This window comes from Mixophyes fleayi, chromosome 10, assembly GCF_038048845.1.
Source record: "Mixophyes fleayi isolate aMixFle1 chromosome 10, aMixFle1.hap1, whole genome shotgun sequence".
Taxonomy (NCBI): domain Eukaryota; kingdom Metazoa; phylum Chordata; class Amphibia; order Anura; family Limnodynastidae; genus Mixophyes; species Mixophyes fleayi.
The window spans coordinates 16,750,637-16,813,987 of record NC_134411.1 but is presented as its reverse complement, the minus strand read 5'-3'; the positions used below and the strand labels follow the sequence as shown (position 1 = coordinate 16,813,987).

The 63,351-nt window shown below is 39.0% G+C and overlaps 1 protein-coding gene across 1 annotated transcript; it reads left to right on the top strand.

Moving 5' to 3' along the window:
* Positions 1-3,212: 3,212 nt before the first annotated feature.
* On the top strand, positions 3,213-53,785 carry LOC142103787 (ras-related and estrogen-regulated growth inhibitor-like). Its single transcript, XM_075187992.1, has 4 exons — positions 3,213-3,597; positions 24,466-24,522; positions 40,939-41,012; positions 49,611-53,785. Exons 1-4 carry the CDS (start codon positions 3,489-3,491, stop codon positions 50,091-50,093), a joined length of 723 nt encoding a protein of 240 aa, XP_075044093.1. The 5' UTR covers positions 3,213-3,488; the 3' UTR covers positions 50,094-53,785.
* Positions 53,786-63,351: the final 9,566 nt, after the last annotated feature.

Here is a 63,351-nt window from a genome sequence, read left to right as displayed (position 1 = left end):
CTAATCCCGCAGCGCTGTACAGAGAACGCACTCACATCAGTCCTTGCCCCAATAGAGCTTACAGTCAAATTCCCTAACACACACACAGACAGACTAGGGTTAGTTTGATAGCAGCCAATTAACCTACTAGTACGTTTTTGGATTGTGGGAGGAGAACACGGTGAGAACATACAAACTCCACACAGATAAGGTAATAGTCGGGAATTAAACTCAAGACCCCAGTGCTGTGAGGCAGAAGTGGTAACCACTAAGCCACCATGCTGCCCAGCTTGGATTTTGATGCATTCCTGACAAAGAATGAATAGTTAAAATTATGTGACAGGATGTAAACTAAAAACAGCTACAACATATGTTAAAGCTTGCTGACCTCATTAGCAGACTTCAGTAAAGCTGTGATTATGTCTTGCTGGCTGCTTTTAAAACATCTGTGAGAAACAAGACCAACTAAGAGTGCAACAAGTAATTTCCTTACAAGCTACAATTGCTGTTTAAAGTCCCTGTAAGCAATTACTGTTACCAGTCTAGGACTAAATAATACAGCTCAACCAGTACATTCCATCATAACGATCCACACTAGATCAATCATTTAAATTTAATTACACAATAAGCTCCTATATACACATAGTAAACTTTAGATGCAAATAAAGTAATTTTTCAAATATTTCCTTGTGTCAAATAATGTATTATGCCATGATTAGGCATGGGGCCTGCTCAAGAATACTGTGGTATTATAGGGAGAGAGGGACCCATTTAAAACTATATGCATTTATTTTTCTATTATTCGGCTATAAGACATTAATATATTGATATGTTCCTAAATTTGAACACCACCAGCTCTTAATTGGCTGATATTTGTGACATAGATATTGGGGGCGTGAATCCTTATATCACTTTGAGAGACACTAACCACCGGGCAGTGTTACATCTGACGTGGCTGTAGGTGGTGGCTACTGTGATCTAGGGCAGAGAAGAGGATTTTAATATTACATCAATTCTTTACAATATACATGTCTTCTTTATGGGTACATCACCGGTTGGCTACACTTGGTTCTAAAACTTATGTGCACATCGCTGGGCATAACCTGGCTCATGGGCATATCACTGTGCAGAAACTGGTTGATGGGCACATCAGCAGGCATAAAATTGCTGATAGGCATTTTACTGGGCATAATACTGCTGATAGGCACAACTGAGCATACAGCTGATGATTGTCCTTTCATTGGGAATGAAGCTCCTCACTGGCATATTGCTGGCATAAGATGCTCATTGGCCATATTACTGGGTGTAAATGGCTGATGGACATTATTGGGCATCAAATGGCTGATGGGTATCTTACTGTGCATACAACTGCATATGGATATTTTATTAAACATACACTATATGGACAAAAGAATTTGGCCACAACTGTTAATTATTGAATTCAGGTGTTTCAATCAGACCCGTTTCTGGAAGTGTATAAAATCAAGCACCTAGTCATGCAGTCTCCATTTGCAATCATTTGTGATATAAAATGGGTTATTCTGAAGAGCTCAGTGACTTCAAGTGTGTTTTTATGCTGACGGCATATTACCGCCTTAGTAGCTGCTAGTGGGCATATTTCTGTTCTTGTTTCCTACTGCTGGACTTATCACTTGACGCGTTTCACAACTAGCCCTAATAATTTATCTGCTGTGGCTGCATATTATGGGGTCTTTTATGGTTGAGCTTGGGCTAATGTGACTCTATAATATGCGGGCTATTATGTTGTATAAAACTTTTGTGGTTGCAGAATATATGCTTCGCACTGCGAGGACAGTATAATACAGTATGTGCAAATTTAGCTTGTTAAAGTTGTTACTTTCTTTTTAGCTGAAAGTTACATATGGGATCCAGTAAGTGTGAGCTCTGAGCACAGGGCCCACAACCCATCTCTTTTGAAAACTAAGCCACATTAACTTTACTGGACTGGGATAATCTTGGTCTGCCACTGTGTGGTAATTTTATTAGTAAATTAAAGCCTGTCATCTAATATTGCTTAGTTAACAGTAAAAGTAATTAATCCCATGCAAAAGGCTACCATGTTACTGGGCAGGATTTAAAGCTTCCTATAGCCTCACATAGCCTTAATGATTGCTGTGTCTGGGTACTATATCAGCAATACACCTAAAAAGATATTGGTTCATATCTTACACTGATGAGATCTAATAAGATTGCAACAGCTATATCATGAAGCTTTATGCAATTTGGGCTGTGTAATGAGGGGGCTGTGGGGAATACTAAGGTCTCAAAACATTTAACCTTAATTAACATGTAGTTTTGATTAAAAAATACAGTCTGTTCTGAAATCTAGGGCCTGATTCATTAAGGATCTTAACTTAAGAAACTTCTTATTTCAGTCTCCTGGACAAAACCATGTTACAATGCAAGGGGTGCAAATTAGTATTCTGTTTTGCACATAAGTTAAATACTGACTGTTTTTTCATGTAGCACACAAATACTTGATAGCTTATTTGTATACTGACATTTAAAGTTGATATTTGTGTGCTACATGAAAAAACAGTCAGTATTTAACTTATGTGCAAAACAGAATACTAATTTGCACCCCTTGCATTGTAACATGGTTTTGTCCAGGAGACTGAAATAAGACGTTTCTTAAGTTAAGATCCTTACTGAATCAGGCCCCTAGTCTGAAGCATAGGCAAAGCCCACAAAATCAGGGATGTCATTCAGGTCCAATCTGTGCTGTACCCAGATATTTTTGGAAGTTCATGATGCTGACAGGGCTGGTCTGTGTCATGAATGTCCAGCCTTGGTAGGGTGAAAAACCAAATGCATTAGATCTGGCCATTATACTACTGTCACCCTCATATATAGATGCAAACTGTCTGTTTATGACACAGCGTGGATAAGTAAATCACAATCAGTGTTCATTGTCAGTTCTCCCACAATGCACTAGGATAAGTATTTTCTAAGCTGTAATCAAGCAGAACACTCACCACCTTTGGTCTCTGGTTGGCATTCATCACTTCTTACTTTGTTTAAAGGAACATTCTTTGGAATATATTTATGCATTAAATTTGTTTTTGTTTGTTTTTTTAAAAAAGGAACCCAACTTCTTAAATGGAATTTTCCTGGAAAACAAAGAGTTAATGTAGAGTTAATTTACTCCATGTCACCCGGTGACACTATATAATAGATTTCTGCTCCCGAACAATACCAATGTTTGCCAGAAAGTCTTCAAGTACATTGCATGCAATTTTCTGCTTCAACAGACAGAAGAATAGGAGGCGGGAATACACTGTGAAGTAGGCAGGAAATATTCGATTTAGAGAGGAGAGGTTGGCTGGAGAACAGAAATGTATTTGTTCCTTGCCAAACCAAAAAGCACAGTACCAGAGAGTGAATTACATGGCACATCAGCCCAGTTTAGCATTCATCAGACACTCATGATCTATCTGCTGTTTACTTAATTGGATTGGCGACATTAACGATACAAAACACATTAGACAATGACCTCTAACTTTCCACTACCACGACCTCTGAGAAGATCCTGGAGCTTGGCTCCCGCACGGACTATGCGCATTGTGGTGCTGGGGCAAAGTGCAGTGGGGAAAACAGGTAAATTCTGTTTTAAATATTGCTGGTTAATATACTGCAAATGACTGTACACAATTAACAGCTTCACGGCTTTAACTTTTTACATTTATATTGTAGTTTAACTTAACTGTGTTGTGGGTTAACTAACTGAAGCATTTTACTGTCTATCTGCTACCTACATCTACTATCTGTCAATCTGTTTATTCAGCTGTCTTTATGTAAATGAGGTTCAGGTCATATATATGAGAAGTTATTTAAGTCTGTGGGAATATTCTTATTCCATTTTATGAAATATTTTCAAATAATTAAAACTTGCATCTGATCTCGGATTAAATAGAATATAACCTACCAATAACATCCCTTCAATTTCCAGACACTCTGAACCGCAGAGACTAAAAGCATTTTTAAAAGACAGTGTTTTTATTTTTACTTTGATACATATTTAGAAAAGTTTGCACATAAGTGGCCCTGAATAAACAACTTTGTTCCTTTACGATATTTGTGTAGCACTGGTACCCACGATTCCTGTAAATAATTATAGCAACCTTTCTGTTTAGTTCAAATGCATGCATTAACTCGGCCGGGCTTAATGTGTGGATGTAACTGGGTCATAGTTATAAAGTAATATTTAACCATTGGACTACATTGCAGAATAATTTATTAATAGATTATAGTTCATAGAGTTCACCCAAGAGCTGGCTGGATTGGTGGAATATTTTCTTCTATTGCAGCAAAGTGCCCCACTACAAATAATGACTCCCTCCTGTTGTCTACCTGGCGGGGTGGAATGAGGGGTAATTTTACTCACTGGATGAGTACCATTCATGGCTCACCCACTGGTGGCATTTCTTCTGGAGAATAGTAACGAGTGTCAAAAGTGGTGAGATAGCTATGTCTACACCAGACGCCATGTACTACTGTCAAAGGCAGAGTTGGATTAATGCTTTGAGGGACCCCGGTCACTTGATGGACCACATGATTTCATACACACATATACAAACTATCTCTTCCATTGCCCCCCTCATATCTCTCCCTTATACCCCCTCATATCTCTTTCTTTGCCCCATTATATTTCACCAGTGCCCCATACCTCATATACCTTCCAATTCCCCTCCTTGAATGTCTTCCAATTCCCCTCCTTGTATCTCTCCTATTGCCCCCTGTGCTCCCCTTAATCAGGCTCTGGTCAAAGGTCAGTGTAGGACAGAGAATGACATTTTCACTTAAGAGGTCAAGCTCTTTATCCCAGCAAACAGGACACCCATCCCTAACCAGCACTGGGCCAATACTGCTCTTTTTCATCTATTAGTATCATATCCTCTAATTTTACTGTTGTAGAAAAATAAACATATATTTACATTGTTTATGAACTGTGCTTGTGAGCTGGATAATTCTGCAGATATATGTCGAAAGAGTTTAAAAAAGTTAGTCGTCCAACCTCTCCTACCCCCTCCCTTCCCTGTTTGCTACAGTTGAAATTCTACTGTTAGTTGTATTACTTGTAAAAATAAATAAAGTGTTGCTGCACTTGGCTTAGCAGTCAATCCTTAGTGTGGCAGAGAAGTTTTGTTTTTTTTGCTCAACCTTACATTATCACAAAAAAGTCATGATGCCAGTAGAGCAAAACATTTTGGACCTGATTCATTAAGGAAATTAAGGGAAAAAAATGAGTAAGTTTTCTCCTAGACAAAACCATGTTACAATGCAAGGGATGCAAATGTGTTTATTATTTTATTATACGTAAAATACTGGCTGTTATTCATGTAGCACACAAATACTTGATAGCTTTATTTGTACACTGGCATTTAAAGTTGATCTAGAACATGCCTTACCCCAACTATAAGTCTGCCATCACATTTTAAATTTGCCTCCTCTCCAATGCAACATGGTTTTGCCAAGGTGCAAAGTTACTCATTTGTCTTGCTTTTCTTTCCTTAATGAATCAGGCCCTATATATTTAGTGCACTGCACAATTAATTTGTCAAAACTACTGTGGCATGTCAAGTGTGCAACAGAAATGTAAAGTGATCACGTCATATAATATAGGCTCATATGTTGCCTCAGTAAAATGATCACATCATATAATATAGGCTCATATGTTGCTTCCAGTAAAACATCTAAAATCAGCCTCAAACTGGCATTTTCATTGTTTTATTGGAACAGTGGATTTATTAGATTAAATCCCAGATGATGTCACTGGTCAGATCATGCTGGGAATGTGGAGGGTGTTGGTGTGTGGTCTGTTTCTTCTGTCTGGGGCACAATGTTCTATCCCAAACACATTCATGCAATTCATGTCATTAGGCAAAGCTGACTGAGATTTTTAGTGTTGCAAATTGCTTTATGGAGCATGGTGGGCTGGAATTATGCCAAAAGTCATGACCCTCACTCCAGACATCCACCTTTAAAACCTTATATTTAAAGGAAAAACAAAATAAAACACACACTTGAGACATACTGGAGGGGATAGAAAAGTGCAGCAATGGTCAGTATGTTTAAGGTATAATTCCAATCAAAAATGAAAATTCATTAAGAACTAAAGGGACGGCATTAGCGATTGAAACTGTAGTGGTCTGTGATATCTCCAGCATTAGAGTCATTGTAATAGCCCTAATACTTAATTTTGCCATAGTCCCGCAAACATTGCAGAATTTAAGGTATAGATTCATAATTAGACCCCTCAATTTTGTACTCTATGCTATATGCTCCTTCTACTATTCTTCCAGATGCACAGCATTAGAGCTGTGAGGTATAGAGTGAGCTGGCCCTTACACCTTGAATTGGTGTAATACTTATGCGAACATTGATTATGGAGGGAAACTCAAGGAGCACAGACTAAGTAAAGCGGTGGAGCACTACCTGAAAATACTGATATTGTATCTGATATGTATGCCATACCCATTTATCAAAGACTTAAAGAGAATTGTTTTGGAAGGAAAGGTAAGAATTGTAGGGGGAGAGGATGAATTTAAAGTGAAGGAAGTCGGTGATTTAGCAAAACTTTCACCACTGGCATTTGGCAGTGCGGGAACATCTTTGTAGAAATGTGGAGTACCATGGTTGGAGTTTGGGGCACCAGATGCTTGCTAAAATGGCAGAGGTGACTGAGCCGATGGCAGAGGTGAGAGTATGGTTTAAAAATGACAGCCTGGTCAGGCCAGGTCAAGGCAGTAATAGGTGAGAGGATTGTGGAGGCTACTGGAACAGAGATGTTCTCAATGGGGATGTTGAAGTCGCTCAGGGTGACAGTGGGAATATCAGCAGACAGGAAGTGGAGGATATAGGCTGCAAATGTGTTGAGGAAATAGTGCTAGGAGGTTGGTAGATTACCGTGGATTGACGGTGGATAGGGAAGAAGATATAAATGGAGTGGACCTCATTGGAGAAGACTGAGAGGCAAGGATCAGAGGGAGTGACTCGAAATGCAGCTGGTCAGTCTCCAGTCCTGGTGGAGTGGGTGAAGGAGAGAGCAGTAGGGGAAGTGGTATAAGAGGGGAAGCAAAGTTTCAGGAAGTTAAGGAAGTTAGGAATTAAAAGGTCACGGATGGAGGTCAGTTTGTTGCACACTGACATAGCATTACATAGGCTATAGAAGAAATGGAGGGAGGGGAGTCAGGGGATATGGATAAGGTGTGCAGGTGCAGACATCAAGTAAATGAGGCAGGTGAAGTCAGGTACAGATACAAATAAATAAAACAAGGGGCACCAGGTCATCTATTGAGATATTAGGAATTAAATTACTCAGTCCTTTGATGAATCATATTCTATTGTTATAGCACAATATGCCCACTTTCTGGATGGATCACATTCAGCTGCTCTAGCACAAATCTTTTACATCCCATCTATCATCAGGCTTATCTGGAGACATTGGGCCTGATTCATTAATGAAAGTAAAGCAAATAAAGGAGTAACTTTGCACCTTGACAAAACCAAGTTGCATAGGAGAGGGAAGTAAATTTATAATGTGGAGACAGATATATAGTTGAGGTAGGGAATGTCCTAGATCAACTTTAAATTTCAGTGTAAAAATAAAACAAAAAAAAAGTATTTGTGTGCTACGTGGAAAAACAGCCAGTATTTAACTTATGTGCAAAATAAAAAACTCATTTGCACCCCTTTTATTGTAACATGTTTGTCCAGGAGCAAATGTACTCCTTTCTTTTGCCTTGTTTTTTTTCAATGAATCAGACCCATTTACGTTTGCTTGCTGCAACATGGGTATGCTTTACATTGCTTCTCTCCTTTTACTCTATGTCTTCTGGGTACTTGATTAATGTTTGACCATGACATCAATCTCTTGACTATAACAGATTAACCTGCTTAATAGGATACCAGGGTTCTTTCTCCTGAATCTCACTTATGTCTCTCTCGGTGTGCACCCATCTTCTCTGCTTTCGATTCTCAAGCAGGTCAAGTTCGACTGCAGCCATTAAACAAGTGTGAACAATCTCTAGCGCTCCATTAAGAATCTCATAACATGCACGCACTTGGTATCCGACTCCAACCTGGTCTGCTTACTACATAACGGACTTTCTTCCTCTCCCAGTTAGCATTAGTGGTCAGAGTGTGAGAAACTCGCTCTGATTGGTAATAGTGTCTAAACACTAGGTGGGGTTTAGGCACAGTGAAGTACATTTATACATTTGATGAAATACATTGTATCAAAAGGGATTAAGGGAATGTTGATGGACTGGCTACCACCGCATGATAATATACTTAGGGGTCTATGTATCACTACAATGCGGTGCCACTAAATATGCATATTTAAGCACCGCTGGAATGCATCATGGCGGGGCTACTCTGGGAGCCCCGGCAAAGTAACCCCTCTGCTGTGATCTCATTTTCCTATTTGCCAGCAGACTAGCGCTCAGAACTTCCACTGTAACAGATTCTGCAAAGCCAAAGAGGCTTCAGCAGAATCCCATAAGAAAAGACAGATAACGCTATCCTGAGATAGCGTTATCTTTCTGGGCAGTGCAAAGCTTTTCAAAGCTGCATGCATTACAGAACTTTGCAGTCCCCATATTAATCTATGGGGACTGCGAAGACAAACATAATGTGTGTTATGGCAGGAGAAATCTTTGATGTCTCCCGCAATAACCCCTTGATGAATTCTGCGATGGGCATTTAACAGAGAAAACTGCTGTTTTTCCCTGTTTTAATGGCTCATCATAGTTTGATGCATAGACCTCTGTGTGCGTATGATACACATTTAACATAGTATGTTGAGTCACACTTATCACCACCATCATCATTATCACCATTTATTTATATAGCGTCACTAATTCTGCAGTGCTGCAGCCAATTCATCTACCAGTATGTTTTTGGAGTGTGGGAGGAAACACGAGCACCCCCACGTAAACACGGGGAGAACATATAGACACCATGCAGATAAAGGATTAATGGAAGGGTGAACTAAAGGTTGGAAGCTGTTGTCACAGCTTCACCGACTTATTAACTCATTAAGTGCCTAATAGTATTTCATTCTCTAAGTGTTATTATAATTGCAATACTAGACTAGTATTAAAATTATTACAAATATTTCATATATAAAGATTCATCATCATCAACATTTATTTATATAGCGCCAGCAAATTCCGTAGCGCTTTACAATTGGGAACAAGCATTAATAAGACAATACTGGGTAATACATACAGACAGAGAGGTAAGAGAACCCTGCTCGCAAGTTTACAATCTATAGGACAATGGGAGTTTGAAACACAAGGGCATGTGCTACATCATATTGCACAATGGACCAGCTAGAATGCAAAGGTAAAAGTATTAAGTGGGCTGTGTGTGTGGCAATGTTGGTCAGAGGGTTGTTGTCTTGTGTTAGCTGTGCAGAGGGTGGTAATAGGGTAACCTAGGGAGATTAAGATGGTGGTTGAGGAATATCAAGCTTGTCTGAAGAGGTGGGTTTTCAGAGAACGCTTGAAGGTTTGAAGAATAGAGGAAAGTCTTACTGTGCGTGGGAGGGAATTCCACAAAGTGGATGCAGCCCGATAAAAGTCCTGCAACCAAGAATGGGAGGATGTGATGAGAATGGAAGAGAGACGTAGATCTTGTGCAGAACGGAAGTGTCGAGTTGGGAGATATTTTGAGACATGTGAGGAAATGTATGTCGGTGCAATTTTGTTGACGGCCTTGTATGTTAGTAGAAGAATTTTAAATTGGATTCGTTGAAATACAGGCAATCAATGTAGAGACTGACAGAGTGCCTCAGCAGAGGAAGAACGGTTTGCAAGGAAAATCAATCTAGCCGCTGCGTGCAAAATAGATTGTGGAGGTTCAAGTCTGACTTTGGGAAGACTGGTAAGGAGGGGATTGCAATAGTCGATGCGGGAGATGATGAGTGCATGAATTAAGGTTTTTGCAGTGTCTTGTGTGAGATATGTGCGTATTCTGGAAATGTCCTTTAGATGTATGTAACATGATTTAGATATAAAGTTGATGTGGGGAATAAACGATAGTTGTGAGTGAAGGATTATACCTAGGCAGTGAGCTTGCGGGGTGGGATTTATGGTCATGTTATCAGCAGAAATAGAAAGCTTACATACAAGATTACATACAACACTTGCTTTCCATCAAGTGCCATTCAGTTATCATTTGTTTCTCCACCATGTTATGCTTTATACTACCTATTCACTCAAACTATGAGGTCTGTTAAGGTGTAAAGACACATTTCCTCATGTGTATGGTATTACATAAGTATCTGTTTGATGTAGACACTTTCCTATAGTCACAATACCTACATGCTGGAGATTGCAGCAGTTCTAATGGTATAGAAAGCACCTTGATCAACTGCAAAGCTAACCTTCAGACAAACGGTATGACAGTTTCAACTGGCACCATATGTTGCCAAGCCAATTATAGGAAGTTATATGGTAAGAGGCCCAGGCAGTCCCCACTGCTGAGAGAGAGACATAATAAGGCCCAACTGAAGTTTTCAAAAAAACACCCAAAGCAAAACAAATCCTTCTGGGATAATGTCCTGTGGTAAAGTACATCATCCCTATGTTTGCAGAAAGCAAAATAAAGTTGTCAAAGAAAAAATACTTTCTTTACAGTAAAATATGGAGGAGGTTCCGTGATATTTTGGGGTTGTTGTGCTGTATCTGGCACTGGGTGTCTTGAATGTGTACATAGCATCATGAAATATGAAGATTACCAGACCATTTTGGAGCGCAATGTTGAACCCATTGCCCAGTGTCAAAAGGCTGGGTCTCTGTGGAAGGTCATGGGTCTTCCAGCAGGAGAACAACCCCAAATACACTTTAAAAAGCATCCAAGAATAATTTGAGACAAGACAATGGACTTTTCTGATGTGGCCAGTAATGAATCCAGATGTAAATCCCATAGAACACCTAACGAGAGATCTGAAAACAGCAGTTAGGAGAAGACAATCTTCATATCTGGGAGAAGTGGAGAAGTTTGCAGAATAAGAGTGAACCAATCTGCCAGGAGAGAGAGGGGCAGGAAACCCATCCATGGCTACAGGAAGCAGATGATTGCAGTTATTTTGACCAAAGTCTGTGCTACCAAATATTAAGTCTAAGGTGGCAATATCTTTGTCAATGCCATTTCTTTTAATTTTCTCATTTAAAAGGATATACAATAATACATTCAGATTCAAAATCAAATGTTCTGTATGTTAACAGAGAAAGAATTGTAGAGACCAAATTCTGTTTTTAATTTTTATTTATTGTAGCACCCTTTCCCCTAGCACCCCGAAATGGGTGGTGAAATGTTCTTTCTCTCTTCAGTGCCTCCACCCGAGTCTGCTACACAGTATGGTGGGATGTGGAATGTGACTGAATCCACCAGGGGTTGACTCAGGAAGCCCCTTGTACCCGACCACATTAACCTCTGAATAATAATGTACCGCACACTGTGGTTGCAAACAATCAACTGGGTGTTTATTTTGGGGAAAATAAATGGGAGAGGCGGATTTAAATATAGGGAAGTTATGAACGGGATAAATGGGACAGCGGGTAAGATATTAATCAAAGGCAACAGTACAGTAATAACTAAACAACAAGATGACCGCCACACATACTTTCACTGACGCCCCATACTCTCCCCCAATGCACCCACACACGGTGTGAAAATATAAATTAACAATAATCCCAATCCTGCCAATATTAAATAGTTTGTGAAGTTAACTAATTAACGTTGGTGCACTTGTTGTAATGTTGGTAACTTTCATTATATAATATTGTGCACCGATATTATATACATTCTTTTTTCTTTTCTTTGTTTATGCTGTATTGTAGATGTATTTTGGTAGCACCTCCCTATATATCATACAAAATTTTGATTATTTGGAGTAACCGGTGACTACGGTATTCTAATTTTGTTGTCTAATGCGAAAGTTTTCTTTGTCAACTTTCATTATATCTCTGACAGGTAACACAGTCTCTGATATATGTGCAGCATTAATAGTGTCACAGTATTTGGTGTGTTTTTACTTATCTCTCTCCCTTTGACTGAAGATGAGGGTCTTAGCCACTGTTGGGTTGTGGACTAACTGCAAGCCTGATCTTGCTAGCTGTCCCTCTCTGCTCACATGCAATTCGCTAATAGCGGGAGTCTCCCTCTTCGCACCTAGGCTCGCTTTGCTCTGTAATCTCTTTTAGGCTGCTTAGGCGACTTGATAGTGGATTTTCTGTAGTGATCCAGCTGCAAAACCTCTCTATGCAAATCTACACCAAGCTTCTCTTTCATAGCTTGGGTATCCCTCTCTTCCTCTGTACACTCAGTCTTTTCAGCTGACTGTGCTTTCCACACCCACCTCACTGCTTCTCCTGTTTCTGCCACCTCTCTCAGACCCCCAGCACCACTTCCCATCAGCTTTTTCCTTCCTGCCTCTCTCTCTTCTCATCACAGACTCTCTAGTATGGCTGACCTCTGCTTCACCCTACATTTCCATAGCAGCTTCAGCACTTGACTGCTCAGTATAAGCCAGCCTGGTTACACTATGTTTAGAGAAAAAGAAATTGTGAGTTATTTGATAAAAAGTACAAGGGTGTCAATATTATTGGTCACGACTGTAGTTCAACCACAAGACATACTTCTCCTGAAAGGAATATCTGTGTCTGCTTCCACGTCTAATTGAGTTGCAATTATGTGAACACACCTCTGTTGTACTAAGCCTACGCTTGACGCACACTCCCTACCCTGCTCCAGGTGTAAGGAGGAGTAAGTCGCATATCGTAAAAGACGAGCAAATCAATAATAATCTTTGAACTCAATAATGTTCTCATTCTGACAATTAAAAAAAAATGAGATTAGGAAATATATTAAATTATAACAAGTGATCAGAGGAGATGTGTATTCTGAGGGTAAACAGAACATTTATACACTACAAGTTGTTGTGAAGCTCATGTTCAAGCCTCCTTAAGAAAGTACATCTTCTGTAATCTTGCAGCACACAATGTTCCTGGTTTCAAGTATTTTTCACATCCTGAGGTGGTTTAAGCCTTTACAGAGCAAAGGCATATTTAAGGACTATTGTGTGTCAATTAAAAACGCATCGGTTTGCTAAGATTTGTTGTTTTATAAGATGGACTGAAGATATGAGCGTATGTTTATTGCCTTTGTTTGCACGCTCTGCTGTAAGATAAAATTGTATTATTACAGATAGTATGAATGGTTGACCTAGGTTCCGAGAATGGAACGCAGTATTTCTGTCCTGCAATGTGCTGTGTTTTATACTCTAACTGTGGCTGTGGGGCAGGGGCTGGCTGGCAGACTTTAGCCCGGGGGGCAAGAACACAGCAGTGGCCCATCCTTAAAGGCTCTTTTTCGGTACAATATATATTTATCAATATAAAAAAATATTTTAGTGCTACTTAAAACAGTTATACTTTATTATTATAATGATAAATCTTGAATAATGAAAATAAATAATGCAACAAAAAACAAACCTTGCTTTATATTTCATTTTTTTTTTTCTATCTTCCACCTACAGCACCTTTTTATACTTACCTGGCTGATTATAATGGGATTTATATATAACACTATGGTGTCTATGCATCATTGGTGACAGTGGGGATGCGGAATCTATCAATATGTATCGCAGCAGATCGCTGCGCTACATATTGTACCTCCAGAATCCAGCAAGCCTCCCCCTTCCTTTCAATACTTGCGCAAAACCCCTGTTCTGCAAAGAGTTTTTCCTATTTACTGGCAGCGCTAGCGCTGCCGGTGATAGGAGGAAGGGCTGTGCGCATGCACACAGCACTTTCACTATATCGGATTCTGCAAAGCTAGAGAGGCTTCAGCAGAATCCCATAGGAAAAGACAGGTAGCGCCTTCCTGAGATGGCGTTACCTGTCTGTGCAACGCAAAGCTTTTCAAAGCTTCATGCATTGCACAACATTGCAGTCCTCATATTAATCTATAAGGACTGCGTTGCTACATGATATTTGCCTAAACGGAGAAGATTTCTGTGAAATCTCCTATTTTAGGCAGCTAAATAAGTGTCAAATTAGCTTAATGCAAGCTGTAGTACAATATTCTATGAATGGATGACGTGGCCGCATTTTGTAGTAAGCACATGCCCCGCTCACCCCCATCCCAGCCCACCCTTCTGTGGGGATCACCCCTGCAACACAGTGAGACCATACATCCATCAGTGTGGTCAGTCTGCCATCTACTCAGAATGAATGAGCTTCACTCTGATTAATGACAGACTGTCCCTAGACAGCTGCGCAGCTAAGTCTCGTGAGTGAGGCAATGGAGAACAGGTAAGAATTATAAAGGGGAGAATGTGCTGCTGCTGCTGCGGAACAACGGCAAAATATGCTGCTACCGAATGGGCTGGCACAGGTGATGGGGATGTGCTGTTACAGAGAGTAGGGTAGTGAATATACTGTTACAGTGAGGAAAGAAGAAGAATGTACTGCTAAGGGTTATGTGTCCTGTTATCAGGCCCGGCGCTCCCATTAGGCAAGGTTAGGCACTTGCCTAGGGCGCCGGGCTCTGGAGGGCGCCTGGAGGGTGCCCTCCAGAATGAAAATTACTTTAAAACTGTGCGGTGACCGCTGACCATACCTGTCACGGCCGCCGCACATCATTCAGATGCACGGGGGAGGGGGGAAGAGGCTATTGCTCACCACCGCCGCCTCTCTGCTCCGTCTCCTCCCCTCCACTCACTAGTGTCAGTAAGTGGAGGGGAGGAGACGGAGCAGAGAGGCGGCGGTGGTGAGGTAAGGAAAGACGGGGTGAGGGGGGAGGAGGGCGCCGATTGTTGCGGGGGGGGGGGGCTGGGTCGTTGATTTTGTAAAAATGCCTAGGGCGCCATGGAGGCTAGCACCGGCCCTGCCTGTTATAGAGTGGAGTGGAGAATGTGCTAATGTGCTGCTACAGGTAAAAAGGGGGAGATTCTGGGGGTGCTGTTATAAAGAGGAGCGGAGAATGTGCTAATGTGCTGCTAGAGGGGGGAGAGAGGAGAATGCATTTCTATGGGGGGGGGGGGGGGTGTTAGCGGCACGTGCTGCTAAAGATGAGAGAGTGAAGATTGTGCTGCTACAAGGGTTGTGCCGTTACAGAGAGGAGAGGGAAGAATTTGTTGCTGAAGTGTGAGAGGGGAAATATGCTGCTAAAGATAAGAGAGTGGAGAATGTGCTGCTTCTAGGGAGAGAGGGAAGAATATGTTACTACAATGGAGAGATGGGATAATATGTTACTACAAGGGCGAGATGAGAAAATATATTACTACAAGAGAGAGAGATGGGAGAATGTGTTACTACAAGGGAGAGATGGGAGAATATGTTACTACAAGGGAAATATGGGATAATATGTTACTACAAGGGAGAGATGGTATAATATATTACTACAAGAGTGAGATGGAATAATATGTAACCACAAAGGAAATATGGGAGAATATGTTACTACAAGAGAGAGATTGGAGAATATGTTACTATAAGGGAGAGATTGGAGAATATGTTACTATAAGGGAGAGATTGGAGAATATGTTACTACAAGGGAAAGATGGGAGAATATGTAAATATATTACTAAAAGAGAAATATGGGAGACTATGTTGCTACAAGGGAGAGAGGGGAGAATATATAACTACAATTAAGAGCAGGGAGAATATGTTATTACAAGTGGGAGTGAGCAGCACGGTGGTTTAGTGGTTAGCACTTCTGCCTCACAGCACTGGGGTCATTAGTTAGATTCCCGATCATGGCCTTATCTGTGTGGAGTTTGTATGTTCTCCCTGTGTTTGCGTGGGTTTCCTCTGGGTGCTCCAGTTTCCTCCCACACTCCAAAAGCATACTGGTAGATTAATTGGCTGCTATCAAATTGACCCTAGTCTGTGTGTGTGTGTGTGTTAGGGAATTTAGACTGTAAGCTCAAATTGGGCAGGGACTGATGTGAGTTCTCTGTACAGCGCTGCAGAAATAGTGGCGCTATAGAAATAGCTGATGGTGATAATATATTACTACAAGTGTGAGTGGGGATGATATATGACTATAACTAGGAAAGGAGAGAATGTTGTGCTACAAGGAGGAGAGAATGACTTGTAAGTGCAATCTACTACCACTTTGGGACTACCCACTTCATTAACTCATTTTATATTTTTGTCCTAAAATGCTGTATGGATTAGCTATGTTTAATAATAATAATAATAATAATATTAAACAAAGATATTGGTACTGTGTTTATTACATGTATCATTTGTGTGTTTTAATGTTTTTAGCGCTATTGCTGAAAGCAACTTAGAAATAGGAATAGATAAGGAGCAAAATGCATCACATTAAAACTATAAGGAAGAGTTTGGGTTTCAGGCAACTTCTGCTCAGCTGGATAAAGCACATCCTTCAGTTACAAGCTGTACACTTATCCATAAAATGGGAAACACCTTCTCCACACATGTCACATACTCATGTTTAGACAATCAGAATGCACACTTAGCAAAAAACGCCCTCATATACCCAATTCCTCCCGTCAGAAGATGCAAACCTTCTCACCCCCCACATAGGCCAACATCTTGGTGCACAAAGCCATGCACTTACCAGGGTGAATTTGTGCAATAGTAGGAGTGTGACTTCACAAAATGCCATTAACACAGCTTTTATAACCTTATTTAGGATTAGGAAGAAGTATATCTGACTGGAAAAGGAGTATGTAGAATCATTTTATAGCAGATTACATTATGGACTGCTGATCCTGTTCTGCAGACAGACAAAGAGAAAATCGATTAAAAAGTAATGATAGAGATAAAAAGAAAGGGATGGGATGCAGCTTCACTGGGGTTTGGTTTTAAGATCAACAAAATTAACAAATCCTATAAACAGTGTAAATATAACATCAAATAATTTGTTTTGTGACCTTGTAGTAGACTGTTCAGCAGATGATTCACTGCTTGATAAATAGCAGATTGTGATGACATGCTGTTAGATAGCTCAGGCTGTAGCCAGCCAGTCACAGGAACGAATGCACAACCACATTTGCTGCATTAGCTGATTGGCAGGCATACTCAATCCATGGAAGTATTTCTGTATAATTATTATGTATTTCTGCAAAGTATGTGTACATTTGGATGCAGGGATCAATATGACACATTTTAAAGCAAACTGCCAAATGATGCAGTTGACTTTTATGAGCATTTTAAAAGGAATGCACATTTTGTACATAGTATTGTGATTTTAATTAAATAATTGTATTAATTACATATGTCCATCTGTTCCAAGATAGCCTTGTTAAAAACCCACATGCCTTTCCTCATAAGGCATGCTTACACCAGTCCTTTCCACCACCTCGAATACCACCGGTACAGAGTTCTTTGTACAATAGTTACTGTATCAAGACAGTATAAAACCTATAATCACATTGCACATTGCATATACACTATATGGACAAAAGTATTTGGACACAACTGTTAATTATTGAATTCAGGTGTATCAATCAGACCCGTTGCCAGAGGTGGATAAAATCAAGCACCTAGGCATGCAGTCTCCATTTGCAAACATTTGTGACACAAAATAGGTTGTTGTGTAGAGCTCAGTGACTTCAAGCGTAGTACTGTGAAAGGATGCCAGCTTTGCAATAAGACGGTTTGTAAAATTTCATCCCTTCTGGATACTCCACTGTAAACGGTAAGTGATATTAGTAGAAAGTGAAAGCGTTTAAGAACAACAACTCTACCACGAAGCGGAAGACCACATAAAATCACAGAGCGGGGTCAACAACTGCTAAGGCGCATGGTGCGTAAAAGTCACCACGCTCTGCTACTTCCATAGCTGAAGAGTTCAGAACTTCCACTCACACAAAAAACTGTGCACAGTAGCTTAATGGAATAGATTTCTATGTCTGAGCAGCTGCGTGCAAGCCTCACATCACCAGGACAAATGGCAAGTATCGGATAGAGTGGTGTAAAGCACACCGACACTGGACTGTGGAACAGTGGAAATGTGTTCTGTGGATTGATGAATCACACTTCTCTGTTTGGCAGTCAGATGGGCGAGTGTGGGTTTGGTGAATGGCGTGAGAACATTACCTGCCTGACTGCATTATGCCAACTGTGAAGTTTGGTGGAGGAGGTATGGGGCTGTTTTTCAGGGTTTTCGCTCGGTCCCTTATGTCCAGTGCAGGGCAATCTTAATACTTTAGCATACCAAGTCATTTTGGAAAATGCTATGCTTCCAACTTTGAGGAAACAGCTTTGGGAAGGCCCTATTCAATTCCAACATGACTGTGCCCCAGTGCACAAAGCAAGCACTACAAAGACCTGGTTTGATAAGTTGGGGTGGAAGAACTTGACTGGCCTACACAGAGCCCTGACCTCAACCCCAGCGAACACCTTTGGGATGAACTGGAATGGAGATTGTGAGCCAGGCCTTCTCGTCCAACATCAGTGCCTGACCTCATAAATGCTCTTCAGAATGAATGGGCACAAATTCTCACAGAAACACTCCAACATCTTGTGGAAAGCCTTCCAAGAAGAGTGGAAGCTGTTATCACTGCAAAAGGGGGTCCAACTCCATATTAAAGGATATGTATTTGAATACAATGTCATTACTGTTCCTGTTGGTGTAATGGTCAAGTGTCCGAATACTTTTGTCCATATAGTGTATATCTAAACAAAAGCCGGGGTTGGAGGAAAAATGCAGGATCCATTCACAAGGACAACGGGAATTTAGTCCAAAATAGGCATATCAGTCAAATATATGTTTGTTTTCATTGTCTGGCTTCCATTAGACATGCTAAATTCTCATTAGTTTCTGCGGTTTATTCACAGTCACTGCACATCTCCTACATAGAGGCTTCATACTTCATAGCCTGAATCACAAGAGGATTGGTCACTGATAGTGGGAGTGGAAGTGGTGTAGAGGAAACATAGGAAATATCCTTCCTGTCTGTCTGGATAACTTCATAATCAGGAGTTATGAAAATAATATATAAATGTGATCATGATTACTCCCAAATATCTGTGAAGGGTTAATGGAAGCTGAACCTAACAGCAGGGCCGTAACTAGGGCTGTGCGACATGGGTGACCACCCAGGGCGCAAAGCTGAAGGGAGGCACAATTTAGGAATATTTTAGGTTAATTTGGTTAAAAGGGGGGGGGGGGGCGGCATTTGTCTTTCTCGCTCCAGGCGCTAGAATTCTAAGTTACGGCTCTGCCTAACAGGTCTGAGGACTGTCACATAGAGGAATGTTTATATGCAGAGAGGCCTAGGGATCAGCTACATAATAAGATCAGCATGTCATTTATGGTTTAGTGCCAGCCCAAATGCTGTGTCTAAAAAAGTCAATGGCCTTTCCCAGGTCTTTATGTTATCTCATATAAGAAAGATACATAAAAGCAATTTAACCATTTTTTCTCACAATTCATGTTTTGGGAGCTCTCTGAGCCAATCTGTAATCAGTGAAGTGAGCTACATAACATAGGTCAACCATAAATACCAAGCCGGTAGGGAACATAGAGGAATGACATAAGGAGTTCATATGTCATAATGATGTTTTATATGCTTTATAAAGTCTTATTGCGTGTAATGGAATTATTATTAAACCTCTTTTTTAAGAGATAGATATCCTGGTTATTGAGTTAATCACTAGAAAAGTGTATGTGAAAATGACCGTATAACCAGTAAAACAAATCATCTGACCAGCATATCTCTTTTAGTGACATCACTAGGAAGGGATTGAGGTGACAAAAGGTTTTAAAAAGGTAATGAAAATTATGAAAAATTGTCAATTTGCTACAGAGAAACTGTTGACATTCCAACCTTTCCCCAGACAAGAAATCAGATGAGTTTTCTGTTTCTGTTTTATATCAGTTTACTTTTAAGTGACTGTTTTGTAATTTTATTTCTGTATTTTGGTATCCTTTTTTTATGCAATGAAAATTGTGTCTTTGTTTGTCATAAAAAACTTCAATTAATAACTTTCTGTCTTTGTGTTCTTAAAGAATTAATGTGCAAGATATTCTTTGTTGCTTATATGTGTATAAGACATATAATTGTTTACAACGCATTAGATTAAATTCGGGTGAGATTATATTTTGAGATAAATCTGGGAGTAACTGAAGATCTCCTCAGAGTGTCAGGTTTGGAACCAAGTGGCCTCGTTCTCAAAACCTTTAAGCCTTAACTTCAGGTAAAATAACTGTTTTCACCGGAAAAAGGCTTTTTTTTAATTGTATTGCAGTACATATCAAATGGCTGATGCCAGAGAAATGACTGACATCTCTGGCATTATCCTGTTATCGCTGAATACTGCTGAACACAGTGATCTGTGTTTGTCGTGAAATGCTAAAAATGCTGCAATGTTAATGTCATCTCAGGATGTCGTTGAGCACTTCTTGCTTACATTTTTAGCCTGCAGGAGAAGAGATTCAGTGAACTCTTCCTGATTCCTCCCCAGACCCCCTCCTATCTTGTCACCACTCACCAGAAATAGCTGTCAGAAAGATATGACAGCAACCAAGAGCAAGGGATCTGATGCTGGATTCTTTCCCCAAAATAATGATGTCCCACAACTCAAAACAACACTTCTCAGAGCCAGCCACATATTGCTATAAGAGGTGGTATTTTCTCATATTGTAGTTGCGTTTTCTGGATAGTTTACGCTTTGTAGAGAACAGTAATGTTTGGCTCTTTGTGTACAAACTTTAACTCTCCTAGAAATTGTTCCACCATTCCCATTTCGCATATTTTCCATTAGAGGCTTCATTTATTCCCTGGTCAGACTGCTGCTAATCACACAGACATACATTCTCCATTGCACTGGACTATATATTGAGCATCAGCAGACTTATTGCTGAACAGACACAGGGCCAAACCAGGTAAACAGGTCTTTTAGCTAGGTAACAATGAGCAATATATGTTCGTTAGGACAGTCAGTTTGGAAGGACTGTCCTGGCTGATTCAAATGATAGCTGGTCCGAAAAATATTTTCTTATTGCTCCAACCACCAGGTTAGTTTGCTTTGATTAACTCTGTCACACCCACACATCACGCAGATGAGTGTTGTCATGACACTGTCAATCACTGTCAGTGGGCTCCTCGTGGGTCACAACAGGAAGAGTGCGTAGTTTAGAAACTCCTTTTGGATTACTGTATAGCTGCACATTTGCATGCTGCTAGAAAATAACTCTTATTATCCCTCCAAAAGAGAGATACATGGAACCTATGATAAGGTATGATGACAGCAGATTAAGTTGTTTTCATTTAATAAACATCACTGTTAGCAGTTTCAGCTGATTTCTTGCTAATCGTCCACATGGCAGATTCACTTGTCAGAGTTTATTCTCACTGCTTTTGATCAGAATTAGATAATCTTTTTTTTAAAAAATAAATTCTCAGAAATCTATCTTCCTGTTCTGACTTTTCATAACTAACTTCACTCTTACCTAATTGAGTCATAGACATTTGTCTACTTCCAGAATGAACCACTGTTTTTAGAGAATTGTGCCATTCTTCTGTTCTTCCCATGTGAGAGAAGCGTGGGATAAGAATACAAAGAGAATAGTCATTACATTTTATTGCCCACACTAAGATAAATGACATGGGCTCAGACTTTATTTGGCATTTTCTTTAGTACTTTAAATTATCCAAAAACACATAATTTTCATCTTTTACTTTCACTTTTGGGAAATACTTTATTATACTTGGCTTATATCCGTTATGGGCAACCTGATACACTTCATGGGCCCTCTCACCTTCAAAAGTGCCGCTTATTACCATTAAACACAGTAATTAGTAAAACCCATGCATTAAATCAAAGAAAGAGACACATGACTGCAATAACATATCAGTGGTCATTTTAGACAAGTGTTACAATCTATAACAAACAATTTTGACAATAAAGCCGGAAAGCGCTTGTGCCACAGGTGAAGGCTTGGAGAGGCCACATGCGCCCTAGAACCATCTGTTGCCCATCACTGGCTTATGTTGATAACTTTTTAGGCCGTTCGCTACACCTGGTTGACCTTGGTAAGCATAGTGCACTTAATATAAACTGAAAGTGTAAACACCACTTACATACAGTAGAGGGAGCCGTTTCGTGGACTGAACCTATTTTTATGAGAAGGCAGCCAGTTTTGCCTCATGCCTCGGGGAGATTGCTAGCTGCTAGTGAATGGACAGGTTGAATATTGGCTAAAGCATAGCAATAGTCTTACTAAAGCAGGCGGCATATACAAATCTCTGCTATAAAATGTACAGTAATTGCTTCACAAAACAAAAAAAATAGAAAATGGATCGGTAAAGCAGCAATTCCGCATAGAAAGTGTATTTATTTTTTCTTTAAATAGCAAGTTAAGTACCTTTCTGTGCATGCATCTGATAGTTATTTTTCTTATATGTCCTTCTAAAAATCTCCTTTTCAAAATCTCCCTGGTGGTTGCAAAACATGACTGCTCCCAGCTTTCTTGGTGTCATGTGAAGGCACGGGGGAGGTGGAAGGGGAGGATTTTACAGTACACAGAGCAGATAGAGCGCAAAGGGGTGTTCCAAAGCCTTTCTGCTCACAGCATCATGTGTCATGTGACTATGGTTGCCATGGTAGTCCATGGCACTGTGCATAATTATTGTGAAGTTATTGCATTATTCATAGATGCATAGTATTTGTGGACGTTCCCAAACTAGATAAATAAGCCTGATTCTTTAGTGATGGACCCAAGACCAGGGGGTGGCTGGGAAATAGGGTGAGGTTTTAATATAATGTTGTAGTTCTGTAATGGCTGAATAAAGATAGCACATAGCTTTACCCATGCTCAAGTGTTGTTTAATTCAAAAGAAGCACAAACAAAACATTTATAAATCATTAATAGCAGCCTTGAGAAGCAAACAAGGAAAATGATGAAATTCTTCTTATAGTCTGCCACAGTGTTTTATTGTAAAAAAAAACACTCCTCACTTTTTCATGTGATTCCTGCTCTAATTAAGACATTATGAGCAGATACATTCTAATCATTATGTACATGTATCTATCATACTTGCCTATTTTTGTCCAAGGGACAAATGTTTGTGGGTATGACGATGAGATTTGCATCATCATGGCACTGTCCCTCTGCACGACGACATGATATATGTCATTGTGTAGCAGAGGGCGAGATAAATCATATAAAGCTTTAATAATACCCCATTCATACTGCACCAAAACCCCGGGTTTTTGCAGAGGCACGCTGAAAAACCCGGGTCTTGGTGCAGTATGAATAGTCCAACCACAAAATCCCGGATCTAAAATCCCGGGACTTAGACCCGGGATTTTGCGAGGGGTAATTCCCGTGTTGGACCCCCTCGCCTGCAGTATGAATGGTGCATAACAAATGTTTACTTAACTTATCTTCAGCCAGCGGTGTCTCCGGTGCGTTGCCGGCTGTCAGGGGGACCTCTGGGTACTAAAATGACGTCATTTCTAATGGACTAGAAATTACGTCATTTTAGTACCCAGAGGTCCCCCTGACAGCCGGCAACGCACCAGAGACACCGCTGGCTGAATATAAGTTAAGTAAACATTTATGTATTTTTTTTTAATTAAAACATTTTTTTACACTTTTTTTTTTTCTAAAACCCGGGTCGGGCAGGTGCAGTATGAACCCGCCCGACCCGGGAATCTTCTTATCTATACTGCCCTGTGCCCCGGCAATATCCCGGGTAAACAACCCGGGATATTGCCGGGGCTGCAGTATGAAAGTGGTATTAATGACACTGAAGCTTTTTAGCTTCAGCATCAAACTCACTTTGGAGATACGTTAATTAATGAATACAAGCATAGGATGCACATTATGGGCCTGAGTCATTAAGGAAAGTCAGGGAAAAAAAGGAGTAAATGTTCTCTGGGACAAACCATGTTACAATGAAAGGGGTGCAAATTGGTTTATTATTTTACACATAAGTTAAATACTGGCTGGTTTTTTTCATCTAGCACACACATACTTGATAGCTTTATTTTACACTAAAATTTAAAGTTGATTTAGGACATGCCCTATCCCAACTATAAATCTGTCTACACATTTTAAATTTACCTCCCCCTCCAATGCAACATGATTTTGCCCAGGTGCAAAGTTACTCCTTGTTTATGCTTTTCCCTCCTTAGTGACTCAAACGCGTTTTACCATGATGTGTGGCTTTCTCAGGTGGTTCTGCTTCCAGAGTGGATTCAAAATTGAAATTTCAAGAAGGGGGAGCTGCTTTAACATGTGCATATTATATGAATTTTAGATTTACAGTTGTATATTTATCTGCTATATCATCTATTACAAATTAGTTAATTGACTATAAACGAATTACTTGATGAGCTGAACTGTTTATTAATTTCTCTCCTTGCTCATTTGTTGCTATAGATTTGGTTTGAAGTGTACAGTGGTTAATACTTGATATCACTAATGTACCTTAATAATAATATGAGATTCTTTTCTTTCCTATTATAGCACTGACTGTCAGGTTCATCACTAAACGGTTTATTGGAGATTATGATCCAACTCTTGGTAAGTAGAAATCACAATAGTAAAAAAGCTATCTATCTGTTTGTCTGTCTGTCTGTCTGTCTGTCTGTCTATCTATATCATATCATATCTATCTATATCATTTCTATCTGTCTGTCTATCTATATCATATCTATCTATCTATCTATATCACATCTATCTATCTGTCTATATCACATCTATCTATCTATCAATCTATCTATATCAAATCTATCTATCTATCTATCTGTCTGTCAATTTGTCTGTCTGTCTATATCATATCTATCGATCTATCTATCTATCTATCTATCTATCTGTCTGTCTATCTATATCATATCTATCTATCTATCTATCTATCTGTCTGTCTGTCTGTCTATCTATATCATATCTATCTATCTATCTATCTATCTATCTACCCGTCCTATCTGTCTAACTTCCCTATCTAACTGTCTATATGCACTCTCTCGAACACTTACCTCTAGAGACTCACCAACCAGGCCTAACTCAGACCCTAACACTCCAGGGTATAATGGGCAGTTCACATAACATGTGTACTACACCTACATGCAGATTTAGTAAAAAGTGTAATTTAAAAAATGTATAATTCTATACAGTGGAGTCCAAGATTCTGACATACACCTGTTGCTGTATCAAGAGGACACTGAATTCGAAAGACAATTTTGCTGAAATAAAAGTTCAACTCCAAAGGTTAAGGTTTGGGCTGACGGGTGAGTTATTCTGCACTCCTGAGGCCTTAACTATATCGTTTCCAGTAGTCTGGCACTGATGAGCAAGTAAAGTATATGTACACAATATTATAATAGAATGTAGTTTTAAAACATGTTTTTAATTGCATAATTAAAAAATAAATGCTGTAAATCTATAATTACAATCCTTTAACTCCTACGTGTGACAAAGCAAAAATGTATTCCATAGCCAGCTGCCCATGAACGTAGGTACAGTGATTTTCCACTTGAGTAATACTTGTTATTTCTTGACATATTCTGTTACGTTGATGAAATGATCATACAATCAGTCCTTGTCTCTCTAGAAAAGCTTCTGTGCAATGCTTTCCCTTTTGTATAAAAATACTTAAATCAGTTTGGCAGTACCGTATCTAATAGGATAGATGTTATTTGCTTAGTGGGTCAGACTTGCTACCTTCAGATAACTTTAACTTACAAATTTGTACTCTTTCTCCTGCAACTTTGCTTGATACAGTTTTTTTCTTTTTCTAACATTCTTCTGTGCTTTTTAGCTGTGCATTTATATAATCTGACAAATGTGCTGATTTTTGCCAACCCTGGAAAGTAATACAAAGCTGCTCTTAGGATAAAGCTGTTCCCAATGCAGAGCGTGAGCAATCCTTGAGCAATGAAAATAAACAAATCATTGGGTGATATAAAGACATGGATGAAAAGCACAGAAGAAAGCTAACAAATAGCAAAAAGTATTGTGAGAGGATCTTTAAAAGCCAATAAATTAGTCATTTGAAGATCGAAAACCCCCCAAACCTAAAATGTTCACATATAGACGTGAAACCAGTTAGGTCTGCCTCAAGAAGCAGGTAATTTTTAATGATTATAGAATATCACCTCCCTCTCCAGTGAAAACTTTAGGCTTTGTCATAAACATCAAGGGCGATAACAGATTCACAGGATCTCACAAAACATGGAGGGTCTGTGTCATTAAAAAGAGCAAAGCATAAACAAGGAATAACTTTGCACCTGGGCAAAACCATGTTGCATTGGAGGGGGAGGTAAATTTAAAATGTGGGAACAGATGTATAGCTGGGGTAGGGCATGTCCTAGATCAACTTTAAATTTCATTGTAAAAATAAAACAATCATGTATTTGTGTGCTACATGAAAAAACAGCCAGTGTTTAACTTATGTGCAAAATAATAATCTAATATGCACCCCTTGCATTGTAACATGGTTTGTCCCAGATAATATTTATTCCTTTTTTTAACTTTACTTTCCTTTATGACTCAGGCCCTAGAAATCTATTTAACAAGCATCTCAGTATGATGATAGTAGAATAAAATCAATTAAATATGCTTTATTGTTTGTGTAAAACATTTTTTTTTACTGATCAATATTTTATTGGCTTTCATTGCTCTTTAATGCTGGGATTCTTTAGGACTCAGAATTATTTCCCTTCGTCAGAAATGAGCAAAACAATTTGACACAAATCAAAATTCATTGAATTATGGATGTTTCAAAAGTTGAAAATCAATTTTCAAGCTGAAATGTAGGAAGCTTTCTCATAGCTGATTAGTTTACAATATCACTTTTAGACCGTAAATCCTATAATCCTTAGAAAAAGAAACAATTTGAACAAATTTCCATTATACAGCATCTATTTACATTAAAAACATCATTTTCATTTATTATTTTTTTCTATTTGAAACAGATGTTAAATATTTTCAAATCATTTTGACAAACTAGCTAATAAAGAGACGGAATCTTATGTTTAACGTTTTCTGTTATGACAAAAACACAGGTTTTGCAGGGAAGGGAGGTAAACGGATGGATGTGGCCTTTTCATTTGTGATCTATTAAATTATATTTATCATTCCAGTAAACAGTGACAGAAAGTGTCCTCTGTAAATGACCAATTCAGTAGCAGCCAATGACATCACTGAGCCATAACACAATTGCTTTGTTTTTCAGTGATGTCACGCTATCCTAGTGAATTGCTAGGTTGTGTACTCATGAATATTGGTGGTGGTGCAGGCCATATATTGACTGCCACCAACTCATAAATTGCAGGCCATTGTGTGTAGATGAGTGGCCTACTTTAACAATATTAAGATTCTCAATGTCTTGTACAACACAAACTCAACTCAGAATCGCATGCCTACCTGTGAGTTGAAATGTTTAATGTTTAACATCTGCACGCATGAGCATAACAAAAAATCACATGGTGGTCTGAGACGGTATAGTATCACCAATATCACAGTATCATCATCATCATCATCATCATCATCATTTATTTATATAGCGCCACCATATTCCGTAGCGCTTTACAATTGGGGACAAACATAGTAAGCTAATAAACAAACTGGGTAAAACAGACAAAGAGGTAAGAAGGCCCGGCTCGCAAGCTTACAATCTATGGGACAATGGGAGTTTGACACATGAGGTTAAGTCTACATTTTGGCCCAGCCAGGCTGCAAAGGTAAATGTGACTCATAAGCTAAATGATCCTGTCACACAACAATGTTGGTCAAGGGGTAGTTGTCTTGTGTGAAATTGTGTAACGGTTGGTAATAGGGTAATGTAGTGAGGTTAAGAGGGTGGTTGAGGAATATTATAAGCTTGTTTGAAGAGGTGGGTTTTCAGAGAATGCTTGAAAGTTTGTAGACCAGAGGAGAGTCTTATTGTGTGAGGGAGAGAATTCCATAGAGTGAGTGCAGCTCAAAAAAAGTCCTGTAACCGGCAATGGGAGGATGTAATGAGTGTGGATGAGAGACGCAGATCTTCACCATTTTCTCAGCTAAACCTTGTTCCTCATCTGGTTCTAGAACAGGTTTATTTGATGTATATGAGCCTGTTCAACATAATCAGCACCCTTAGTAATAAAACCCAATTCACAGTTTAGGGCTTATTTGCTAACACTGGGCGTGATTCATTAAGGTACGCTTACTGAGCGCAATGTACGTTTTTTTTTTACGCATGTAAATAGTCTCTGCGCACTCCTGATTTCATCAAGGCATGGATCTCAAGATACGTGCGCTGTTGAATTCAGGTCTAGGTCTGCTGTGCTCCACTGCAGAAGACACTGCACGATATGTCCAATACCTATATAGATTATAAATGTGCAAAAGAACGCACCAGAAAATAAAAATACCTTATTAAAGTCACCTGCTATTAATTAATTTTAATGATAAGTTTTTTTCATAAATTAAATACATTTATCAGAATGTTGTTCAAGTCTGATTGGTTGCTATGGTTTAGTGCAATTGTTACACTTAAATGAAATGTTAACCTTTATGTCTAAAAGAGCTGCATACCACCTGTTATAAATGCTAAATTAATTGCTAAAATGCTGTTTTTTCATAGTTATTTTATGAGTCCTATGAAAAAAATTCCCAAATCAAGTCGGTGGACCGGATTCATTAAGGAAAGGCAAAAAAAAGGAGTAAGTTTTCTCCTGGACAAACCATGTTACAATGCAAGGGGTGCAAATTAGTTTATTATTTTGCACATAAGATAAATACTGGCTGTTTTTTCGTGTAGCACACAAATACTTGATAGCTTTATTTTTACACTGAAATTTAAAAGTTGATCTAATGCATGCCCTACCCCAACTATAAATCTGCCCCGACATTATAAATTTACCTCCCCCTCCAATGAAACATGGTTTTGCCCAGGTGCAAAGTTACTATTTTTTGTTTTGTTTACTCTCCTTAATGAATCACAGTAAGTATAAGAAGATATATTGTTCTCATGAAAATGCAAAACTTACCTATTTGTTAAATTGTCTTTATTTCTCCATGTTGAAAAATGCAGAATGTGAACAAGAAAATCAGTGATATGTAAATTGGCAATAGAAAGCAAAAGTAATTATATATCTTTTAGCAAATTTAAAGTCATGGGATAGAATCAATAAATAAGTAGAAATTATTCAATGCTTTACATACAAATACATCCTCTCTTAATACTTGTGTAATACTTGTGTAATAAACCTTTCCTCCCCTTCATTAACAACACCACCACAGTGGTCTAATTACCAGCATCCCTGTCATTTGGGAGAAATGCACCCCTGAGGGAACCTGCCATTGATGGTCCAAAGCTCATAGGCTGGAATTTAAAAGTTAACTTCTGTAAATTGGTTAAATTGTTGATTGATAACTGATTGGAAACTCCACATTGACCACCAGTACCCACATGAGTTTATTTTCAAACTCAACACTTTCTGCTCTGGAGCATCAACAGACTCCAGGGGCTCTCAGGGCTGTGTTTCCCTTGAATATATTTCTCCTAAATGTATTTCTACTAAAAAGCCCTGTGGTTTTATTGGATGGTGGGAGGGGGAGGTGGGTAATGATAAACATTTTGGGTGAAAATTTTCTTTAACGGTTCGTTTTTATACATTTAAAATGATGGGACAAGCCGAAGGTTGGCAGCTGTAGTTCAAGAACTTTAGAGCCACAGATTGCCAACTGTAGAAAATGCTGAATATAAAAATGGGTATTTAGGGTGAAAAGTCAGAGTGCAGGATAGTAAGGGGGTCTATGCCTACCCCATTCAAACGTGTTGCAATTATTATTTGTGTTAGAAAGAAGGTATTCTTGGGTTTAATGTTTACTGTTCATTCCATAAACCTTACTTGAGATATTATTGTAAGATTATTACAAATTGTTGGACATTGGGCTGGTGAAATAGCACAAAAACTATATGTAGAGTATGGGCCTATTGCTTCAGTACCACTCAGGGTCCATGGTACTTTCAATCCAGCAATGAAAAAAAGTTTCATAGAATAACAGTCTTCCAATTATTAGTCCAAACGAATGGTACATAGACTTGAAAAGTGAACAGTAAATAAAATGATCTATGTCCAAACTCATTCTCAAGGGCTACCAAATACATGCTACCAAAACTCTTATCCATTCTCTCATCATCTGTTGTCTTGACTATTGTAACCTCCTGTTATCTAGCATTTCTGACACCCATATATCCACACTTCAATCCATCCTTAAATGCTGCTTCAAGACTGATATTCCTCTCTCACCGCTTCCCATCTGCTGCTCCACTTTGCAGATCCCTACACTGGCTCCCTGTGTCCTTCATAATGAATTTCAAATTACTCACCCTTATCTACAAAGCCTTCAACAACACTAGCCCTGCATTCATCTCAAATCTCATATCAAAACCTCTCCCTCCCGCCCTCTTAGATCTAATTCTGACCTGCACTTTGTCTCATCTCTGGTAACCACCTCTCACTCCCGCCTACAAGACTTCTCCTGTGCTGCTCCACACTTATGGAATTCCCTACCAGGCTCAATCAGACTTTCCTATAGCCTTCAAATCTTTAGATGCTCTTTGAAAACCCATCTCTTGTTTAGGGGTGACCTTATCCCCGATAATACTATTCACACTAATGCACCATCACAACTGTCCCAATCTCCACTCTAAGCCACACTCGCTCCTCTTGTTTCAGCTGTGCCATCTTCCACTTAGAGTGTAAGCTCTTGTCAGGTGCCGCCTCCTCCGCACCCCACATAGGTGCCAGAGAGGGTTGCCTTCTTTTGTTCTCTCCCGTTCCATTGTTTAGCAACGGGACGTTCTTCCGGCTCTCTGATAGCGCAGCGCGCACGCGCTGTACTCTGCGTCCCGTTGCTAGGCAATGGGATGCCAGCTCACCCTGCAGCCGACGATCAGCTGTGTCTGTACTGTTTTTCCTATTGTACGGCGCTGCGGAGCACTGTGGCGCCTTACAAATCTATGATAATAATAATAATACCAACAGGTCATGTTTTCTAGATTTTAGTCTGTAGAAACACAAAGGATAATTACTGACCAAGCCAAATAGATTAGACTCACCTGTGCATGATTAAAGAAATCCTGACCACATGAGCTGTTGATAGCCCTTGAGGACTGAGTTTGGACACCTCTGATCTATGGCATGGATTCATTATTTGGTTCTGGTATTATTGGTAGTCTAGTTCCTCACCTGTTTATTGTACACCTGCAGGCAGGGCCGCCGAGAGGGGGGGGGAGCGGGTACATTTTACCCGGGCCCGGCCATGCCAGGGGGCCCGGGCCGGGCCCTCTCCGCTAATTAAATTTTTTTTTTTTTTTATAATTTTCTTTTTTGCGATTTTTATTTATTTTTATTTTTTTTCCCGCGGGGGGGGGGGGGGGGGGTTATTCGTTGGTGGGGGGAGCTGGAAGAAAAAAAGAAAAAGAAAAAAAACGATACTCACGTGATCGCGCGGCGCCGTGTCCCTCCTCTCCTCTTCTCCATTCACACTGACTGCCGGGCGTGACGTCATCAAGTCACGCCCGTCAGTCAGTGAGGAACGCTGCAGCCAGCATGAAGAAAGAAGACAGAAGAGGAGATAGAAGAAAAGAAAGGAAAGAAGTTGACAGAAGAGAAGAAAAGAAAGGAAAGAAGTTGACAAAAGGTAAGTAAAGAAACGGAGAGGCAAGGGGAGGAAAACAGAGATGGACAGTACTATAAAGAAAGGGGAGAGAAAAACAGAGGAGGGAAAAAAAGCAGAGAGCCACAGAGGAATTAAAAAAAAAGTGGGAAAGAGGAACAGAGGAGAAAAAAAAGGAGAGAGGAACAGAGGAGAAAAAAAAGTGGGAAAGAGGAACAGAGGAGGAAAAAAAAGTGGGAGAGAGGAACAAAGGAGGAAAAAAAGTGGGAAAGAGGAACAGAGGAGGGAAAAAAAGTGGGAGAGAGGAACAGATGAGAAAAAAAGTAGGAAAGAGGAAGAGTGGAGGAAAAAATAGTGGGAAAGAGGAACAGAGGAGAAAAAAAAGTGGGAAAGAGGAACAGATGAGGAAAAAAAGTGGGAAAGAGGAACAGAGGAGAAAAAAAAGGAGAGAGGAACAGAGGAGAAAAAAATGTGGGAAAGAGGAACAGTGGAGGAAAAAAAGGAGAGAGGAACAGATGAGAAAAAAAAGTAGGAAAGAGGAAGAGTGGAGGAAAAAATAGTGGGAAAGAGGAACAGAGGAGAAAAAAAAGTGGGAAAGAGGAACAGATGAGGAAAAAAAGTGGGAAAGAGGAACAGAGGAGAAAAAAAAGGAGAGAGGAACAGAGGAGAAAAAAATGTGGGAAAGAGGAACAGTGGAGGAAAAAAAGGAGAGAGGAACAGATGAGAAAAAAAAGTAGGAAAGAGGAAGAGTGGAGGAAAAAATAGTGGGAAAGAGGAACAGAGGAGAAAAAAAAGTGGGAAAGAGGAACAGATGAGGAAAAAAAGTGGGAAAGAGGAACAGAGGAGAAAAAAAAGGAGAGAGGAACAGAGGAGAAAAAAATGTGGGAAAGAGGAACAGTGGAGGAAAAAAAGGAGAGAGGAACAGATGAGAAAAAAAAGTAGGAAAGAGGAACAGTGGAGGAAAAAAAGTGGGAAAGAGGAACAGTGGAGGAAAAAAAGGAGAGAGGAACAGAGGAGAAAAAAAGTTTTGGGGGCTATTGAATGTTGGGGTGAGTTTAGGGAGAATGAGGTCTATTTATTAAATGTGACTGAATTATTTAATGGCAGTGATGGTTGCAAGAAATAGGTACTGCTGGGGCTGTTTGCAGGAAGTTTATTTATTAAATGTGAATAGTATTATTTTAATGTTGGGGCTGGAGGAAGGCCTAATTATTAATTGTGGGTGCTATTGATTTAACGCCGGGGCTGGCTGTAATTTTCTAAATGTAGCCATTTTTTTTTCAAAATAGGTCCTTCAACATTCCTGGATCCGGACAAGCCACAACTAAAGAAACCAGCAGCCACAGGTGGAGAAAGTGAGAAGAACAGGTAGGAGAGAGCAGCACAGTGTGTGAAATGTTGTGATTCTAGTAGGGACAATACCAATTTTTGGTGAATGTTGTGCCCAATGTAAGGTGTAGGCCAAGACTGAACTGTTTGTGTACACACTGCATTGTTTGTATACTACACTGTGGTGGTAGATGTCCTGAAAGTCAGGAGTGCTTGAACATATGTGACGCTCCGGCGAATTGAGAGCCTAGTGGTTTTTATGTTAGCCACGCCCCAATGGCACGTTTGCCACGCCCCCAAATGCATGACCACACCTCCCAAAATTTTTGCACCGCCGTTTGGCTAGCCACGCCCCTGAATGTATGATCATACACCAAAATTGTTTTGCGCCGCCGTAAGGCGGCGCAAAAAAATTTTGGGGCTTACTTGAATATGAGGGGGGCCCCATGAATTTGTTGTACCCGGGCCCTGAATTCTTCTTGGCAGCCCTGCCCAGGGTATTTAATAAGATGTATAAGTTATCACTGCTAAAGGAATCAGCCCACAAGAAAAAGCAGATGGTGAGTATTCTCTAAAATATGAGTCATTGCTTGACCCAAAAAAACAACATTTGTGTTTGCAATTTCTTTCCAAACTTTCAGTGTTTTGTGTTTTTAAAATAAATGGAAAAAAAAACTAAACCCTATAAAAACAGATTAATAGAGACATAGTGTCATGTTCAATGCTAACTGTAGTCTTTCTCTTTCCACTCCTGCCATCCAATTACCAGCATTTATTAAATCAGCTGCTTGGACTGTTGGATTACTCCTGATAATGAAATGCTTTGAAAATGCCAAGACAAGAGCTAATGTTTTATGTAAAGCATAAGGCGATGCCAGCATTTATTTTACAGCTTAAATCCAGTCCATTGCAGATGCAGCAATAATTGCAAGTAACTTAAGAAGATGCAGTGATGAATATATATTGCTGGACGGCATACGGAGCTTGTGAGATAATGGTGGTTGTGTAACGTTGACATCTGTTAATTATCTAGACTAGATGAAAAGTTTGCATCGTATCTTTCACTCTCTTAGAGACTTGTAAACATGCTTTAACTGATATCTCATTGTTACATAGTTTATGGTAATAATGATTTATTGCTCATATGGGTTCAATTTAACACATTAAATTACAATACAAGAAGATCCTACTATGCAAATAACATGTTCATTATATAATGAATTTATGAGCAAATTAGACATACTGGAGTTCAGTTAGGAAACCGTTGGATTTGCAACAGTGCGCCTAATTGGTCCACTAAGTGCACATCAAGTTCCATACCTACTCTTGTCTCTTAGCAGCAGTTGTCTAAAACTGAAAAAGGCGTGAACCTTTTATTACATAGCTTGGTGTGTACCTGGAAATGTCCTTTTCTGTCTAAGGGACCATTTCTGGGATGCATTAGCAGGCACGCTCCCCTACTGTAATAAGGAAGATCCCTATGTAATTATTAATAACAAAACGGGTGGAGTGGTCCACCCCCCAAATCCTCAACCAGCCCCAGCACTAGACAACTAGACTGGTTTCTACTACGACAGGGCTGGTGCTACTAGAGGCTCCCATACCCACTCTAAATAGTTTTGGGGCTCTTGCAGACTATTGAGTACAGGATAATTAACATAGAGTGGCAACCAATTTTGTCAATATGATGGACAGTGGGCCTAAGACCCCTGTTATTTTTTTACTTTTTCAATATAGACATAGTTTTTCTAACCTTGTTCACCATTTTTGTCTTGATTCATTGTAGTTCAAATGGGAGCGCCAACCCGAAAAATCCCCCCCAAAAAATAACATGCACACCATGAACAACCATTGTGAAATGACTATACCCAGCTTTGATAATTAGGGTGGTTGTTCATAGTGAATGGGTGGGTTGTTATTTATGGGAATTTTTTTTTTACCCTATTTGGACTGTGATGGATCAAGAAAGAAGAAAAGAAGATTTTATTTCCCAATTCGACTTTCATGGATCAACAGGGAAAAAGAAAATGTATAATTTTTTTAAATTTAATACAGTGGTGAACAAGGGCTTTGAGAAGTTCTTTAATCCAATTAAAGTTTATTTGAAAAGTGTGTAGGTAGATTATCTTTTTCCCCTTTGGTATAAAGAACAGGGGTCTTCGGTCCATTATACTGTGACCACTGGAGTGGCAAACACCAGCCTTCATCGCCCAAGGGGGTTCGAGAAGAGATAGTGGCGTCAGGATGGGAAGACATGCTGTTTTTTTGCCCCCATACAGACGTCAGCCCTAACCACCCCCAGGCTGGTTTTCACTTTAGAATGGGACCTAATGTTTTGTCTATACTCACTGTCTGCTGGAGAAACTAAAAATGGAGCAAACTACATTCAGGGTACGTCCAGCACAAATGAGTACAGACAAAGTTTTTCTTATAGTGTTCAGCAGATCATTATTTTAACCTTCGAAAAGACAGAGACAGAGTCTCTGAGTACAAGCCCACCAACACATAAATGTCAACCCAGCTACCCTATAGAGCAGGGTATGACCTCAGCTCCATTCTCCTTTCCCTGACCTGGGTAAAAATCCTGTCTCGTAGATCCATATGATCAAGGGCATGTCACTTTCTTACCATTTGCCAAATTTGACAGCAGGAAAGTGCAAATTAATTATGGGCTACTGTTCTTGCCTCAGTTACTCTTGAAAGAGTAACATCAAAGCAGATCCCAACCAGCTGTGCTTGTAATGTTGGATTAACCTATTACTTGGCTGTATGTCAAATATTATAGAAACTGTATAGTCTCTTAAGCAAATCTACACAGGTCTACTTCAAAGTAAATATCTCCAATTGTATTATTGCTGCTCTGTGGTTTCTTTACAAAGTTGGTTATAGTATACATATCCTGTAGTGCTGATATGTCTATAGTAGGTCAAATATTCATGATTGATTCTATTAATATGACCAGACCAGGGGTGTGAAGAACAATCTGCAGGCCTGATATGGGTCTCTCCAAATCAAAAGTCCTCAATATCAATATCGATCACCATTAAAACATGTCTCCCTGGTACCGTGTAAATCTATCTATCTATCTATCTATATACAAATATATTTACTCGGGTGTTATAAATTCCAACAGACTAGACAGGTCATATTTCACACAACAAAACAATCTTCAACTCTCGAGGTTGGGCTCTATTCTATCTACGTTAGGTTGAACATCGGAGATTTCCATACTTGCAACATTGCTCATGCCTAAAATGCTCTATTCCTTCCAGATTTTCTAAGATCTTGAGGACATTCACTCATCCACTGATCATATTACCAGGAAGACTATGCAAACCACATACAGACAGTGGTATAGAAGAGTTCTGCGATGTGACTGTTATAAGTTATAAACTAGGTGTAGAATGGTGAAAGTTCACAAAGACACAAAAGTATAGATTAACGCCCAATGGTGAAATCCCTAATAAACATAATGCTCTCTCCTTCTGGAGTTGTCTGTTTCACCATAATGGTCAAATAACAGCGTAACAGTGCTGAAAAATTGGGGGGCAAATTAAGACCCTTTCACTCTGAGGTTAAGGTTAGTGGTACTAGCAATATGATCAACATCAAGGCCCGCAAGTTTTTTTAACTAGTATATTGTATCATTAGATGTTCTAATTTTTTTTTATTATATACCTTTCCATTGCGGGATAATTTACCCTATCATATTGTCTTATGTTCCCGCTAAACACAAACACACACATGTGTGCACGCAAGTTTACAGTTGCAATGATGCAGAATATCCTTAATGTAATATACTTGCATGTGTTTATGAACAAAACTCTCTATATTTCCTTACTTCATGTTAATCTGCGAGTGAATGCTCCAAGAAATACTAATGACCTCTTTTATGTTCTTTTTCTAAAAAGGATAACTTGCTCCTAAAACTAAAACCATTAATTTCATTTTGTGCTGTGCGCGATTTAGGATGCCCATTCACAGGAATGTAAATCCTAGGATTAGGATTTTGTGCTGCTCAAATTCAAATTCAGTAATCATTCAAATAACTAAAACTTTCAATGGGGATTTAAAGTGTACTTGCCACCAACACACAATGGAAGCAGCCATCATTCTTCTGCCTGTGGTGGTAATACAGCACAAAGATCACTGTTAAATCTGCCAACAAGCTAAAATCATTCACTTAGAATTCTGCAGAGCAAAAAAATAATTATCTTTATAAATATAATTGTTTTTCCTGCTGACTGAGGTTGCTGTTTTAGCTGGTTGTATTGTAAGCTCATCCTTGAGGAAGACAATAGTATTCCTGTCCTACAGCCTGACCATAACAAATACTGGTTCTAGAACAGTTTCTGACCCTATGGATGATTATGGCTTGGGCAAAAGCTAGGGAAACACAGTATGACAAAAGGAAAAACCACTACAGACATGAAGGAATAAAAAAGCACCATTATAGTTGCAAAAAGACTGTATTTTGTTTTTTTATTGGTAAGTGATACATTATCGTAGTGTATGACTTCATCATCATCATCATCGACATTTATTTAGCCAGCAGATTCTGTAGCGCTTTACAATTGGGAACAAACAGTAATAAAATAATACTGGGTAATGCATACAGAAATGTAAGAGGGCTTACAGTCAGAGGGACAATGGTTTGATACACAAGAGTAAGTGCCACATCATATTGCATATTAGTCCAGCTAGAATGCAAAGGTTACAAAGTATTTAGTGGGCTGTATGCTCAGTCACACAACTATGTTGTTCAGAGGGTTGTTGTCTTGTGTTGGCTGTGTAGAGGGTGGTAATAGGGTAACCTTGGGAGATTGAGATGGCGGTTGAGGAATATTATAAGCTTGCCTGAAGAGGTGGGTTTTCAGAGAACGCTTGAAGGTTTGAAGTCTAGAGGAAAGTCTTATTGTGCGAGGGAGGTATTTTTCATAAAGTGGGTGCAGCCCGAAAAAAAAGTCCTGTAACCGAGAATGGGAGGAAGTGATGAGAGTGGAAGAGAGACGCAGATCTTGTGCAGAACGGAGGTGTAGAGTTGGGAGATATTTTGAGACAAGTGAGCAGATGTATGACTTGGGCTGTTTTACCTTTATTTTAGTTGTCAGAGTATTTTGTTTAGTTGTCAGCAAAAATTGTGTATTTCCACTATTATCATCACCATTTATCAGACTAAAGAGTGTACTTACCATAGCCGTAACTAGACATTTTAGTGCCCTTGGCGAGAGAAACCACTGGCCCCACACACACACAAAAAAAATGAATCTGTGATACTAGCCTGCAAACTGTCCTAGCGACTTAACAGCTATAATAGTATACCATCTATCATGTATACTAATAATTCTTAAAGGACAAAATCACTTGCAGATACCAATTTTTATCTGCAAGACAGCAGCTCAGTCCATACAGCATCATTGTCTAAGCCAGTGGTTGCCAAACTTTTGCAGTTCGCGGCACCCTTAGAGTTTCCATAATTTTTTCAAGGCACCCCTCCAAAATAATTACAGAGCAGTCCCGTTTTATAAGTAGTTGGGTCAAAAAAACGTAATAAGTATTTAGGTCAGGACAGAAATACTTATTTAGCAAAAATAATACACATGAATCCAAGGGAAAAGAATATTTTTATATATTTTTTCAATTATATTTCTGTCAAAGAATAATTTACAGCTAACTCATATTGTGTCCCTTCATCCGCACTCCTTCATCTCCACACACTCTGTGCCCTCCTTCTTTTCTATACACTCTGTTCCCTCCTTCATCTCCACACACTCTGTGCCCTCCTTCATCTCCACACACTATGTGCCCTCCTTCATATCCCCACACTCTGTGCCCCTGCATCCACACACTCTGTGCCCTCCTTCATATCCACACACTCTGTGCCCCCTGCATCCACACACTCTGTGCCCCCTGAATCCACACACTCTGTGCCCTTCTTCATATCCACACACTCTGTGCCCCCTGCTTCCACACACTCTGTGCCCTCTGCATTCACACACTCAGTGCCCCTGCATCCACACACTCAGTGCCCTTCTTCATATCCACACACTCTGTGCCCCCTGCATCCACACACTCAGTGCCCCTGCATCCACACACTCTGTGCCCTTCTTCATATCCACACACTCTGTGCCCCCTGCTTCCACACACTCTGTGCCCCTGCATCCACACACTCTGCCCCATCTGCATCTCCTTACTCTGTCCCCTCTGCTTCCTCACTCTGCCCCCTCTGCATCCTCACTCTGCCCCCTCTGCATCCTCACGCTCCCCCTCTTCTCCTCCGGTCATCCGCTCCCCCTCTCTTCCTCCTGTCAGCTGCTCCACATCTATCCCTGTCATCCGCTCCCCCTGTCATGAAACTCCCCCTCTCCCCCCTGTCATCCACTCCCCTCTCATCCGCTCCCCCTCTCCTCCACTCTTTGAACTTACCTTGAGTCTCTTTTCAGCTTTCCTCCTTGCTGGCACCTCTTCACATCATCAGCGTAGCGATGCTGCAGGAGGCGCATTGCAGTCTGTGTCCAGGGGACGGGAAGGTGCTGCTCTGTGGCAGCATCACAAAAATTCCAGGAGGGGTGTGATTGGAGCAAATGGCGGGCGGCCGTGGCGCCCCCTCGGCCTTGCACCCTGGCCGCACAGCCCTTGTTACGGCCCTGGTACTTACTGTTGTAGCATCTCCATCTTTTATGGTTGATGCTTCATGAAAAACAGCATGCAGTACATCCACTGTTCCCTGCTTGAAACCTCAAAAATCCCGGCCCCCAAGTATCTCTACTACTTGGTACTACTTGGTACACAGGAAGGCGCCCTCCCATGTTGCTGCCTGTCATTTTCAAAGGAAAGCACTTAAAAAAACGTTATTAGGGTTAGGGCCATAAGCTTATAATAACCCTTAACTTCAAGCTAATCTCTCAAATTTCGCCACAATTAAAAAAGTGTAAGAATACCACAAAACCTAAGTCTAGTCCTAACCGCAAATAGAATAGAATAGAAACCCTAAACCTAAAGGGGATGTCGTCATATTTCCTACAATGGAAATGTCTCCAGCTATCCTTTCGATGTGAAAATGTCGACAGGCTAAATGCCAACATTTCCATTCTGGTGACTGCTTCAAAATGTGGACAGTGTGATTGTCGACATTCACAATGTCAGCTGTCACACTGACCACTTTAAAAGAGCAATGCCGGCTGGTCCGGCAGCTACACAATCAGCACAGGTTTGGATGTGGTTTTGGAGGGAGGGGGGTAGTTTTAAACTTTATTAGTTTTCTTTTTAATAACTGATTTGTGCCGACCTACCGACATTGCTCTTTTAATGTTGGCAGTGTGACTGTTGACATTGTGAATGTTGACAAATCACCCTATGCACATTTTTAAGCTGTTACCAGAAGGATAACTGTCGAAATTTCCATTGTCCACATTTTGTACCCAACCCCCCCTAAAGACAGAGAAGCTGCAAGAGAGGTAAGCAATAGAAGCATTCTGCAAAAGAGTGTATCTTTCAGTACACATGGCAAGAGTAGAGATTGCCATCATACAGCGACCACCAATACAGGATAGAACATTACTGTAAATCATTTGTGTAGCTTAAGCTGCCAAACATGTAGGCCATACTTGCCAACTCTCCCGGAAAGTCCGGGAGACTCCCGAAATTCTGGTCAGTCTCCTGGACTCCCGGGAGAGCTGGCATTTCTCCCGCATCCCAAAATTAACTTGCTAAAATGATGGGATTCACCGGGAATCGCGTCATTTTGGCCCCACCTCCGCGGAAAAGCGGCATTTTACGCAAGGGTGTGTGGCCAAAATGACACGATTCAAGGCGTCCCACCCCTTCCTGCCCTCTAGCCATGCTCCTCTCCCGGACGTCGCCTACTGGAAGTAGGCAAGTATGATGTACACATTTATACCTAGACATTTCAATACTATGACACTCTAGTACTTATATTGATAGCATTTAAATTCTGTACTTTTATTCATTTCATGTTTGGAATATTTCCTGTCTTGGCAGAAATGATTTACAGACACACGGCAGCAATGGATGGAGAATTTGTCCATTTTGAAATCCTAGATACCGCTGGTCAGGTATGTACACTGAAGAAAAATCTGTAGTTTCTGATTTATATTATTTTAATTTATGAGATGCTGAGGAAACTGTCATAAAGGTGATTCCTGCTTTAGGAATGTAAATATGAGCTTTAGTTCCACTACACCAGCTCATGGTATCAATTTTGAATGGGGTTTAAGAACTAACACTCAAATATGCTCAATAAATTCCGTACGCAGCTTTTGTATGAACCCTAGTTCTGAATCTTCAATTGTTACCATGAACTAAGGTGGGAGTGAGCAAACTCATACATGCCAACTTTTATTATCTTACCTCTGGGAGATCCCGGAGTGAAGGACATGTGACAGGAGTATGAGGGGGCGTGGCCACAGCATCACAGTGTCCCCACCCAAGCTGTCAATTGCCCAAAATTGCAGCATTGCATAGTGGGGGGCGAGGCTTGATGAATGGATGTCATTATTAAGCCCTGTCTCCATCGTAGCCCGGAAGGATGCCTACTCTTCTGGGAGTCCAGAAGGACTCCCCGAAATTCTGGAGCCTCACGGAAATTCCAGGAGAATAGGCAAGTATGAACTCTTTTTTTTTATATATATCCTGGCTGCAGGAATTGCCCATTTGGCTAAAGCAATATCACATGGACATTTCTTAGCGATGTATTTGTCCAGCCATAAAAATATGAAATTTGAAGCTTGTTTAGTGACAAATGTTCCTAAGTTGCAAATGTCCCTTTTACACAACAGATCTTCATAGTTCTGAAATGGCTGCTTAAACATCCATGTGATTTCAGCCAATTGTGTTGGCTTCTAGTCGCCTGCAAGGCTTCTATACTATATTAATCCCACTTGTTTTTTAAACTAACTTCACATAATTTTAGATTTGTGATTGTTAGATTTGACGACTAGACCAATGTATTAAATGTATAACCCTACAACTTTGGTAAGTTTAGCTATTCATTTCTAGCACATCCAGATTTGTTTTTACTGCTAACCCAACTACTTGGTATTAATGTGATTTTATGGGGAAGCTTTTTTTTATATGCCTACATATAGTACATAGGAAAAGAAAATTATTCTTATCTGCATGTGCCATCTATTGGCAAAACAGTAAACCGAAATGCACAATTATATTTTATTTGTAAGACGCCACAAAACTCTGCAGTGCTGGACAGTCAGAGATACAAATCATAGAAGATTCACATAAAAACAGAACAAGTAACGACAAGGTTGACAAAGAAGGTGTAGACATGAGACAATGGATAGAGAGGGCCAAGATCATTTATTTTGGGCGCCTCATATGTGTCCAATGACTTCTTAGTGCTGCTTTCCTTGCAAATATTTAAAGTTATAATAGTTTGTATATTATATTGCTATAATTGGACAGTATTGTCTGTCGGGACTGCATTAGTTAATTTTTTATGAACAGCCATTCTACAACTATTGAAATATAGAGAACATATAACACCTTATTGCATACCAGATATCTAATTAATTGTTCTCAGCAGTGGTTTGTGCGGGGAAGGGGGGACAATTGCTATTACATATTTGATACGGGTGAAGTTCCTTAAAGTATAGAACCACAACTTTTACAATAATTGCATTTCTAGATTCTCTAACACATCCAGATTTTACTACAAGCTCACCTAATAGTCAGGCAATAATGGTGGATGTTTCCTTTCTACAGGAAACTGCAGGAAAATATAAAATCAGTCCTAACATCATCTATAATTAGAATTTTACCTAGTCAAACATTTTCCTTTTCCAAAAGTCTGCTCACATATATAGCAAAACAATGCAAACTCAAAATGATCAACCCATAATAAATGTATAAAAAGAAAACAAATTAAAATGGTAATTCCATAATAAAAAAATAATGTAGAATCTGCAAAGAATGCAACATGAAAAGATAAAAATAATTTAATAACAATGGATCACACTATAATGGGTAAAAATAGCTTATTTGTTCATTAAAACGGTTTTATTAAATTCTGTCCATAATAAAACAATCAACAGTCCTCAATGGTAAATGCCCAATCGCTGTGTTCCTGTCCTGTTGTCAGCTGCTAATGAACCCAGATGATAGTATGATCTCCATAGGTGGTAATACAGATAGATAAAGTATCAGTAAGCAAGGGCCTGATTCATTAAGGATCTTAACTTGAGAAACTTCTTATTTAAGACTCCTGGACAAAACCATGTAACAATGCAAGGGGTGCAAATTAGTATTCTGTTTTGCACATAAGTTAAATACTGACTGTTTTTTTCATGTAGTGCACAAATATCAACTTTAAATTTCACTGTACAAATAAGATATCAAGTATTTGTGTGCTACATGAAAAAACAGTCAGTATTTAACTTATGTGCAAAACAGAATACTAATTTGCACCTCTTGCATTGCAACATGGTTTTGTCCAGGAGTCTTAAATAAGAAGATTCTCAAGTTAAGATCCTTAATGAATTAGGCCCCAGACTAGTAAATAGGAGCTAAGTATGATCCTTACTTACTCAGAAATAAGCTAAATCTCTTGTTCAATAACGACCTAGGGGTAAATGTATGAACGTCCGATTTTTTCAACTCGCCGGAAATCGGCGACTTTGCAGGTAAAATTTAAAGCGGCGATGGCTTGTAAAGGCACTTGCCCCCAGAAGTTCAAGTGGTGGTGGATCAGAATATTAACCTCTGCCAGTGTCCTTTTTCGATTGTCTTTCTTTGCTTGGATATTCAAATGCTGGTTCTCATGTGTGCTTGTCTGTTGATCTAACAAATGTTTTGTCCTAAACATAACTTTCTCAAAGCCTACATATAGGTTAATATTTAACTTAGACCAATCATTTCTATTTGAGTATCCCTGTTTTTGGATTACAAAAATAGAAGGTAACCTCAGCATAATTGTTTAGGTGAAGGATTAATAATAAATGTACAAACATGTAGATAACGTGATATAAAACTTCCAGAAATACTCCAGATGAAAAAATGTTAAATGCAATCATATAATTATTTTAAAAATATATGATTAGTATATAAATGAAAGTTGAAAAACAGTGACATGAAGGAGGGAGGGAAACATGCAAGAAGGTTACAAGGTTGTACAAAATTGAACAAATCAATTAGAAAATAAACTATTTACATGCTCTCCACTTTCTCCCATTGTCCTGTAGGCCCCAAACCCTCTGTCCCATGATCACATATGATATGTCATACTTGCCAACTCTCCCTGAATGTTCGCTAGACTCCTGCATCTGCCCACTTCCTAGTGGGCAGAATTAGATCCGAAATGCCGCAATTCTCAGGGAATTGCGACATTTAGCCCCGCCTCTGCTGTAAAAGGATGTGTTTGCGTCATTACGTTGCGGGGCCAAAATGGCATGATTTGCATAGCCCTGCCCCTGAAACGCCCACCTCCCCCAGGCTGCTCCTGGACGCCGACTTCGTGAAGGGGAAGTCATATTTGACAAAGTGAAGATGATAGGGGCAATTTGAGACAAGGACAGGGGTGTAATGTAACCCAGAATCAAAAGAGAGGTGCTGGCTACAGATCAACGTGGGTCCTGACTTAAGTCAAACATGCATATGGCACACAGACACGCAATGGTTGTCTGCATAATGTACATTTGACATGTAATCGAGATTTGTGTATGGGGTGGAGACCCATGGTATATGAACAACCCAGGGTCCCAAATCATCTTCATCTGCCAATTTAGGGGGGTACATTACCTCTAACCTGATGACCACACACCTAGATAAATATGGTCAACAGCTAACAGGGTTTTCCTTTTTTCAAAACAAAAACTAAATTCAATTTTGAATCAGTACCTCATAGTTGGAGTTTTAAAAATGTTAACATGGATAAAATAAAAGCAAAATAAATACAAAATGTATAAAGTCTGCGTAAGTATAAAAATAAAAGAAAATCCATACTGATATTTTTGCTTTTATTACTCTGACTCTCAGCAGACAGGTCAGATAAAAAGAATACATTTTTACATCTGTGTTTTCTCCTTTGGTTGGTTTATTTTATTATAGTTAAAATGATCCATTTGTTTATTCACTCTGGCAGGCTATATAGACACAAAGTACAGGAACGTAACATTTATGTCAGATATCATTTCATGCCACTAGGTGTCACCCCAAAGCAATCTTCTCCAGTTTTTGCTTTTATTTTATTTTTACATGCAGGACTTGTCTGAGACTAGGAAAAATGCTTAAGACCTCTTTAAGTTTTATGGGAAAATAAATTACAATGAATGAATAACCAGCACCACCTGAGAAATTGTGGGTGATAATCAACAATATCAGCAATTTATTGCCCAATGTTGCCTGATTTTCCACCTCAAGTCGCAGACTTATTCCACAGATCCACTGAAGGTGGGATTAATCCTGAATTTGCTGTTACAAGTTTTGCAGGCCTTCCCTGTCAGTTTCATTAACTCTCATAGATGAGCTACAGTTTGGGACATTGCAGACATCAAAATTCCTAGAATTAACCCCTTGAACCTGGCTAGTTGTGTTTTTCACCTTTAGCAGTCCCCTCTCTTTGACGAGTGGAAAGCACTCATCACTTCTTGGTTGCCCCAGGTCTTAGCCACTTAGTAGTATTGGCTTATTCTGGAACTGACTCTTGAGTTAGATATATAGGAGATACCTGTCATGTCATACTTGTGCTATAAACAGCAAATTCACAGATCTGGAGCTATGTGTAGGCTGTATTCAGGCAGCCTGCAAGGAATAGTTAGATTCTAATCTAGTTATCTGAGCAATATGAAAACTCACAGGAGCAATTATCCAGTTGTCAGGTTGCAAAGCAAAGGTCCGAGCTATCAGTGATCCAGATGGTAGTAAGGGCCCGAAGCAAAAGTCGGGGCAGTCAGCAATCCAAAGAGTAGTCATAGTCCAATGCAGAGATCAGAACCAGAATCACAGTAAACTATACTGAAAGCAGGCACCTCACAGGAACAGAGTGACTGCATCTATTATCGGCACATCAGCAATGAGCTCCCTGTACAATAAAGAGCATGGATCCAATCAGGAGTTTGATGCACTGCAATCACATGATCTCCCTGCACTTCCCGCCCAGCTGCTATTAAGCATCCATATTAAAATAATAGCCGAGCAACGAAGAGGAGGAGGAATGCGGTGGGGCATCTGTGCTCCCCAGTCATCATAAGCACACCTATGTAATCTGCATTGGGGTGAGTGATCATTGATGGAGTACCACTGAATGGAATAGTGATGACTGATACAATCAGTTTAGAAAAAGATTGAAAGATAACATTAAAAGTAACGAGCCAGAATGGATCCCTTTTAAGATTTGTCAGCACTTATAGCCTGCTGTATTACCAATAATTTCCATGGAAATGAACAGCTGTGGGCGAAGCAAATGGGATCAGTGGCTTAGTCCTTTAACATCTAACTGCTCCTCTACCTACTGCCCAAATTCCTCTAAGAGTCCCTGTATCCTAGAAGAACTCAGAACCTACACAGATAGAATGGTCTAGGAGAAGGACTAATAACGTGTGCATCTGTAAGGGTACTAAGGGGGACAAAGCCACACAGACTAAAATCCCCTTCCCGACACCCCAATGACTCACCCGATCCCGAGGGAACACTATGAAGCACACCGTACTGTCCGCGAGCTGTTCAAACTGAAGATCAATCTTACGTCCTCTCTCTTTGGCACGTCCTCCTGCACTGATGTCTGGGGAAGAAACCTAATGTGAGGTTCCGCTTGCCCCAGGTGACGATATGTCCCAGGCCACGACTAGGGGCAGAGACACTCACTCTACCCCGCCTGCCGACACCTCGTTTTACGCTGGGCCAAAAACCCAGTGCTACAAATACTAGGGACTAGGAACCATCCAGCCCATGTACTCTACTCACCAGTAGGTGAGGGCCCACTCAGAATAAGGGAAACCTAGTAACTATACTCACTGAGCAACCCCCACTTCTGACTCCTGCTCTCTCGCCGCCCTCCCTCCGTCACCTGCAACGACAACACACAGCCTCCCACCTACACTAACCATGAGGCTATAGTGTACCACCCACAAGATGCTACTAGCTAAACAAGTGCCCTGATCCTACAACATCTAATGACAAGTCAGCGCAACTCTGCTAGAAGTGGTATGTAGTGTACTACCTAAGCCCCAAAGAAAGAAAAACAAAGAGAAAAACATATTACCTTTGAGTATAGAAATTTCCCCCTTATTTAAAAGTAAAAACTAAAATATGATAATTTTTAAAGGCACTTGAGAAAGGACTGAGTAACAGTAAAGATAGCATATATGGACATGTGCATAATTAAAGCTCTGTAAAGATTCAATCTCTGGTCATCTCTTAGAAGTTTGTCTTACTGGTGGTTGACTCTAATAAATGCCCAGTTGATGTCTGTTCATTTAATGACCCTTCTAAGAAGCCCTCCCTACTTTCCAATCTCCTTATTGAATTTATATATGTGTTTGCTCATGGGGAAATGTCAAGCTCTACTATGGCATTCTAAGCATTGCTCAAATGTAGTCTACATTTTTCCAGTTCTTCCTCGTTTATTTTCTTGTTCCTGGTATTGACATTGTTAGGAATGTCTCTTGAAGCAATGCTGATGCAAATTAGGCAAGATAATACAGAATGTCTCTTGAAGCAAGAATGGTGGAAATTAACACGGTGTCCAGTAATCACTGCAAAGATCCTTAGAGAGCAAAGGATACTTACCGCCGTCTGTGACTGGGGATTCTGAGTTGCGCTATATGTGAATAGCTTGATAATGTAGACCAGTACAGTGAAGCCAGGAGAGAAACAGAAACAGACACAGACTTTAATTATGCTACCAGATATCAGAAGTGCAATATGAAGACAGGCAGAACCCAGCAGATATGTATATGCAGTCCAGGTGCAAGGTCAGGGACATACTTGAACAAGATGCAGAAGAAGAAGCATGCATGTCAAACATTATCCATCTCTATCAAACTCTATCACTGGCAGGACATGAAGGCCGGCGGGATCCTTAAATACTGCAGTTCACAAATCAGCTATTTAGGGAAGGCACATCTACACAGCAGCTAAGGCTTGACAAAAGGCTAGATACATGTAACAATCAGCTGAACCCTAACAGACTTAGACTGGGCTATGGATTCTGAGTCCCTGAAAGTGACCACTTCACCCTTGGGTGTCTCACAGCTTTTGAAGACTTGAAGACTAGTCATGTTAAATATTCCTAGTTCTTTCATTGCAGAAATGATTAATTTACTTAATTATGTGCATTCAGTTATAGTATTGAGTGTAGTATAGAATAATTTGACGACACAGGATAATTTTCTTGGCCGGTATGACTGATCATTTTCATTTGTGTGACTACAAAAAATTGATCAATAGCATAGATTACCGCAATGTTTCTGCTGCCTCCTTATTTTTTCTGTGTCCATATTATATATTATTGATGCTTACTCCTTTCTCCCATATCATTAGGAAGACATTTTTCTTAAATTTAGTTTTGTTTTAATCAGAGACTAGTGTATTGCAACCAATATTTCAATTTTTGTCTGTTGCATTTACTGATTTGGGATTGAAAGGTGGATGACTATTTGTGCAGATCCACTTATTTCAACATCAGGCTTACATGGCAGCAAGATCTAATGTGCCAATATATTTTGATAAGCATTAAAGCTATTCTGCCATTACAGAAAATTAATTTTTAGCACTTAAAAGATTGCCATTTAATTTTCTGTACACTAAAATTGCACAATTATTAAAAAAGGATAATTTGCAGCCTTATGGTTAAAAAACAGCTAAGGATTAAGGGCTGTACTAACGTACATATAATTCAAGTGTTCCATTTTTGGCATTGAGAAAGGCCCTATGTAATATTTATGTATTACTTATAAAATTAAGCAGAAAGGGGAGGGAGTGGCACAACAGGCCACATGGTAATAATTAATTCATCCTAATTTCTCCTAAGATAACGTATTGATGTGTATTGTCTTACCTGCAACTGTGTTAGTAATGACTCATGTATGGTAACCCCTATAATAATATAAATGTTTCCCTTAAAATAGATGGTTTTGTATGTGGCCTGCAACTCAGATCAGAATGTATACAGTATGGAAATGTGAATTGCTATTATCTATTCTGTGAATATAATACCCAGTGTATTCAAGTTTTTTACCAGTGTATTAATTGGATCTCATTGGCTTCATGTGTGGCTTCAAAGCTGAACCCCTGGTTAGCAGTGGGAGTGCTGCTGTTTGCTATTCTAAAATAGCACCTGCAAATGGGTGTGGCCACACGGACCAATAAGAAGGCTTTATATTGGTTCATGCAGCCACCCTACCCTGCACAGCATCTCACAAACCTGGCTTTTAATCGGGTTTGGAGACAATGGCAAAAGCCCCAGTTAGAACAGCTCTACGGGCAACCCCTGAAGCTCTAGTGGGGGTATGATGATGGGAACTGTGGATAGAGGTATTTTTTCACCTTACCCAGGAATGCAGCTATAAGATTTTTTGTTTAATACATTTTGAGCCTATGACTCTCATAGCCTACTTAATAAAATATTTATAATTAAAATATTAACTCTTCACATACATATTCATCTCTCCATGCGTAAGGAAATTTTTCTCAATTTTTCATAGGAGGAAGACTCGCTTCAGATTGAAGAGAAAATTAAATGGGGCGACGGTTTTGCTGTAGTGTATTCTGTGACCGATCGTTGCAGCTTCGATGAAGTCATGAGATTGTGCTTCCTCATTAACCACATCCACTCGGCTAGTAAAAAAGGAGCGTCAGAACAACCACCTGTTGTGATTGTTGGCAACAAAAAAGATCTTCAGTTTGATCGCATGGTGTCCACCGATGACGGAGAAAAACTCTCTAAGGCTTTGAAGTATCCGTGTTATGAAATTTCAACCAGAGACAGTTATGAAGAAACAGCCGTGGTCTTCAATACACTTTACTATGAATTATTGAGACAGGGGAGTCTTTCCCCCGCAACTTTCAAGAAACGGAATGTATCAAAATTGATGGAAAAAATTCCCAAAATTTATGCCAATTCTGCCCTAAGTGCAAATGGCAGAAGTTTAAGTTTCAATTCGTTTCGAGATTATATTCCAGAATGAAGAATGGCTATTTATTAAAATATAAAGAAAAGTATATAAGAAAGTATTCTGATTTACCCAGAAGACTTTGAGCACAACTTTTGAGTATACTGTCAAATAGTGATGTACATATGTCAACACTAATGAGGTGCAAAGGTTGGTGGTGAAATCTAGTGAGGCTCCAAACAATTATTTCAAAATACAAATAAATATCTACTTATCTCCGTAGTTTGGGAAATAGTTCCAGACATTTAGGAGTGAAGAGTTTTGTAAAAAAAAGATGCAATATTAGACGTTAACTAGAGTAAACACAAACTGGTCCATCTAGAGAATATAAAAGCATTGTGTACCTTATTTGAGGTTTTCAACACATCCAGAGTAATTGATTTTCCTCAATGTTCTTTACTTAGGTTAAATATCAATCACATGTTCTAGTTGGCAAGTATCAGTTGTTTTTATAAGTAATGATATTTCATTTGATAAGATCTTCAGAGAGACCTCTTAGAATGAAGAAAGGAGGGATCGGACAATTAGAGACTGTTGAGGATAGCATGAGATTTTAGGGGTTAATTGTTTAAATAGCCTTTAAACCTAAAATACAAGAAGACTTCTATAAAGGAGGTACTAATAACACAGTGGAATATACTTGTAAAAGTTTATGAAGCCTATGACTTTGATGATAATTTTAGCAGTTCTTGGTGTTTATATAATGTAATTAGTTCTTTATATCTGCAGAATATTTCCTTAGCATGCGTACATGTTGTTTTTTAATGTGCATTTTAAACTGTTAACACATTTTTAGGTAGAAGTTGCATTCTTTTGGGTGAAATTAAAGCAGATTTGTGATAATTAATTATTACATACTTTTTCATTAATGGGTCACATTATATCATGTACATTCTATAAATGTAATGTTATAGAAAGTAAAAAAAAAAAAAGAATCCCCGCACACCTTGTGTTTGGGGTGGGATGGTGAAAGCTGAAACAGGGATAATAAAAGTTACATTATGTTTATAACACATTAAATTGGAAAAATCGTTCTATGCTTGTTATTTGAAATTATACTTCCTTTAAAACATATGGACTGAAACACAGAAAATAAGGCAAAACGTGTGTCTATCTATGGTTGCCCCAATAGGGGTTGGACTAATTTTTCTGTTTGTATCTCATAATGATAACTGTTCATGTTTTTACCTGAGCAGTTTGTATATTTGTACAATGTGTGACGAAAAATATAAATAAAGTTGTTTAAAAAAAGAACAAAGCAGAAAAAAAAACCCACAAATACAGCTTTTAAACATTTTTATGTACATTTTTATTGCTAAAATATTTAATTCTCCGGCATATGAAAAATTTGCTGGCTGTAGATGAAGTGAAAGTGGGTAGAATTCATATTGTTCATCATTTAGTTATATATATATATTTATATATAGTTATATTAGAATCTATTCCACAGCAATGTGCAATCAGATAATTTACTCATGCACATCAGTGTCTGTTCAAGTTCAGCTTTCAATTTAATTTCACAGATCACAGACAGAAACTCTAGAGCCAGTTTAATCAGGTGTCAATTAGGCTACTAGAATCTCAATGGACTGTGGAGGAATCAAAAGTACCTGTAGGAACGCACATAAACAGGGGACTTGATTCATTAACGAAAGTAAAGCAAAAAAAATTAGTAACTTTGCACATTGGCAAAACCATGTTGCATTGGAGGGGGAGCTAAATTTAAAATGTGAGAGCAGATTTTTAGTTAGGTAGGACATGTCCAATATCAACTTTAAATTTCAATGTAAAATTAAAGCTATCAAGTATTTGTGTGCTACATGAAAAACAGCCACTATTTAACTTGTGTGCAAAATAATAAATATGCACCTCTTGCATTGTAACATGGTATTGTCCAGGAGAAAACTTGCACATTTTTTTTTTACTTACTTTCCTTAGTTAATCAGGCCCAGGGAGTATACAATAGCTATACAGATAGGAACCTGGTTGGAATGGAAACCAGACTCCTAGTTGCAAAGAAGCAATGTTAACTACTGGAACTAGAAATAACAGTATGTAAAAATAAGTTTGAAAATGAAATTCTAATTTATTATTTATTATCTATTGGTTGGTAAGAAAAATATATATTTTTTTTACTCTGTGCTCCTTTTAGCCAAACACCATTAGGCCACACTGCTCAGAAATGCTGGACTTTTACAAATGTGTCTTTTTGTTTAGAGTTAGATGCTAGCAAGAAACAAAACCTCAGAGGATTAGTAACACTATTTTAGAATGATTAGATTTAGTTAGTTGTTTTTCTTAATTAAATTTGTATCATATTCTTACCTGTCCATTCTTCCCTGGTTTCAGGTAAGACTCTTCCTTGAAATAAAGAACCTCTGCACTAGGCACCTTCTGTTAGACCCCAGCTGGTTAACCCCTGCTACACACCTCCAGTTCTTCTTCATATACAAATCAAGCTTTACTTGCAGTCTAGCTTAGGCAACTACTTAAATTCTAATCACTCCAAGGATGACCAAACCCTAACCCCATAGGTGGATAAGTCCCTTCTACCCCAACGGTTATTCCACTTATACTATTAATGTTTTAAATAATCATAGGGAAAATTGGACTTTCTTATTGATTTCAAGTAGATGAGTACATTCCATTGACTAAAAACCTTACAGTTTAACATGTCCAATTATTGCTCCTTACACACAACTAAAATTTAAGAAAACTATTGAAACTCTTCCACTCAAACTCCAAAAAGCAATGAAATTACGCCCACTAAGGGTCTTAATTGATGTGTTTCTTGCACAATACAGACATGATATGTCAGTGGTTAGCTGCAGATTCAGCACAATCATGGAGTGAGATTGCTGTCACTCGCAAAATGATGGAGCTGCTAATTCACATGCAAATTTGGAGATACATACTGGAACCTGGTTTGTGAATGTACCGAGATTTAGCTAAACAGAACCCCATATGGAGGATTTAGTATTTACTGGTACATAGCTCAAATTTGAGCATCAATATGCTTCTTCATAAACTTTAGTATTTAATAAACCTTTTGGTTAATTTTGCTATAAAACCTTATCCTTTGGAGGACCTTTCAATTATAGCAGATTTGGACTAGTTTTGGTTCTTTCGTTTTCTCTGGACATTTATAACATCTGTAATTATGTTTATATTCTGATTTGAGCACTCTTTGCACTAGTTTAATGTACTTTTCCATTACTTTTGGCAATCCTTTTGTATGAAGATTTTACTGTATTAGCAAATTGTCTAATATGCTTTATTACATTAAAATAAACTAGTTTATATTTAACTTTTAATGTGGAAGCATATTTTATTTGTATGCATACATCCCTGGCTGCATTGTTCTAGCGGTCTCTGTGCTTTTGCTTTACACTGCTGTGCAGTTTACTAATAAAAATCTTCCCTCTAAAGTCTTGTTGGCTTTATGTATCCTTGGATTGATGTTAAAAGTCTGCTTAGTCCTTGTAAGAGATTTTAATGGCAAGCATTGCTCACTTAAAACCAAAAAATCACAGACTTCTATAAAATGAAAGGTATTTAAATATATTGTTATTTTATAACTGGGGTGCTGAGGAGGGGGACTAATTACCTGGGCCCAGGCATGCAAATGGGACCAGGGCCCGTATTGCAGACCAGTGACATTTTTTTTGCTTTGTTTGCTTCATCATTTTTTTAAAACTTTGTTTTACACTGTTGTTGGGTGGTTGTGTGTGTGTGTGCATATGTATGTGGGGTTTTGGGGGCATTCAAAGCCATTAGTCATACTGGGGGGCGGGCTGGCTGAGTGTTGAGTATCTCTAGTCTCGCGAGAGTGCTTTGATTCACCAGCCAAACATCCCTTCTGGATTATATAGACAAAACAAGGGAATAGCCCCAAATGGGTTACATTTGCTGCCACCCTGCAGAACCTTACGTTGTAATACATACATATTGAAATTATCCTATATTAAAAAGAAAAAAAACTTTATACTTACTAAACCAGAGTGACAGACTGAATTATCAACATCATTATAAGGAGTGCCTAATATCTGAACTGTATTTCGGATCATATGGATTACATTGAAAACTACTATGATTTAAGGAAAATAACCTATTAATAGACTTTGGAAATTTTGCTTCATTAATAACCTGCTTTACACTGATTATATGTTTGTTTACTTTGGATTGAAATCCTTGATCCTCAGTTTTCTGAATATTCAATTAGACCTATTTTGAAATTACTTCTGGCCAGAAGCCACAGATTTACTGTTTTTAGATAAATGCATATGTTTATGTTTATATGTTGATCTATATATAATATTGCCTATAACATCATCATCATTTCATAGCGCCTTGGAGAATTTTCTGTGTTTCTACTTAGACAATAGAATTTTAGGTTTATCCTATACCCCTTCCTACTGGCTGGTCACACTCGCTTATCTTATCAGGGCAGCGCAGATAGAGACCCCTAACTTTATTTATGTGCAGGGGTGCCTAGATGGGGCGGTTACTAATAATCCGGCCGCGGACCTGCATTAGATTCCTTTTTAATTTATTTATCTTTCTGAACTTTTTATTTATTTTGGGAACTGGGGGGAGGGGGTTGCGATTGAGTTAGTGGTGTTCTTGTGCGATGTCTGGTTTGTATTTTTTTTCATTTGTATCCGGTCTTCCCAACATGGAGCTTGCATGATGACGCCAGTGTCATCTCGTGCGACTGTCTGTAAGAATAGTGTACCGACAGCTGATACCCTTTGCTTGCCCGGCGTGCTGAGTAGGGGATGAGCACACAGGGGGTGTCATTTTTATTATGGATTCCTACACTGTGCACATATGCCAAAACTCTTAATTTTTTCCTGCTGGCTACACATGTTAATAGACACCATAATCAGGTATATTGGGCTAATATATTTCCATGTATGCAATCTATGATTATTTTTTAATCATCCTTGATAACATCATCTAATACAGGACCATTAGAAAAGGTTGTTAAAATGTAATGTAATAAATGTTTTATTTCTTGACTACTGTGTGGCATTATATGAATTGGGGACACTACTGTGTGGCATTGAATTAGGGGCAATACTATGTGGCATAATATGGGGTAGCATGCTCCATGCTATACATCGGAAAGGGGGAGGGCCCTGCCTCTTTTCATTTGTACTGGGTCCCACAATTTCTGATGGCAGCCCTGGCTATTGTAGGTGAACATTATCTATGTTATCTATTATAGAATGCACTAAGTACATATAATCAGAGTATCCATGGCATTGGCAGATCCAGGTGGGGTGATTAGGGCAATCCCCCCTCCCCCCAGCAGCATAAACATACCTGTAAATTGCAGCCAAGATGCCAATCAAAATGACAAAAGGGGCAGGGCCAATCAGGACCAGGAGGACAGGCCATCCGAAGAACCTGCCAATCGGCATTAAAGGGGCGTGACTATGCTAAATCGCCCCATAAAAATAAAGTCTAGGTCCGCCCCTGATCCATGGGCAGCATCCAAATGCTTGCTACAATACGATACATATGTATCTAATAGGATATGCCCCCTAAAGTGAGTGGTCTGAGAAGCTTAGGTAATACATTATATACAGCTGATGTTTCATCTATCACACATGAAATGAGACACTTCATATATTCTTGTATAAGTAGCAATATTCCCCATACCAACTGCATTGAGAGGGAAAACTAAACAGAGGGGTTTTCTTTCATCCCTATCAACACACATGATGATTTAGGTTGGATAATAGATGTCATTGAAATGCCAATTAAATCTTAAGGAATACTTTGGCAGAGTTTCCAATCCTGCGGTTAAGAATATGGCTCAAGTTTCTAAGATCAAAACAAAATCTACTTTTGATTCCTCCTCCACTAATCCATCTATAAAGAGTTTTATTTGTCTTCTCGAGAAGCCTGAATAACTGCAGTACATATTTCACTTTACCGCAAACAGAATTAAAGGCACTTAAGGATGGGAGAATAAATTCTGAATAAGACTGATTAATTGTAATGATAACATGGGGCGAAGAACAGACAGAAAACATAAACTGATTTTGATAGTTGACAAGGACAGCCAGGCAGCAATAGTGCTCATTTAGGGACCTATTCAATTGCCTGTATTATTTGGGAGAAGTGACTATGGTAATAATGTGCAGTATTACCGTTACTGCTGATTTTTGCTTGAAGTCCTGTGAGCCGCAAGCAAAATTCTGTATTAAAATTTCCGAAGTAACGGTAATACTGTACAAGCCGCATTATTCCTAGAATAACCCGACCCACTTGAATTCCCCCTTAAAGTGCTGTAGAGATTCAATCCATGGTCATCTCTTAGACAGGGTGTTTGCTTTGCTGTAGCTCCACCTGACTATTCTGTCTGTTCCTTTAATGACCATTATATACGTACAGGCACTGAACACTACTTTAAGATTGGAAGGGCCTGACCATGCAAAGATAATGATCTGGACACAATAATGCCTGTTATGCCTTCAGCAGTTATGTATTTACATATGTATGTATTCTGTGTAAACTCCATCTAGTGGTCAGCTTGGTATTAACTTAAATTGAACTCTCAGAGCCTCTGTAGTTTAGTTACCAATGCACTATGGGTAGCTACAAGCCTCCATTTTAGATATTACATGCTAGAAGCAAGAGGTGCAGTATATCTCTCCCCTTAGCACAGCATCAATGGTAAGATTGCTCCCTAGTTATGCACTTTTGCCATGTGTTTTCATGTTTGCATTACAATACATTTGTTCATGTTGTAAATGTATTTCTGTATTACAGTTTTACCACTTGAATTATAACATTCTTAACTATTTGAATAAACAACATTGAAGTAGGAGTAGTTATGCTGTCTGTCTGATTATATTCAGGCTAAAGAGAAGATTATAGTGAAGACAAAACAGTGCCTGATACATCGTGATATGCAAACTGAACACAACATGCGTTTGTTTTAAAAAGCATGGAATTGGGCAGGAGTGGATCTGAAGATACTTACACTAATGAATTTGGATGTAGGTCTGCTCAGCTCTGCAGGATATAGCCAACAGCTATGTGGAACATAAATTCATAAAAGAACGCACAGAAAAAAAACCTAAACAGTTAATGTCACCTGTTAATAATATAGGCATTAATGATAAAATAGTTACATCATTTTTTTTTTTTAACAATTTTCTTTTTTCACATAAAATATGTTTATTAGAATGTTGTTAAAGTCTACTGAACATAAAATACATTTTTACAGTTGCTCCTGATTGCAAACACATGTTATAGCATGTACAGAAACCTGTCATCGCTAGTGAACAAGACTTTGGGCTAGATTTACTAAGCTGCGGGTTTGAAAAAGTGGGGATGTTGCCTATAGCAACCAATTAGATTTTAGCTTTCATTTATTTAGTACCTTCTACAAAATGACAGCTAGAATCTGATTGGTTGCCATAGGCAACATCCCCACTTTCTCAAACCCGCAGCTTAGTAAATCTAGCCCTTAGACTAGTCCTGTAGCTGGAGCAAAATATATGGCAGATAAACAAGTACTTTTTAGATGCCCAAACCTTAAATTGGACATGGCTGCATGTGCTCCAGACTGGCATGCCTTTACTGTACATTGACTATGGGGAATGCCTCTTGCCCGTCCTCTTCACTCCCTGAAATCGTATGATGTAATAAGTGTCCTTTGTGTACGTAGTTGATTTGAACGTCGCTGCATTTAGTTGTGTATGGTCTGGTCGGTCTGGTTTTGGGCTTACACAGTAGAAATTTGTGAATTATATGTGCAAAATCGGCATTTACGTTCCTTGATGAATCCGGTCCATAGTATAAGAGAGAATAGCGGTAGCCAGTTGTTATTTAGCCAAAGGTGTTTTTTTAACTGTGAATCGAAGCAGTTTCCCAATAAAGATTTGTAGCTGAAGATCTGGACTAAGCGAGAGGAAATTGGTAGGTAATTATAATTGGCTCAGCACATTTAACTGAAATGCAAATTAATAATAAAACATTATGTTTACTGGTTCTTTAACATTCTTGAATTCCAAAAATATTTTTGATTGCTATTAAACTTCTGATAAACTACTTGAAATAAAGAAATACACTGTTCCAAAAACAGAATTAGAGGTTGTGATGCACATATTTTTTATTAACATTTTCTTTAGTTTGACAGTTGTAATGGTGATATGACAGATGATGCAAATATAACATTAGAACATTGTTTAGGCATTTTCACTATCAATTATTATTTTGCTTGTCTGTCATATTGGAAAAACATCAAAGCATGTTTTTTTCAGTTAAGTTAATGTTTATTTAAATGAGTTTTTCACCTTCAAATAACTTAATATTATTGGTTTGTTTATGTCCATCTAATACTTCAACTAAGTACATTTATTTAGTCTATTATTAGGCTTATTGTTTTGCATTTTTTTAACCATTGCTATTACATCCTTTATGAAGAGTTGTGGTATATTTCACATACCTGGATATATATCGTAATTCTACTCAGTGCATTGGAACCTAGACAGAAGTTTTTTTTAACCATGTCCTGAAAAGTATGATTTATGACATATGATAGGAAAGATAATATAACAACAATCCAGTAGGCATGTATTGAGAAGAAATGCTTTAATCATGACTTGTGTAAAAGGAGAGGTACCTGCAACCTCTGTGACATTTGGTGAGAAGAATATCTTACTATAACAAGCTTGTTGCCAAGTTCCTACCATCTCACGTTCTGTGTTTACCTATGTCGCTAGTGAGTCTTGGGTGCTTTTTATGTAGGAGTGTCCAAATAGGGTTTCCCAGTTATGTCTGAACGCACATTACCTCTTACCTCTCTGTCTGTATGTATTACCCAGTATTGTCTTATTAATGTTTGTTCCCAATTGTAAAGCGCTACGGAATTTGCTGGCGCTATATAAAAAAATGTTGATGATGATGATGTTTGAACGCACATTCCGGCGAATGCCATTAAATGAGCAACAGGCTGTGTTAGCATTCAGTGCACACACACACACACACACACACACACACACACACACACACACTGGGGTCCATTTTAGTCAGCAGCCAGTGAACCTAACCGTATGTTTTTGGACTGTGGGGGAAAACCATAGCACCCAGAGGAATCCCACATTAAGCATTATTCTGTTCAACCTTCTGATGCTGACATACCATATTATTGACCATGAATTCTTGTTTGCAACCACTAATTCTGCTTCTGAAAAATTTCTGCCTTTCTTGACCTTGGCATGTAAACTGACAATGATTCCTGTCTTGTTTCTCTGTACAATTGACTGCTGCCTAGTGAGGTGAGTTCTGGATCTGTGACCATTAACTTCCCTGCAGCAAAGCCAATCACCCCTTTGAGGAGGTGCCTGGTTAAATTGGAGTTCCTATTTAACCAAGGACCTCCTCATTTCTGCACCCATTATTGTTGTGAAATAATTAAATATTGTAGAGTGGGGTTGGGGTACCTTTAGCGATAATGACAACACCGTCTTTGAAGAGGCCGACATGATTACACCGAAGATGCAATCCACGACAGGCTGATAACAACACTTGACGCTGGACACACCACAGCTCCACAATTAGCGTTCCACTGCACTACTTAGCCCCCTACTGCTAATGGGTGTGGTTACACATTCATCATCATCATCTTATTTATTTATATAGCGCCACTAATTCCGCAGAGTTATACAGAGAGCTCATTCACATCAGTCCCTGCCCCATTGGAGCTTACAGTCTAAATCCCCTAACATACACACACACGCACTCAATTTAATAGCAGCCAAATAACCTACTTGTATGTTTTGGAGTATGGGAGGAAACCCACACAAACACAGGGATAACATACAAACTCCACACAGATAAGGCCATGGTTGGGAATTGAACTCATGATCCCAGTGCTGTGAGGCAGAAGTGCTAACCACTAAGCCTATGTGCTGCCCACATTAGAATATATATTCATTATATAGTACATTAGCTTTCTTTCTGTCCTCAGATTAATTGTTTGAACTGTGTACATGTTGAAAAACAAAAATTGTTATCCCAAAATAACAGCGCAGCCTAAGTATACAATAAATGCCACTACATTTAAAACAAATTAGAACAATAAAATACAACAAGGCGCATTGGGCAAAACAATGTGACCAGATGGTTCCCAAATTCTTCAATACATATAAATAAATTCAATATTGTATTAAATATTATTTCTTATCCCTTCTATTATTAATCTTCCAAAAGTGAGATAATAAGATACATGTAGTACTATAGTGAATTCAACGTAGAGGACTAATAAAACCGAATAAATAGTCCACAATGTCCATAGACACTACTTTTAAGTCCAAAGATGGAATATTCTCAATAGATGTTATCAAAATGGATGTCGTGCAGAAGAACCTTCTTGTCTTTTATAATATCTCCAAACGATTGAATATGCAAAATAGGACGGAGATAAAAGGATACTTGATTAGTAACAAGACTTATAGTCAAACCTTGTATCACAATTCTGCTTCCAGCAATACCGAACTTCACCGTTTGTTGACTAATGGTTAATCTAATCACCACCACACGTGTTAAGAATAACAAAAGGAACTGAATCACTTACATAGCAAAAAACAGTCCACTTATGGATACAATTGCCGCACCGAGTTCTCTTATGGAATCATTGCCCGATCATGTCATATAGAAAGGGAAAAATATAGGAAGAAAATCTGGCATAATATCTTCAGGATTTATTTCTCATATAAAACATAAAAATCGCAACATAAAAACATCTCTTTAAATACAAGATCACAACTTAAAACAGCTGATGGACTCGTACCGGATATGAATGAAAAGTCAGCATGTAGTTAGAAAATCCCCGGGTAATCACCGCTATACAGCTCACTCGAACAAACGAACTATGAAGTCACTAACCCTCCAATGAACATAGAAGATAAGACAAAGTACTGTACAAGTGCTGGGAACTTAAAGGGAATTGTTCACAGTTTAACCCCCTTTGGGTGCCCACAGGACAAGTGACGAACTTACACAGTGTTTCTGCATCGGAGGGAGAGGAAGCAAAAAATCAGTCAGTTTCCGTGTTCTCATGGAATTCTTATCACGCGTAGACATTTACATGCTGAAACAAAATGTTTATCACAAAAACCAAAGTGGCTAATTGCAAATTGCCTTATTGAGCGGAGCAAAAACTACTGCATATCTAATTACAAAATCATATCATATTGGAAAGAGATGTGTCTCTAAGCACGGGGGAGGTCTGCTGGATCATTGCATATAGGAGGTTTATAGGTTTGCATAGATCTATTGAATGTACCTTAGTGTTAATGTCAATTTATAAGATCAATAATAAATCAGTAATAAAAATCTAATGGTCATTCATTACACAAATGTCAGATATTGTTTGCTGTGTACAGTGAGACATTCAGCTGAGATAGTAGATTTCAAGATATCAAAAGCTGTTACTATCCACCGTCAATGTCTCTTAGTCTACTATTTTTCTAAATTAGAACCTGATAGCCTTAGCTTGTGGTTTAAGTCAGATTTTGTCAATGTGATGTAACACTTTGGAAAAAATATACAGCAAAGGATCCCTGCACCGGATGCCAGGATAGCAAACACTTCTACAGCCACCAGGTATTTCCCTTTAGTACTTAGATACGTGGGGATAAATGTTATCCAAACACTGCAGAAGATCAACATGCTGAACGTAATATAATGAGCTTCATTAAAGCGATCAGGTAACTTCCTTACTAGGAAAGCTAATACAAAGCATAGTAGGGCAAGGAACAGGATATATCCATGTGTTACAAAAAATACAAAGTTAGACCCCTCATTGCATTGTAAAACAATTATCCCGGGAACAGACCTTATATCTTGCTGTGGAAATGGAGGATAATTAATTAACGACAATGTGGAAACTCCAATCTCTATTGAGGAGCAAACAGACACAATGACTGCAGATGATTTACTTGCTAGAAATGTCTGAAACCTTAAGTTAGGTTTTATGAGTCTAAAAGCCATGAAAACTACAATAGTTTTTGCCAAAATTGAAGACACAACCACTGTGAAGATGATACTGAAAGTAACTTGTCTCAATATACAGGTGACATTTGTTGGTTGACCAATGAATAACAAAGGGCATAGGAAGCACATCATGAGTGAAATGAGAATGATGTAGCTGAGATGTTTGTTGTTGGCTTTGACAATAGGAGTATCCTTGTTTTTGATAAAAATAATTAAAACCGCGTTTGTCATTAGGCAGAAAGATACTGAAACCGCTTGGAGTATTCTTCCCAAGTCTTCCTCATAGGAAAGGAAATCAATTGTCTTCTTGACACATTTAACCCTTAACATATCAGACCATTCATCTTCTGGACATTCTATGCAGGAATACATATCTGAAAGAATATGAAGAGAAAATAAATAGACAATTAGGTCACACCCACCTCATGCCCACCTTTAAATTCTTGGGATTAGCAGCAAGGAACCTGCAGTGTCCTCCAGGCACATACATCAAGATGTATGCCTATTCTGCACTCTAAAGAGATACCTCTTCAGGGGCAAACGCAGGATTTGCAGTGTGGGCGTGACAAGCATTCATGGGGGGGGTGGCTATAATTTTAGAGAGTGCTTGGCTACTCTCCAACTCTCCCTATCCCCATAATATACATGGGCAATGCTGCGTGCACTACTGTTAGGTGCATGCAGCTCTCTCTTTTCGAGCAGAGCCGTGCAAAGCGGGGGCATGGTCCAGCCACCTCAGTTATGCAGTGCCCCAGGCTTGGAAGGGGGTTTCCAGGCACTAGAAACCCCCCCCCCCTCGGTTTGCCTATGCTCTTCAAAGTAGAAGTGGCCTGTGTGTGTGGAGAGGTTGAAAACTATGAGAATAGGCACCCTGTGCAAAAACAAAAATTAGATCTCCTGCAACTTTAGGACTACCCCTTCTATAAAATGAAACTTTGCTGTATTCTCCTAAAATGCTACTTGGTTTTGGCTCATTTTTTAACTTAAATTAACTATAAGAGTAAGGGAAGATCATAACTGGTTTTATTGCTTCTATCACTTTTTAGTGTGGGAAGCTTTTTATTAAATTGCTTGTAGTGCTTAGAATGCACTTCTCCAACAGGAAGGAACCAAAATCGGTTCCATTAAAGAGTAGGACAAGATTTGAAGACTGTCAACTCCGATCTGGTGCAAAGTTCAAGCTCTTGCAGAATGAAAATGCATGTACGCCCTACCCACAACATGGAATTCTCCACCCCTTTTTTTAAATTGAACA

Coding starts and splice junctions, on each gene's coding strand:
- LOC142103787 (XM_075187992.1), top strand. CDS start 3,489: ATGACCTCTAACTTTCCACTACCACGACCTCTGAGAAGATCCTGGAGC. Junction 3,598..24,465: donor AAGTGCAGTGGGGAAAACAG/GTAAATTCTGTT, acceptor TTCCTATTATAG/CACTGACTGTCAGGTTCATC. Junction 24,523..40,938: donor AGATTATGATCCAACTCTTG/GTAAGTAGAAAT, acceptor CTGTCTTGGCAG/AAATGATTTACAGACACACG.